Source organism: Lonchura striata, chromosome Z (genome assembly GCF_050655825.1).
Source record: "Lonchura striata isolate lonStrDom1 chromosome Z, ASM5065582v1, whole genome shotgun sequence".
Classification (NCBI taxonomy): Eukaryota; Metazoa; Chordata; class Aves; order Passeriformes; family Estrildidae; genus Lonchura; species Lonchura striata.
In genome coordinates, this window is record NC_140740.1 from 81,716,387 (window position 1) to 81,777,334 (window position 60,948).

At 35.6% G+C, this 60,948-nt stretch overlaps 1 protein-coding gene across 1 annotated transcript; it reads right to left on the reverse strand.

Moving 5' to 3' along the window:
• Positions 1-6,352: 6,352 nt before the first annotated feature.
• SLC27A6 (solute carrier family 27 member 6) lies at positions 6,353-42,422 on the reverse strand. The gene is made up of 10 exons (XM_031507392.3): positions 41,740-42,422; positions 33,735-33,941; positions 31,520-31,678; positions 30,359-30,483; positions 20,053-20,247; positions 13,937-14,027; positions 12,146-12,344; positions 11,485-11,582; positions 9,545-9,675; positions 6,353-7,451 (listed from the first exon to the last, which is right to left on the reverse strand). Exons 1-10 carry the CDS (start codon positions 42,251-42,253, stop codon positions 7,275-7,277), a joined length of 1,896 nt encoding a protein of 631 aa, XP_031363252.2. The 5' UTR covers positions 42,254-42,422; the 3' UTR covers positions 6,353-7,274.
• Positions 42,423-60,948: the final 18,526 nt, after the last annotated feature.

A 60,948-nucleotide genomic window follows, 5' to 3' on the forward strand; every position in this document is an offset into this window, starting at 1 on the left:
TTTGTTAATGGCAGATTACAGGCATTTGCGTAGATGTAAGCTTCTCTTCACAAAAATTGGATTTTTGTGACTAGCAAAATGGAAATGGAGTAGTATTTTTTATGCTCCAAAAGAGGTTCTCCTTATCCTGTGACGGAATATGGCTTTGTTACTGCAGAGATATATAACTGATTGCAGCATTTCCCCATGTTACCAATAAATCATTTTCTGTCTTAAAAGTATTATTCTAATTAAATGCTTAGATAGAATCTGAGCTGAATGGATATAGCTGCATTTTTTTTTATTGTGATCTGTAGAAATCTTTTGCATTTGCAAAAAAAAAAATGGTTTTGTGTAATTCTAGATGAGAGCTCCACTATGTGCTCCCAGCAAATGAGAATTAGACACCTGTGTGCTGACAGGAGATGGATTTAAGACATCATCTTCTTCTCACTGTTCTCATTTTTAGTCATTTTAGGTATTTACTTTAACTGACTTCTGTGGATCTTATTTGCAGGTGTATAACTCTTCCCTCACATTTTTTAAGGCTCTCTCATGGTGTCCTGTGAATTTCACTCAGCATCTGAGCTCTTGAGCTAGGCACTGAAACAATGCCTGCAAAAACTCAATTTGCTGCAGCTACTCAGCTGTGAAATAAGCAACTCTGCTCCTGAAGCATGATAGCTGCAAATAAAGCAGGAACTTAGATCTCTCTTGTTTAGTATCACAGAATCACTGAATGGTTTCCATTGGAAGGAACCTTAAACACCATCTAGTTCAAGCCCCTGCCTTGGGCAGGGACATCTTTCACTAGACCAGGCTGCTCAGAGCTCGATCCAACCCAGCCCTAAACACTTCCAGGCATGGGGTAGCCACAGTTTCTCTGGGCAACATGTTCTAGTGTCTCACCACCCTCATAGTAAAAAATGTCTTCCTAATAGCCAATTTAAATCTATGCTCCTCCAGTTTAAAGCCATTCTCTCCCGTCCTATCACTCCATGCCCTTGTAAAAAAGTCCCTCTCCAACACTTTCTTGTAGCCTCATTCAACTACTGGAAGGCTATTTTTAAACACTCAGGAAAAAATTTCCAAAGTTTGCACCATGAAATGCAGCTGATGGAATTATTTAAGAGATGTCTTTTTCAGCTACACACATGCTATTCATTTAATTCCACAATACAATTGTACTCTATAGAAGTATTGAATTTCTTAGTAATGTTAGTGAAGTGAAATGCAAACTACATGCTGGTTTTAGAAGCTGACAAATAAACAAATGCCTTTTAATTTTGACATGTGAATGAATGACATCATTAGGTCTTTATGCACCCACTAAAGCTGATAGCTGGTAGTTTTCCAGGATAACGAAAGTTAAATATCAGAAGACAATTTTGATGTTCATGTCCATTTTTCTGATTATGAATTTTCTTACGTTATTGGAAAGTCTTATCATTGAAATGTAACTAGAGCAAGATCTGAGGTAGCACTCTGTTCCCACATACCTTCAGGACAAAAAGCTGTCAGAGTGAGCTAATGCTTAGGCATGCCTCCCCAGAGATCCATCTTTGTGCTTTTCCATACCAAAAAGTTGAATCCTCATACATGGGGAGTACAGTCTGGCACAAATTAATCTGTCTTCACAGTTTCTTATGACCTAGGACTGGTATAGCACAGGTATTTCTGCCTAAACTGCAAAAGCTGTGGAAAAAGCATTCCTGGTTAAAAAAAAAAAAAAAAATCATTTAAAAAAAAAAAAAGAGTACTATTGATCAAGTGTTTATTATTAAAGTGCAGCCCACCCAGTGGGCATTTAGTGAAGACATATGTATTTGGAAAAGTACTGTAAGCTGCCTAGTAGAAATTACTTTGGAAAAAGAAGTTTGGAAATTATTGGATAGCTAGACAAGGCTTTAATGATCTCATAGTTAGCTAGATTTTAAAATTACTTTGATTATATCCTGTGGTTAATGGTTTAATGTGGAGAATGGTTTAAGTAATTTCCCAGATTTTCAAAGGTTGCTGCCTGGTAAAGTCTGCACATTTAATTTCTATGCTTTCAAAGACACCAAGACCATAACAAGTGCAATGTTGTTTTAAATCCCCCTGAGTAACATTTCACATACACAGTATAAAACTGCATTGAGATTACTAAAGTACATATGTGTTGTTGATTCAGCAGAATTCTAACATGATATTACTAGTTTCAGCATCAGATTTCCTCACTTGCTATTACCAATTTTAAAAAAATAGGAATGCAAATATGTTTTGTTATTAGCAAAGAGAAAATAATCAAGGAAGGCAGAATAAACAGAAAAATGGATGGAAATTGTGGTAATCACTGTAATGTGTTTTTTTTCTTGGATCACAGCTAACACTCTTGTTGTCATTACTCTGAAAGCCATCAGCTAGTTTTTCTGTCGTCTGCCATCCCATGGGAGCCTGTTACTACATATTTTGGCCACATATAGTTAACAATGATACATAAGAGTCTGGCAAAAGCAGATTAATAGTGAATTCTGTCAGGCAAATAACTACATACTGAAATAAGTTGTGTGGTTTTGGATAAAATCCACAAGTTTATGAAGTATTTTAAAACCAAATATATGCCCTTCTATAGCATAAGCACCATAAGGGACTGACAATTCTGTTTATCTGCTCTTAGCAGTTTGCACTGAAGGAGCAGGACTCTTTCCATATTAGAATTCCCATCAAGGGATTGACTCCCTTCTTGCAAGATACATTTCAAATAATTGAATACTCTTTATTTGCTATAATGTGGATTTCGGGAATTGGGGTTTTGTTTGGTTGGTTGGCTGTTTGATTTGTTGGTTTTTAAATGAACAGAGATACTTAGTTGAATTCTAAACCCAGAACGACCACAAAAAGCATCTTACCAGACTTGGACTGTCCTTTATGGGTAACACTGTCCATCCATACATTGTTTTTTTCAGCATAGCAGTATCAGTTATATGAAGAAAAGGAGACACAATAACAAGTGGTTTTCTGCCAGTCTAAGTGCCCTTTTTATTTATAAATATGTGTGTGTGGTCCAGCTTATGTAATGCAAAACCTCCCAGTTGTCATGCAGGACTATGGAATAACAGGAAGTATGCAAACCTCATGGTGCCAGAACGGCTCCAAATGGGAATAGGTCAGTGCACAACTACTGCAGGGCAGCAACAAGGGCTGCTCTGTTGTATTGCAAAAGCAATTCCTCACCTTTTGACTTGGGCTGTGCTTATTGCAGTCTTTGGAGAAACTCATGAAATCTACTTTGGCAAAATTTTTTCAGACTTGGAGACTTGTTAGTGGCATAGGAATTGCATTTCACTCTGCTAATGACCCAGTTCATTTAAAATTATCACGGCACAAATCATATAATCTATTTTTCTAAGGGTATAATGTGTAACATATAAATTCCTGAGTATCAGGACACAATCAGATGATTTTCTGATGTTACCTTTATGGCCAAGTTAATTGGCACATTATACTGTCAGTTATTGTCAGTACTGCTAATAATACACATCACACTAAACATTATTTCTAAAATTGCTGCTATTCACATGTAAGTTTTCTTTGGCTGCTGAATCTTTCCATCTAATTTTTTGCAATGCCAGATATTAAACAGAAAGACATTATTTGCTTGAAATTAGCCTTGACTAAATAAGTTTCACGCATACTGGTATGTGTCATTATTTCTGCTGTGATAATGCACATCAAATTACTACTTGCATTGTTAGCTGGGGACAGACTACTGAAAATGAACTTTTAATTTTTTTAAGAAGAGTAACTTTTTTGTCTTTTCTCCTGCAGCCATCCAGTATTTTTAGATTTAAAAAAATGCAGGAAAGAGTGCTCCTCCTGCCTTTACCTCTTTTTTTCCTTAAAAAATCAACAGTAGCAAGTGTTTTCTATATGTCATCTGCAGGAAATGCGTATGTCAATTGAAATACATTCCTTATGGTGGCTCTTATGGGTATGTGAATTCTCTTTAAAAGCTCTATTTATCTGCCTTGGGTGAGGAGATTGAGATTCAGGCCATGATCTGCTTGTGGCTTTTTACTGTTTTCTGGGAATCCTGAGAAAGATTTATTTAAATTAATACAGACTATAACTGTACTAACTCTACTAGATTCACCAAAACAAGAGAGTGAATGTGTTTACCCTTCCAGAATTTTACCTTTTCTAAATGGTAACTCTAACTTCTTTTTTTTAAAATTAATAAATATTTCTTGCATCATCAACCTTCCTTAAATGCAGAGGGAAAACATATACATTAAATCTCAAAAATAATTACCTTCATTTACTTTACTCTTTCTCTCCCTTTTATTTTTAATATATGAGGTTAGTAGTGCAAGTCTCCATCCACACCCCAGCCACCTCTCATCTGCTTCTTTACTACATACTACATGAAATCAAGATTCCCAGACAAATACTGAGACATCATTTTGCAGCAACCCTCAAACCCTCACACCTCAGCCAGTCCAAATGTTGATCTGTGTAAAGGTAGGAAATTAACAGGTTAGTCCCAGTATTTTCTGATTCTGAAAGGAAGACCCTTTGTGGTGTCTGATATGAGCACCATCATTATTCAGCCTAACTGCAGTGCTCATTCAAGAACTTAGATATTCATGAGGAATGAAAATTAATTCTGCTGGAACATGCTTCAGTGCATCTGCTGGCACCCAGCTTACTGGCTAAAAGAAGGAAAACTACTGGACTGAGAGTAATAGACTCTTTTCCCCTTAGGAAATACAGAGCCTATGTGTTATTTTCTTGATGTCATGGACATCTTATTTCTTGGGGTAGTGCATGGAACAGCACTGTTTTATTCACCTTTGAAAACAGGCAGATTGCCCAGGCTATCTTAGTTACTTACTATGGAAACCACGGGAGAGGTTGGAACTCTGTATTTCAGTAGTGCTCACAGCTGGGAAAGAAACACTTTAAGCTCCCAAGGTTGTTGTGTTAGAGGAGTCCCACTGCTGCTGAAAATGTACCCAAGAATTTGTAAAAACCAGTTGGCCAATCCTGTAGTGGACAGAGCATGGAAGGTGGCACACAGACGTTGTTCTTCCTCTGGTGCTTTGTCTGACCCAACCACTGTTCACAGAAGCAATCTGCTTCATCTTAGATACACTACAAAAGAAGTGACCAAATGCTGACACTCATGAACAAACCTTTGGGTTTTGTTTCTCCTTTTTTTTTAATGGAAAATAATTTTATTATTTTTTAATTTCTTTTTTCTTCTCTCATTTCTTGCATTTGTTGCATTTAAGTGGTTAAACCTTTTCACTAATCATATATAGGATCAAGTATTTTAAAACTAAATAAATTTTAGAAGTGCTAAATATATTACCAAAGCTAAGCAATTGATCTCACTAAATTCTTAGTATTCTACTACAAGATTAAACATGATACTGTGAAAGTCAGGGGGCCATATTTAATAAAAAAATCAGAAAATAATTGTTTTCCTAGGAAGGATGTAATTTTTACTGTTGCAATAAAAGACTTCTGAAGTATATTCAGCATATGCCTGTGTAAGAATTAAAGTAGTTTGGATTTCAAAAACCAATCCTTTGCTCAAAATCTCATTCTAACACGGAAAGCTGGGTTTAACTTTATGATAAATACCCCATTCTTAAATTTGCAGTTCTTGACTAGGTAATGCCACTTCCATCTGTCTCAGTAAGTGGCAAGCATCCCTGCCCCAGATTTCATCTACCCACAGCCATTTGGGCACTGCCTAAAGAAACAGAAAAAATGGGACTGCTCAGGAAATACTAGATCATAGTTGACCCCCTTCCATCCTTATGGAAGCTCTTTTCATTCCCCAATATGTGATTTACATTAACATCTACCATAAGGCATGATGTTGCTGTAAGTATTTTTAAGCTCTCATTGGTTTGTAAATTGCAAAATTGTAAACGTCCTTATTTATCCTAACAGCCCCATAAGGAATATTGTGTTCAAAATAAGTAAATTATGATCTTTATATATTTTTCACTACATCCTTGGTTTGGGTTTTTAAAGAAAATCAGTTAAAGTAATAACCAAGGTTCAAAAATTGACACAGGTTCTAATGTCTTGTTAGATAAGTAAGGTAGAAAGACACAAGATGATTATTTTTAAAGTGTGTTCCATCCTACTCTTTCATGAGAACCTAGTTTCATACCACTGTTATGATGGAAAACAGACTTATGATGCCCACTGTTGGAGAAAGGCACCCTTTCAGTATTCTCTGACACTGCTTCTGGCTGATCAAAATGGGCATTATGCTGCATTAGAAGAAAGCATTGTGCAAATAAAGTATCAAAAGAGGCTGGAAAACAGACTTTGTGCAATCAGACTTGAATCAAACTGAGACAGAATGGTATTTGGTTTAAATAATCTTATACTTTATTTTAAAACTTACAAAAAGCAATTATTAGAACATAAAGTCTAGTGTTTTAAAAATTCAGCTATATTCTATACTAATAAAATAATAATCTCTAGCAGTCATTACTAGAGTATGGAAGCTATTTGGTACACAATATGCATGACATAAAGTGATGCAATAATTCTTGTTATGTTATATAAATTATATTCCCCATTAAGCATGCAGATTTTCTCTGGCTACTGTTGATCTGCTGCTACACATTTCACAAAAGTTTGCTTTGTCTTCAGAATCTGACACTCTGAACAGCCAGTTTAACAAATGAAAGAGCACAGATTATGATAGAAAAAAATTTCAGCAGTGATGTTAGTATTGGGTTTGTTTGGAGGACTTTCTTCTGCTTCAGTTTCTTTTATCTTATATTCAATCAGAAATATCCCCTGCAGAAAATATTTTTCCTCCATCCAGTGTCAAGTTTTACTTCTTAAAATGCATATTCAGAAGTGTGTAAACTACAGAAAAAAATATGTTAGTGGCATATAGTCTCCCTTTAGACACAACATGTGACACAATATCTTTATATGCTGATTATTTTTCTACCATGTGTCATACCATGTATCATTTATGTTCATTTAGGACTAAGAAAAAGTATCAGATTCAGGATTTATATTACAAAGTTAATATAAAATAGATGTCAGTTATGTTTTACAGGTTATTTGCTTAGAAATTTGTCTCAAGAGGTAAAAAGTGATTAGTAAAAAATAATGATCAAGTAAGAAAAGACATATCTGAATGTAAATATCAAATATAAAAAACATTATTCTGGATAATTATGTATAAATACTGGTGATTAATTGCATTGTTTTCTCATACAAGAGCTTGTACAAACTATACTGTAATAGCCTATTACATGGTCAATTAATTAAAGCTTAATTTTCCCAGATACGATCATCTCATGTAATTCTTTGGTTAACAAGACATATGCTTTCTTAGAATTGTCTAAAAAATAAAGAGGATCAGTAATTGTAGATGGATTAAAACCTTCATCCACAAGCCGAAATTTTTGCTGTTTGAATGTTCCCGTCATTTCCATTTTTTCCTGCAGTAGAGAAAAAGACACATTATTCAAAAACTAAAAGATACATTATTCAAAAGCTACCTTTTCTGACATTAACATTTGTTTTTCGAAGTCTTACTTGATGTAAGTCAGTTTGTTCTCACAGTGCTGAAAAGCTGGGGCTTGTGTGCTGCTGCAGACCCAGGCCAGACATGCAGCTGGCACAAGCCAGAGCCCGTTTCTGTGCATCCCTGTGCAGTGTCTCTTTAGTCTCACATTTGGTGGGTGCATGGAGCCCCAGCCTGCCCAAGGCAATCAATGTTCTCCACTGGGCACATCATGAAAGCAAGCTGCACACCACGGGTCTTCTGAGAGTAAAACCTTGTTATTGCCAAGAACTCCTTCATGATAAAACTCAGGAAATTTATTCTATCTATGACTATTGTCACCTCACAAAAGGGGTTGAAAGAATCACATACTAAATCAGCCACACTCATATTCCAGTCCAAGGGAAGATGGATCTTGACCCTACATCTTGTTTTCAGACTGCTCCAGTGCTATGGCATCCCTTGGAAAAGTGGTGTGAGGCATCTGTAATAAGACTGTCTTCTCTATTCTAACTACTTCTACTCCATCATCTTTATGACCTCTCTCCATCATCTTCTCTTCTGACATTATATTTTTTATATATGCAAACAATCTCTGAATTAAAAATTATTAAGTATTATGTTAAAAAAAATGTCAAAGAGCCCTTTTATCTACTCCAGGCACACCTACAGATTTTATCTACCTGCTCTGGTTGGTCTAGGAAATGTTCTGACATTTAAAATATATGTCAGATCAAGCTTAATATGTTTTTAATTTTTTTCCTTGAAGTTCCACCCTCTACCTCCTTTCTTGGTTAATGGCAGCTGTACCAACAGCAATGCATCTGTAATGGAGGTATTTAAATTTTAATTTAAATTCAAATTCCACATATTTGATATCAATGCAATGCCCAAGATTCAAATTCTTTCCGTCCAGTGTAAAGGTTTTTTTTGTACAGCGGTACAGGAGTAAATCTAGACAAGGTTCTCATAATAAATGAACTGACTACTGCAACATTCTCAAGTCTGATCTTGCTTCCTCACATCAGAATGCTGCCGCAAGGTATCTTCCTGGACTTACGAGATAGATTGATCAATAAATACACACATATTTCTCTTTCAAGGTATTTCACAGATTTTTTTTGTTTCCCATCTTTATTCTGAACCAATATTAATCCCTGGGTGGTCTAAGATACCAACTTCCATAACTTCTCTTTTAAAACAATGACTATTTTTTTCCATCGGCTCCTTGAACTTAGGGTACTCCTCAATAAACATCCTCAGAAAAATTTTCTGTTTGTCTTTATCATGATGTTTGCAAAACACTTATCAGAAATGCAAGCGCTTATCAGACTTCATTGGTCATGATTATCAATGTTGTGTGCTTTTGATACTCACACATTTTTTCCTAGCTCTATGTAGTCTACTCTATTATATTTACATTTTTACACTCTGTGGGAGGGACTATTTTCCCCAAACTGGACAATTACTAGAGCAAAGTAGTGCACAAATAAGGATGATTTTGATGATTACTGTGGTGGCAACAATAATACACTTTTTTCATTCACCTTTTCAATTTACCTAGTATCTTTTCAAATGCTTTTTATCTTTCCAAATATTTGTCATTGTTACACAGAAAATAACATTTCTTTTATTGTGCACAGCCCACTATCTCCTCCTATAGCCCTATTTCTCTCTAATTTTCACTGACCAAAATGGATTTTAGATTCTTTTCTCCAGATGTAATTGTTCATGTTTTTAAACCTGGACCTTTTTCTTTCACCATGATTATGCTTCTGATCTCCCCAAATCCTTTTATATGATCTCTTTCCTTGCTCATTTGTACAGTTTCTCTCATTTAAACATAATCTGCAAATTCATTGACTTTTTGTGTAATCCCTTTTCCAGGACTCCATTAATGAAGAAAGCAAATAGGACCTGGTCTAAAACTGATTTAATACATGAATAAGCACTTTTTGTTATTCACTTAGTTCTCTCTGTGCTTAAATTACGTAGATGTTTGTATACACAGGCAATAATGCAGCTTACCTGGACTCTTAAGAAAAGGGGACAAGCATAACTTGGTAGATAGGTCACTACTTGCTTATACATTTGCTCCAAGTCTAATGAAGCATTGTGCTTTAAAATAAGAGAAGCCATTCCTGCTTTTCCTTCATGATCTGCACAAAAGGAAGTGAGATGACAATTTTGTAACATGAATAAAGTTGACATTGTAATGATAAACTGTACAAAAAATACCGTAGCGCATTAACAAACCAACAGTCATATATCATATTCTGACTTTCAGTAAAGCTGCAAGATCTCATTCATATTTTATGTGGTATTACATGTACTTGGAGATCACTCAAGAGATCAATTAAGCAATAACGCTGTAAATGAGTGTGGTGGGTAAGACTAAATTGAGTCCTATACTTGATATAATCAATAAATGTGGATAAACATCAATAACATTCCTTTCTTGAAAACAAGAGTGAAGAGCATCTTTCCTGGAGTAGCCAATTATGTCTTCTTCTGTTTAGTCTCTTTCTCTTCCTCATATATTTTCTCAAAACTGAGGATCTGAATTAACAGAGAGAGCAATTAAAAGTCCTTATTGTTTAGTCTGGAGAAGGAGAGCACTGTGGGTCTTTGGTAAAGAACAAAATAAGTAAAATCAATGAACTTCATCTATCAAAATTAACTAAAGACTTCAACCTAGTAAGTAATTAAACACTTTAAGGTAGTAGTAGCAGCAGAGATGTTCTGAAAACCTTATAGTTGTTTCAATTGTTGTAATTTTTTGCTAAAGCTACAAAATCTGTAAGGAATTGATTTTTTTGTCCTTAAGTGCAATTATCAAGACAGTCAGATAAACTGAGTAGATAAACAGGTAAGTGTTGTACAGGAAATTACTCTCATACTTTTGAATTTGATTTTCAGACAGTCTTCTGTGATGTTTCATATTCTATGGCTTTAAAATACCGTTCAAATGAGTGTTCATGCTTCACATGAGAGAAAGTGATGCTTCCTCTCATTTTAAACTCCTTTATCATTTTGTGGTGGGTTTATGCTTGCCAGCAACCAAACACCCAGCCAGCTTTGTGCTCAATCCCTTCTGCCATGAGATGGGAAGTGAAGGAAAGCAAGGCTCAAGTGTTAAGGTAATTGCAGTTTCACAGAGAAAGCAAAAGATACATGTACAAGCAAAGCAAAACCAGGACATCATTCACTATTCCCCATCATCAGATAGATGTCCCAGCTACTTCCTGCAGAGCAGGGCCTTATTTGGAGCCTACAGCATTTTTGCCACTGTTTTAGTTTGGTGCAAAGCAGAGCACCAATCTGTCTCCTATATAGAAAATAATTTTCATCCCAGTGAGACCAAACATGTATTTTAAAAAAAGATTTAGCATGAATGAGAATCAAGCCCATTGATCTAATGAAAAAAAGCCAAAAAATTCTATTAAAAGAAATTAGTGTGTTTTCTTCCTTACAAATTTATATTTCTCTTTATATTGTTTTACACTTTCTTATTGGTTTTATAACTTAACTGTTTACAGTTAATTTACAAAGCAAAGTGAAATAAAACAGCAAAATGTCGTCACATATTTTCTTTTACTTTAGAATTACCTTGTTTACATTTTATTTTGGCACATATGTCTGAATTTTACACAGATGTGAATTTATATCTCTCTCACAGATGTGAATTAATAAATCTTTATATTTTAATTTAGATTATGTCGCTATCACAAATGTATGCATGGTAGATTTTCAAAAATACTTCTCATTGCATACAGATAAAAAATGCATCATTCACTGGCTTATTCACAATTGGGTTGTATTTTCATTACCTGCATCTGCATTTTAGCTAGATATTAAAGAGATGAATCAATCAAATATGATTCATAGGTTTAAAACATGAAATAGAAGGAGTTATGAGGCTTAATAATGAACCTGGAAGAAGTAAAATATATAACTCAAACTTTTACCTGGCACAGACACACCATACACATTTGCTTCTTGTATGAAGTCCAACATTACAATGACATCAGAAACTTCTGTAGTGGCAACGTTCTCCCCTTTCCACCTAAAATGTGTGAAAAAATAATTTGATCCCATGATATCTGTCCTTTAAAAAAATCTTTAGTAGAATATCCATTCATTTCAGACACTACCTCACATTTTTTCACACTTGCCACATTAAAATTTGATCACCAGAAGACAATGTTGCAACTCATTGCCCTTACTGGGCAACTGAAGATCAATACAATTGTTTCCAAGTTTTTTACATGTATATAAATATATCAAAACTGACCAATCTCTGCTCTTTGATACATTTTTCTCCATATCGGTATATGACTTCCTCATTTGCTCATAGCAAATCCATCACTGGTTATATGCTTATTGAAAAGCATGATCAAAGAGCTGGAATTCCTACAAAGTATTCTGAAAATTGTTCATTCATTTCCACAAGAATATTACTCATAGAACACTTGTGACAAAATTAAGCCTGCATCATCCACTTCAGAATCATTATAAGCAATAAAGATTATAATAAAGTGAACAATTCCAGCTGAAAACAAATCCAACCACATTATTCCATTCAATATATCTTTAATGAAGAAATATGAAAAGAAACAATAACTGTACCTGAAGGTATCTCCAATCCTGTCCCAAAAATATAGAAAATTGTCATGGTCTTGAACCATGAGATCTCCAGTATTAAAATAAAGATCTCCCTTCTTAAATACCTCACAGAGTAATTTCTTTTCTGTGTGTCTTTTATTGCCAGCATAACCAAAGAAGGGGTTCTTTGCATTGACTTTGGAAATCAGAAGACCAGCCTCACCTATACAGAGAAGTTGAAAGAATATAAACCTAAAATATCATTAGACATTTCTGTACCTGACATTAATATCACTTACAATATTGTCCATGCAAAATCACAGTCACTTATATTCCTTCCTGGTGACTCACCAGTTTTCTCCCAGAATGGTCATCTATCAATTGTAAGCTCACTAGTAGTTTATTATCCTCTGAAAGTGCACAATTCAAGTTAATATTGAATTGATGTATTATTGAATTTCCATGACAAGTGCAAGTTTTATCAGCTTCCTAATGAAAAAGTGGTGTTAATCAAAAGTAGGTGCTCAGCCCAGGCACTATGTTCCTATTTAATCTCTTTTCAGAAGTTCTGAGAATGCTGAAATTACCTTGGCTGGAGCTTGGTGTTAATAACATCAAGCTTGTGGGTTTAATCCCTGTAGGGACCATTCACTTAAAGACTTTGACTTGATCCTTGTGCATCCCTTCCAACTCAGAATATCTGGATATTCTGTGACTTCTTAAGAACATTCATTATGATGATGATCTAGCATAATCAATTTACTTTTTGGTGCAAAATATAGAAGTTTAACACATTTTTTTTCCTCGAAGTAGAGAGAGCAGGGGAAAGGATTATCCTCTTATGCATGTAACACCAGGGTGTTAGTTTGCAGGGCATGGAATAACTGTATGAAATAACCTTTTTGGGACAAGGTTCTCAACAATATATCTTTAGAGTTCCATTACTTTGTAGTAGAGACAAGAATTATAAATATGAAAACATATCTAAATGCTTCCATAAGTAGGCACAATTTTTAATTTAAGACTGCCTCCTTAAAAAGGAGCCGTGCCTTTTTTTCCCATAAACTGGTAGTGTTTATAGTAGAAGTATTTAGTTCACTGGTAGTATCACTGCAGACATAATGCTCTGAAGAAATAAGACATGAGTAAGAGAAAGATTATAGACAGAGATAATACTTTTCATAAGACTGAGTGGTGTAGCTGGAAAAAAATTAGACCAAGTGCCTAATTAGAGCATATGCTCCCTTCATAAGTCAGTGTGACATCCCTAAAGATAAATTCCTATAAAATTTCAACTTTTGGTGACATATTGGGTTTGGGGTTTTGGTATGGTTTTTTTTTTTTATTTTTTTTTTATTTTTTTTGTTATTGTTTGTTTGGTTTTTATTATTAAGCTAAATCACATCACCTAGTTGGAAAACTTAATCTCTCATCTAAAAGCATTTGCTCTAATCCACCAGTCTTTCCTGTAGATATCTTAGGCAACCACTTCCATATGTTAACCTCCTTTAAAAAAACACAGATGTTGCATGTGTAAATTCAAAGATAATGCCATAGCATCACTTTTGAACACTACTCTTCTGTGAATACATCCAAGGATCCTGAGTGCTTCTGATATCAGCACTGGTATGTTTAATGCTGTTTTATCTGAGATCAAAAATCACACTGCTTTATTTCAGAGCACAGACTAATGGTTAATTTGGTAAAATGCAGTAACACAATAGCAAGGCTCCTTAAAACAACTCTCTGAAGTATTTTTTTTAATTCAATAATAAAATCTATAGGCTGTAATATCCTATTAAAATACATACTTACCTTTCTTAACTTTTTCACACCAACCATGCTTATTTCTAATTGGTTCATCTTTTTGGAAATCATACTTGATTAAATCAAATGGGAAAAAAAGCTAAAAAAGGGAAGAAGTGATCAGTTACTCATCTACACAGTGACATCTGGTGGCAACAAATACACATAAGGAAACCTGCTTCAGTCTCACTCATCTGAAAGGAGAATGCAGTTTCATTTAAGACTGAAAATACTCTGTATGCAAATTTATGCCATTTCCTGGAGATAATCAGCATCAAAACAATTTTCTAAATGAAGACACAGAGCTGTCCTTTTGTTAATTTTCTTACAAGTAAGTTATGGGATCTAGATCATCAGTGAAAGAGCAATGTGAGTGAGCATAATGGAAGCAGTATCTCTAATATTTAAGTGACATTTAATGGTGGTGGCTGATTTGACGTGTTCTTGGTGTCTTCTGGCAATGAAAACAGCTGGCAAGGGAAAGGCCTCACAAAGGAAAATCTGCTTCCTGTTGAGCTTTACTGTTGCTTAACTAGCCTGCGTTCTCAGGCTGGTGGTGATGATTTTCTCAGGTATGATGATGGGACATGAGCACCAGCAGAAGGGAACATCCTTCCATGGCTCCAAGCAAACTGAAGGAAAAGACAAGATGCTCCTAGAAAAACCAGCAACTGAAATACTTTTTTTTCCTTCTTCTTTCTTTTCTTTTTTTTTTTTTCCCTTCAATACATAACAGGTGACTATTATTTTGTTGGTTTTTTTTTTCTGCTGTGATATGAATCCAAACTGGACCTTCAAGAGACATTTCCTGACACTATTTGGACAATTGTGTTTGCAGTGGTCCAAATTGTCTCTTTATTATTCTGAGAGACAATTTGCCCTGCTTGGGATTCCATGTTGCCTTCTCAAAAAGAAATGTATCAGCAATCTTTAATAACTAGTGAAACCAAGGTAATTATCTTCTCCTGAGAATTCTCAGCAATAGGGGAACAATTTTATAAAACATTAATATATACCTGCACTCTTCACAATAAAGAAATGCAATATAACTTAAGGAAGGTTATATGGAAGTGACTGAAGTAAAGAGTAGAATGTTAAAACATAAACCTGTTTTCTGCCACTAACTTGGATGAAGAATTGCATCGTCATCCTAATTTGAAATGCTGTTGTAAATAAATACTTTTTTCTTAAAGAAATCTGAATAAAGAGCAACATGAATCCCACAGTTAAAGTCTCATATGGACAGAACTGGTTCATTGAGTCCTTTCAATGTTCAGCACTGTGTTTTTCTTCTACCCTAAGTCTGAAACAAAAAGATATTTTTAACAGTTGATCAAAGGAAAAAAGTTATATCCTGCAGAATAAAATAATGATTCAAGAAGGGGACACTATTGTATTTAAGTGAAGAGTAATTATTTTGATTAACCTCAGATTAAACCATTTACTAAAGTCAAGAATTAGAGGGCCAGAAAGTTTGCCTCAATTAGAAAACAATTGATTATTCTTGAGGAACAGAGTGGGAGTGGGTCTTTTTTTTTTTTTTTTTTTGGCTGTGTACATTTAAATGCTACTCTTTCTCACTTTTTTTTCTTTTTACATTGATATTTTTTACTTTAATAGGTTTTATATGACCAAATGCAATAAATAATAAGATTGAAATTATTAAAAAAATTAAATGTTATTCTGTTTTTGTGTCTGATTAGAATAGCTTAAAATAATGCATCATACAGAGTCGTATTTTGACAAAATAGTTTTTAAGTGCTGAAAGAATGAAGAATTATTTTGTTATAAACACTGAGAAACTGTAATTCAGTATCTGAGATTATCTAAGAACTGTTGAGACTATTATTATATATAACTATCCTATGCTGTATACTTCTTTTGCCTACAACTTCAGAGTATTAATGAGGTGTATTCCCATTAGGTTTCTGAAATAATAATGCAAATACATAATATAAAGAAAGAACTACATTTTCTATTAAATATGCATAATGAAACTATACATAGGCAACTGCTGTGCCTGCACAAAAGTCTTTTCCAAGCTAAATCATTCTGTGATTCTAAGCAGCTTGCTTTTCATATTAACTACTAGAAAATGAAAGCTCCACACAAAAGTATTTAGTCTGGGCACAGACTAACATTTAGTTCACTTCATTATTTACATTCTAATGGGACAAAGACCTGAGTTTTTGAAGCATTACCATAATATTTTCACAGAATACTGTATGCAACATTCATCATTTTAATCTACATCTTATTGTCTGAAGCACAACATAAATGTAGCAAATAAAAAGCACTATTTGGTGAGCTAAAAGTGTGTTAATGTGCAACATTGTTTACTACAATGCTGCCTAGAGGTTATCTAATAACAGCTTCCCTCACCATCTTCATTTTTTAATTGATTGGAAATACGTGAATTTAAATATTGTTTTGAAAGTATTTTGACATTCCTAATGTTTCAACTTACACAGAATGCTCAGAGAACCTTTACCAGAATATAAAGATCTCATGCTTTTTATTACTGGTTTTAGAGCTAGAGTATTTTTTTAATTCTCTTGGAGAATATCAGTTTTGAAAACAAATCATTACATGTACTAGATTTAGTTTCAAGCATCTTTAAAAACTGAAATGTAAGAAAAAAAAATTGGAGCATAGTGTGATCACATTTTGGAGACAGTTTTTAAAATATACTATAAATGCCTTATTTATGCTGTAAAGAGCAGATGCACAGGTACTCCACACAGCTTTTGTGAGCCAAAGTAAACAAAACCAGGAAACAAATCTTTTAAACTGATTCATAACATGTAAGAATACCTGAGAAAACACTTGTAGTACTTTAGATAATTTTAGCTCAAAATTAGTCAAAGGAGAAAAAACAACATTAATTTTCATTGGCTAATGAACTTAGGAGCTTCCATTGCTTCAATTTACACATCGGTATTCTTCCTTTGAACCCAGTTTTCCAGGATTTAAAAATTTGCTTAAAAATAACTTTGTTTATTTTTAAACTAAGTAATTTGACTTCTGCCACAAGTTCTATGACTGCATGAAGTGCATGATACTAATTCTGAATGGCTGTGTGAAAGCCATTTTATATGCTGAAATTATTTAAGATTTGTTATAAGATTTAAATGATGTCTCCCAGCTCAAAGCTGATTTTTATCTATACAGTTTTGGGCAAGAGATTTTGATGCCTATAATACTTTGAGTATCTTTGTTTAAAATAATGAGAAATTACATTTAGAAATAAAGCTTGGATTTTTTCTTTTCTCTCTCTCTTTTTTCTGTTTTTTTTTTTTTTTTTTTTACATAATGCTTTCAGGTGAACATGCCATGGGTTATTTTTAGCCCTTCTTATAAGCTTCCTTGGATCTCATTAATCCCAAGCTCCTTTGTTGTCTGTCATCACTCAGAATTTATTTCAGTATAACAGATTTATATACTGATAGACACAACTGTGGGTCTTCAAGAGGGTCTTCAAGATTTTTCCCATATCATATCTATAAAAATACACACATAATGTATGTCCTATATAACATAATTGATTATTAACATTACCTAGACACATATGTATGTCAGATGTAAAGATTAAACAGTAATTTTATTATATTACTGTGTTTATCAAGCCCTTGTAATTTTTGTAAAACATTTTAAGTTTCACCAGCTGAAAATCTATTCAGAAGCTTCTACTTTTCTGTTCATTTACTCTGTGTAAACATCTTTATTGAAAGATTTATTCATATTCTGTGGGGAGGCTTTCAAGCACATGAACCAATCCCTCTTATACAAAGAACACAGTGTGAAATAGAAGAAGTGCAAACAAGAGCACTGCTTTTAGTTAACATCTCAAATACAGTGACTTCTGCCAACTGCTGTAACATTCATCTGTTTCTTCCTATTACCTTATGTCTTCCAATATTTTTATGAAAACAAATGTGTTCTGTATAACCTTAATATTTATCACATATTTACCACAAGCATCTATCCCCAGCCCTTAGCAGTTACTGGTAGAAAAGTTACTTTGCTCCCTCTGAGAGCCCAGGTTGTGTCTTAAAGCTGTAATTTTTATCTGTATTTCACCTTTACAAACTGTGCCATGGTTACTACCTACAACAGACTGCACTCCTGTTTTTTTCCCTTCTTGTCTAGTGAATGTAATTTAGACTGAAGAAAAACAAACAGCAGCTAGACGTCAGAAGGCATTGTTCAGTGATCTGCAAGCTGCAAAATGTATTCAAAAACCCCCAGAACAAATGCCTGAAATAAGGAAAAAAGGAAGTCATCTATGGAATTAAAATATATATTTAGTGTTGCACACAAAATCCCCACACTACTTGATTAAAAATACAGATGATTAAATAAATATAAAGGTAGTTTCAAGTTTAATCTTTATCTGCTGTAGACTTCACATGGTATTTCCAAAAGGTTAATGACTTATGACAAAAATCTGCTGAAAAGTTCTGCAATAGTGAAAACAAGTTTACTCAAGTTTCGAATGCATCTTGCCAAATCTTGTAAGAATATAAGGCACCTGGGAGGTCTGAAACAAAAACTAACATCAACTGTAAGGTTCCTGGTTCATCTATTACTCCCTAAATTCTAGATCTCTGATTTCCTGTAGCAGTTCTGGACCCTTCTGGAGATATCCAACAGCACTGGGTGGTCACTGCCTGCCACAGAGCATCAGACATGTAGGACAGAGAATCAGTGGAACGATCTGCTTAAATTCCTGAGCTCTCAGTGGTTTCTGAGCAGCACACTAGCTCTTGTGGTGTTTTCTGAGTGGTTCCAGAATCCTCACTGAGCTCCTGTATGAGAGGTGAAGAATTCCTCTGGCCCCAGTGTGTAAAGCAGTCTGTGCAGTGATTGTACTGTGGTGATGAGAGCATTGAAGTTGAGGACCCTGGAACATATGCTGCCTAGAAACCTACTGAGATGGCATCAGAAGATGCCTCTGTTGTATTTCCAAAAAATGATTTTACTACTTTAAAAAGTTTTGTTGGGACATTTTGCTATCAGCTCTCCTACAGAGCACAAATGTCATTTAAGTCAACAGGACTTGTATATAGATAGGTATCACATTCAATTTAAAATTCTTGGCAATGCATGAAGTACTATTTATCTCAAGAAGAGCAAAAACTGGCATAAACAGCAACATAATGATCAATATGCAGTCTTCTTGAAAAAAGGCTAGACATCTTTCATATTACTAGCTAAAGCTTGGGACATATGTTACTTTGTTTGGGACTTTCAAATCATTTAAAAGATTGTCCTTACAAGATCAAAAAGAAGAAGTCCATCTGTGAATTTCAAGCAGAAATAAATTCTTTATTTACTACGAAGGAAAGTCATAATGTGTGATATAAATAACATGTAATCCTCCTCCCCAAAATATATGACTGCCATTTTCAAAGCTATGAAATACAGAATGGGTTTTTTTTCTTGTTTCAGTAACCTAGAAGACAGTAGACTGTAGACAAAGGGCTATGGCATTTTAAAATTCATAATCTTGCCAAGTATTCTCTGTCACAATACCTCAACAGTTATTATATATGCATTGTGTTATCTTTAACATTTCTGAATACAGGTTAGATATAGTTTGAATTAATTATGTTTATTTGCACCTAGGTATAAAATAACTATTAAATTTGTATCTGTCCATATGCTACTGTATATAATTATTACAATATATTAATTATTATTCATTCCCATTTATGCCAAATATTTACATAGCAGTATGCAATATAAACATACTATATAAACACATCTCTAACTATAATTTGTAGAATAGTAAATCAGAATAGGAAATTTGTAGCCTTATTTCAGCAATAAAGAGTTCTTAAGTGTTAAAATAAATCCAACTTTTTCTTTTGTCCTCTGATGTAGTAGAGACCTGAAACTATACTTGGCAACTGTCAGAAGAGAGCCAAAACCTTTTTGACTGTTGTGAACTCTATAAAAAATCTCAGTGTTACTGCTGAATGTACAAGTGGGTTGGGTGCCAAGATTCTACAGAGGGTCAACTAACTTGCAATAACCAAGTTAGAAAATTTGTCTTGGATTTAAGACTGTACTCAAACAATTTTTCAGCACTCCTACTAAGCAGAATGTAAATAAATAGTCACCTTATAGAAGAAATTGGTGCGCCCAACAGATCCAATTTTTCCTGTGTGGTTCATGAAACAAATGTTTCCCTCAGTAGCACCATAGAACTCACAGATCTTAACAGCACCAAATCTCTCCAAAAATTCCCTCCATACATCATTTCTTACTCCATTTCCAACTGCTAGGCGGACTTTGTGATTTTTTTCTCCTTCCTTCTGTTAAAAAAAAGAAAAAAATAAATATAGTATACTGATAACAGCATTTGATTGGTGCATATATTGTGGGAAAAACATCCCTTCTTTGGAATACACTCAGTAAAAAAAAAAACAAAAATAAGAAAAAATAATGCTCAAGAAGTTAAAGAAAGCTGGCATAGTTGGTGGACAGCTGCAAAGCAGTAAGCTGCAATCTAAAATCTATTATCTTGTTGAACCAACAAATTACTTCCTGAAAAATTATTACAATGATTTATATAAACACTTCCATATTTTAAAAGTTGTATTGTCTCAGTCTATTTCTCTCTAGATGAATTAAAAAAACTGGGAAGAACACAGAAAGACAGGAATTATATCTATCATGGGATTAAAGTCAGAGGAGATGAATAGTTACTTTCTTCTGTCTTCAGACTGATTATGAAGAAACAATCAGATTTCACACACTTGTAAAATATGTTCTTTCCCACATATTGTGTATGAGTCATCTTCTGTACTTTTCAATATTAAGACTCACAAAGTTTTGTTCAATGTTACTGGAATACATTATTTCTTAGTGTGTTGTCAGGTCCCATGTTTACCATAACAAACACAATAGTATGCATCCAGTTCAGTAAGATGTTCTAATTTTATTTATACATTCCCAAACATTGAGATTGCATGGAGCACCTTTAAAACACAATATTTAAGTTGAAGTACTAGAAAGCAAAACATCTATACTGTTTGGATTTATTTGGATTTATTCTCTTTTAATTTCACCTACTTTAAAATACAACTCTGTTTTCAATCATTTCAAGCTGCAATACAGAATGCTCTAGCAGTGAGAGAGCTCAAAATAAACCTAGGTACAATTTGGTACCACATACTTTCAGAACTGCATAGCACTCTGCCACTGTAACTGTCTCTATACACCTCTATATACCTACACTCTTATATATGTATGCAAACATATATATATACAAATGCACACATCTGCACATGTTCACATTCTTTTCATACATTCAGATATGTACACATTCACATACATATACTATAGAAAACTTTTCTATTATGCCCCTCCCCACCCCCAACCAAACCAGTATGAATTAGTTATGGCTTTATAGTAAAAATCCATCTGAACACCTCTAGTCTCACATAAAATCACAGCAAATTGTTTTTGTGAAAAAATCTGGTCAGCTGAGTGAAACAGGAATCTTTGAACAATTTGGATATCAAAACCAGAAAAGCATCAACTGAGTACACAGCAGTGTTCCTACGAGGCTTATACCTTGGACAAATTAGATGTTTCATGAGGATGTGAATTCTTCCTACTGTAAAAAAAATTGCAAACATAATGGAATTTTAAGCACCTCTAAATCACAAAGATCACTATGTTTTTTTTCTTCCCTCTTCAAAACCAGTAATGCACAGAAAGATAAAAATGTATTCATTTGTCTTTAGAGTCTTCTGCAAATTAAGTCCTCTTGCTGAAATGATTCAGCAAGGAAAGTACCTATTTCACTAGGTGGAGATATGTGTTGGCAGATTACAATCTGAAGCATTATCCTGCAATTTTACCTCAAAACTACATCACTCATCAGCCTCCCCTGGTCACTAACAGCTCTCTTTCTACAAGAACCCAACTCCTGCTTTTTTTCCTCTGTCTTCAGATGAAAACAATTTCTAAACACAGGCACAAAGTTCACTGAATTCATGCTAAATCATAAGTGTTGCAGTACGCAACACTGCAATTCTGACATGGAACAAAGTATCTAAAAATTGCCCACAGATGTCATTTTTACAGTGGTTTGTTTTTTCAACCTCAAACACAATATCACAATGCAAGAGTGTAGGCTTTTACATACTTGAAATAATAACATCTGTTGTATTATATATTCAAATTCACTATACTGTCAATGAACAACAATAATATTATTATTTTATTTTTTAAGCTAAAATGCTTCAGTGTTATTTCGAACTTAATCAGGAAAGCTTTTAATGTTTTTTTTCTTTCCTCCACAAAATTGTTCACCATTTTTATGTTCCTGTCAGCTCAACGTGAAATTCAAAGTGGGCTATTTTCCTTGCAATTTCAATGCTAAACTGAAATGAAATGTGAAACTGAAATGTGTCCATAGCCAAACTGCAGTTATCTCTTGCCCATGCCACTGAGTTATTAAAATCTACTGCCTCTGGTAAGATACAAAAAATAGCTCAAGAGATACTTTCAAGGAAATTCTTTGTTCCCCAATGAACAGAAAATACAAACATATGCATATATATACACACAGTAATTGAGTCTTTTATCAGGCTAGGAACATTCAAAACCTCTAGAGCTAATAAAAAGACCTTGCTTCTACTATTTTTACATTAAGAAAAATAAAAGCATTGATAGCTGTTTGCTGAAAAGACAGGTTTTTTCTAGTCTAGTTCATCTTCTAGGATGAAGTAGAAGGCAGTAGCCTACATCGATGATAGTGTTTGGGGTTTTTTCCCAAAAGAACAAATACCATATCACTTAAAAGTCCAGTACTTTGGCTGGTTTATATTTATGCAGCACAAAGTTTGTTTCTCTAGTGAAAAAGATGCAGATTAGTCCTGAGAAGACTACATCATCGCACTTTTCTTGCAATGTTAACACCCATCATCAGCATCAACAATACAATGTAAAACAATTTCACTTTAGGAAGGGATGCTGTCACAGCACTCAGGCTTTTTGCAAAAGTACAAAGAAGGTGTATGATGTTATCAAGAACTGATCACAGAAAGCAGATTTCTTAAAAGGTAGAGGAGTAATTCACTTCTTCACAACTAAGGAAGATCCACTGTTAGATTGCATTGCTGCAACTGCTGTATTTGTGATTTAGTCAGTCCCACCATAGTTGTACCTGTCTGTCAATACATGATTCCCTGAAGAGTACTGCAGGGATTTCTGGTGAAGACATTAAACTGGCATGAATTTAGCAGTCTTTCAATTGTAAGAATGAAAATTATATGTAATTTCATCTCCCAGCAGGTTTAATAGCTATGAAGAAAATTATTAAAATTAGGGAAACTTCAAGCAGTGAGTTTTACTCACATTAGTTTTACACGTGAATAAATTAATATAGCAATATTTTATCTATTTTTATCTTTTTTTATAACTAATATATGACATTAGTTCATATTATCTTTATGTGTAACTAACTTTCAATGTAAATTAAACAAAACAGAGTTATCCATTCTAACATCTGTCATCTGTTTTTAACATCAACGTGGTCATATATATTATTGTCCAGATCTCTGCTGAAGTCCAGCTCTTTAGAACAGGCACACTGGTATCCATGGGCACTCTGGCTGAATAGTTATGCAGTAAATCAAATGCTGCAAGTAAGAGAAGGAAAAGATGATAATTCAATCAAATTACAAAAACATGGTTAAGCAATGAAAACTTAGGATGTCCTAGTGAAAAAAGTAATAAAATAAATATGCAGAAATTTATGCATTAAACTGACTAGACCAAATTGGCTTTGAACTTCAGCCATTTTCAGATGGCATTTCATCAACTAGCTTACCTTTGGTACAATAAATAAAGTTAAAGGAGTAGAAGGAATTCCAAGGTGTCACCTAATACAGCTCTCTTCCAGCAGAAAAGCTCTGTTATCCCTGTGCCATTCCTGACACCAGGTCAAGCTGTGGCATGTCAGCCAGCTGCCCTGCAACAGCTGGTATGCAGCAACTGTGTGCATGTGTATTCTTAGCCCACTGCAAAAACACTGCACCAAATGAACACTTCCTAAGGTAGAAGCTGTATTTCATCACAAAATCCCATTTACAAAGGATTCAGTGCCCTGTTCACCTACCACAAATAAGTTCAAATTGCATGTCTTCTGATAATTCCATTATTTGCATTTCTGAATTTACTAATAGCTCTCCACAGATCTCTTATCTCATAGGATAAGATATTTTAGACAAACAGAATGTTGTAACATCTTTCCAAGGTTTCCAAAAATGTCTATTTATTTTCCTGCACTTTGATTTTATTTTCTTAATTCAGAGTGATTCTTAAATAAAATGGCAGTTCACTTTACATCCACTTATTTCTAACAGTAAAGGTGAAGCATTTTTTCAATACCTAATGATTAGTAAGCAAGAGCAGTTCTTACCATACACCTGGAATCTTTTTCCATTCATTCTGCCAAGATCTTTGAGCTGTGTACCAAACATCTGCACACATCGTAAATCAGTTTGACACAATATGTCTCCATCTTGCGTGCTTGTTTCTTTCGTACATTAACTAACTGACAAGTCAAGATTTGCCTTGCTACATTAAACACCACATACCTGGGATTTTTCATCTGGCGGTCTTTTCTCCTTAAGTGTTCTCAATAAACTACTTGGACTATCTACGTGATTAAGCTGTTGGTAAATGCCTCTTAGAGTCCTATCAGCAGTGTACTAACTGGCACAGGAAGGATCCATGATTGCAGCTACGTAAAAATGTGCTGCATTTAAAGCAGCCACTTTAATCAAACACAAGAAAACAAGTTCGTTGCCCTTCTTTTATTATTTCTACATAAGGAATATCCAAATGGGGAGAAGCGAAGATAATTCAGAGGCATGAATTTTTTTTTGTATCATGGCCTGGGTGCAACTGAAAGCAATCTCAGGGCCTGAGAATGCACGCATCAGTTAAACATAAAATATGATAAGAGAGATGACACAGGATTTGCATTCAAGTATTTACAAGGTGTGTATGTAACAACACATTCACCAATTCCTTTATTGATACACTAGCCCTGAAAAATGGGCATCAGGTAATTGTGATGATCCATCACTACTACTGACTGTAAGATGGGAGATACCCTATATTATAGATATATTTTTCAAGATGTGCATCCATGTTCATTATTTAGTAATGCCTAATTATAAACTGCAACTAGATTTTTTTGAGCAAAACACATACCCAAATTTAAAAATGCAAATAAAAGAGAACAGGAAGGGTGTGAAGAGATGCACCACAAGAAAGGACAGGAAAAGTAGGAAAAAGACACGTCTTTCTAGTTCAGAACTTGCTGCTTGCTATTTAATATAGCTCATTCTCACCCCATTTTTAATAATAAATCTCCTGATAATCTATTAGAATTATATCCTAAAAGAAGCTTTCTTCAATTAGCTCTTCTAACAGGAAATGTTTTGTTTAGTTGTACTCCCACCTCCTCAGAAAATATCTACCAACAAAAAAAAAAAGTCACTTTTGTCCATGTTCCACCCAGTAATATGAAGTAGATAATTTATTTTTGGTGTTTGTCCCAGGAGCACAATAGTCAAAACAAATCACAAAAAACTTTTCAGATGTCAGTTCAGAGAATTAAAGTGCACACAGATTACTTCTTGTGGTGCATGTTACACACAGTATTCTGTGAGCAATACGAAGCTTCCCTCTGTAAAAGTATGATTGTGATTTCCGGGCTTTAATATAAAAATATTTTCTGCATGACTCCATTTGTTTAACCTAAAAGATAAATCTAGGAGAAACTGAAAGCTGGAAGGAGAGAAACTGGTCAAGTTGTATGACCTCATAAGTCAAGATCCACCAAGATCAGTAGCTGACATTGTAAGTAGCCTTCAGTGCTGTTTGTATATGAAAAACAAATGCTTCCTAAGACATCACAAAAGACATTTTCCACAGAGAACATCTGAAAACCTTTTACTATTATTAGTGGGGAGAATGAGAAAACAGACACAGGATCATCTCGGGGTACCAAGAGAGGTATGCCAGTATCTAGAAGTATCAGAAGGTAGTAAAAAAAATAGGTGGGTTTATAATATGTTTTAAAGCCACTTTTCAAAAATAATACTGTTGTTGTAGTTATGGCAGTTGAAGCAAAATGTTTGCTGTGACATACAGTCTGTTTTTCATAAGGCCAAATGATACAGTCTAGAGAAAAAAACATACAAGCTTCCAAATCTCATGGCCTTTTCTAAGCTTTAATTTGTGCTGAATATGTTCTCAGTCTAGAAGTTCTATTTTCTCCAACAGTATGTATAAACAGTTTTAAATTTTATTTTAGGCACTACTGATAGTGCAGTAAGAAGTACTTGGATTAAGATGATGTCTTCTTATGACACATGCAAATGGTTTTAGATTTTTTTTTTTTTTTTTTTTTAAGGATAGGTCACTAGAAGAACAAACAAACTGCAAAATTCCCCCCTGTAAATTAAATTCTAATGACTTGGAGAGATTTTTATAAGCCTTCCCTTGGAAGGGATGTGGTTGGTTGTAACTGTGTCAAATTACTGGTTTAGGGTATTCAACAAAATATTTATGCCAAAAACCTGCAAGGGGCTAGACAAATTTCCACTCCACCTTTTAAAGATACCAGAAAGAACAATTGCCAGTACTGAGCATAAACTGAGCTAAACTTTAGTGGGAAATAAAATGTGATTACAAGTAAAATCTGCATTGTAGAAAACTGCCTACTGACTAATTTCTCCTTGCTTATGCGACCAATAAATTCCCTTCCTTTAAGGAAAACTGCTTCTTGGTGAGACATGATGTTATCCAACTACATAAACCCCATCCTTACATCACTTTCCACAACTGAAGGGAAATAAATATTCATTCTGTTTCCTTATCCCAGTAGCACCTTGTTTTTGCTTTCTAAACTACTATTGTTCTAACACAGAAGAGTTTTAACACAATAAATCCCTAAGCATCTTCTTTGAAGTAATTTCAGAGAGCTTAATCCCATCCAAAGAACCCTTGGCCAAACTGGATCTCGTAGAGAGACTGTCTTGCCTCAGCTTAACAAAACAAAGTCGGAAAGCTGATAAGCATAAGCATGGTCTTAAATACTTAGGTAACCCCAAGGAAATAAGAAATATTACCTGTGCCAGAGGATAACACTGTCCCAATACCAAGTGACATAAAACAGGACACATATTCAATGGGAAATTGTACGCAATGATACAATTATCTGTGACACAGCCTTTGAATAAAAGCAGAAGTGAACTCTGGTTTTAATAGACAGCTTACCTATTTCATGCATGGTTTCATAAATCATACTAATACTGTCATACTGCATCACAGCTTACAAAAATAGAAAACATGACATAATGGTTAAGGACACTGATTTCTACCCTCTGTAACACTTCAGAATGCAGGTCTTCTTTACAGAAAAGCAGGAAAGAGATGCTGCATTACCATTCCTGTCTTTCCAAAAGCTTCAGGATGCAATGCATTATTAAATTTAATAAATGCAATATTAAATTATTATGTCAAATTTGAAATAAATCTGCAACTGCCTTCAGAATGTTTAGTTTACAGTTCAGATGGTAAAATTCAAATTAGTTGCAAGTGTCTAAGGAATGTGTCTACTATCCACAGATTAGTAGAGAAATATTTCCAAAGCTTTTGCTAAAAGGCAAGACAGGGAGCTCTGCTATGCCATAATCTTGTAGTTTTTCAGATCATTGTTAATAAAAACTTGGAGCAATGCCAGCCAGCAAGACTAATTTACCAATTTTCTGAATATTCTTCTTCACTGGAGTAGTCATGCTAGTATCTTACAGATGGACCCATTTTGTAGCTACTGATGGCTATTAGATATCAATGCTGGTCATTGTATTTTCACTACAATCAAAATGCTGCAGAAAAAGTGTTTGGAAGAGGGCAGGCATGAGGATTACTCACTTGGAAACCCAGCAAAATCTATGAATGTCACATAAAGCCCGATCTTTTTGTACTTGTACCTAAGGAAAAAAGACAACTTTTTTTTCTAACAAATGTTCTTTCCAGACAACAGATTACTAAACCAAACTGGATACAGAATAACCTCAGAAAAATTTGCTGCAAGAGTCTTCAAGAGCTTTTGCAGATGTGAGTGGGAGGCAGAACGATCAAACAAGACAAAACCAATGGGGGAAGCTCAGCCAAGAGCTTTTATGCTACCACAGAGACTTGCCCAAAGTTCAATTCAGAATTTATGAAATACGAGGCCAGAGCATGGATTCCAACTGTAAACAATATACCATTTATTTCAAGTTTAGTGTTAAAGAAACAAATTAAGAAAATAAGATAATTGCTATGGATTTAATCTGGGTTGATTAGAAGGGCTTTGTAGCACTCTAATCTCGTGAACACTGCCCACATAAGATCCTGACAGAACTTTAAAATGCTCCACATCTTTCTCATGCTGCTAGCATACAGAGTACTTCTACATTAACAAAACTTAGTGAATCCAGTTTAGGAAATTATTTTACTTACTTGAAAACTAAGAGTAAATTGGCATAAGATATTTTAAAACCTTCCACTTATTCGTACCAGCATATTTCTCTTCCAGTTTTAACAAGACAGATACTTAATATTTTTCTTCAAGTATTTAGCTGTCAAACTGATTTGTTTTATAATTTGAATTTTTCTTGAGGAGGCTTAGCAAGCAAGCAAAAACAAAATAAAAAAATACCCTATAGCCTCACAGAAGAAAGAGTTTAGATATGCCAGCTCCTAGAAACTATGCACATAAATTAACAAATAGAATAGTTATACAGTTAATGAATAGTTAATGATTGTATAACCACTGTATACAGTATATAAATAGTTAAGGATGGTATAAATTACTTTATTTGCACAATTTAAAATTGCTTTAACTTCACGGTGCCTTGGTAAAGATTTAAAAATAGAAGAGTTTGTTTCAAAAATTAAGTATATTCATCTACAATTTGTGCTTTAAGATAAAAAGGAGTTGGAAAAGAAGTCATGCTCTCTCCCTGTACAGTATGAGAATAGAAAAAGTGAATAATTAATATCTCAGACTGCAAACACAGCAAAAGTTATGAAGTTTTGGAGAGAAGGGAAATGTCTTTGTGGAAATCAAGTTAGCCTGCAATGAAGGAAAAAAAAAATCACTATTTATAAAAACTATGCCTCCCAATTGCCTTGACTTTTCTTATGATCTATAACTTGATTTTTTGTTATTAAGTAATTTTTTGTTTATTTTAGTAGAAAGTCAAAATCCCCCAAACAAATAAAAATTAAAACCAAACAAAATCCCAAGACATAAACCCGCCCCAAAAAACCCACAAAAAACAATCAGAGAACGTATCACTATTCTGGTTTCTCATCAGCACCAGTGGTCTTCACCAAGCCATCATCCAAACTCCCTTTAATTCAAGAACTTCTACTAACTGAGGCACCCATGGATAGAGCAGTGTGATCCATGACCCACACTTACATTGCTCAAACATAATTTTTAAAATTTTCTTAAGGGAAAAGCAATCCAATGACCTTATCCTTTCTATGGTCAGCAATTCAAAATATTAATGCAAATTATTATTCTGCCGGAAAAAAAGACTGATTTGCATTCTCTTATTTTAGAATACTGCTTAAGGATGATATTAATAATTTTCAAATTAAATACTTTGAGTTACTGGTACCTTTTCCTAAGAGATGAGTAATTTTAATAAATTTTACTGAAAAGAAAATAAACCACTGATTATTTTTTTTGAAATAACAAAATGAAATCATGTTTGTGGCATAGGGAGGCTTTTCAAAGAGATAACAGTTGCATTGCATCCAACTTCTGTATATTTTCAAAAAATTCTTTCTGTTTTCTTAAATATTTGTTGTCTAGAATAGGTCTATCATTGGGAAAAAAAGTAAATGTTTCACTTTGAACAAAAATTTGCTAATCTAGACCAAGCGCCTTGCAAGTTTAAAAATATGATTTAGATGGTCTCAGAATATACATTTCACAAAACAAAACAGTGCTAATACATAGTATACAAAACGTGAGACCTCTGACACACACAAATGCCAAGAAACAAAGTTCTGAAAATTCAGAAAAGGCATTGAAAAGTACTCCTGGGTTTTTGAACTTACCTGGCAAAATTCTGTGAAATAGTACTTTTTGACCAAATTATACTGAATCAGTTTTTAGTCTCAAAATTGTTCCTTATAATATTAGTATATCTTCATGATTCAAGCCATTATTTTTGTTAAGCATCTCCATATCACCAAATATTTGCAGAACCTCAGATAAAAGGAAGAGCAGAAGGCCATGCCCAATACAGTTTAATTTCCCTGTTAGCACACCCACGTGAAGAAAAATAAACATATTGACAGACAAATAGGCATCACTCTGATTTCACTTACCACTGGCTGATTGCAAAGGTAACGGCAGAGTTCTCCAATGTACTGGATGACAGTCACATTGTACCTCCTGCAGTCACCCCAAAACTGACTGGCTGAGAACTTCTTTTTTAACACACAGGTTGCACCTTTATGGAAACAGTAGGGAGAATGAAATTAGGCAATTGCTCTGTGTGGAAACTTAGCTATAAACCAGGACATCCAAGGAACTAAGACAGCCTTGCTCAGAGAACTATGTGGTATTTAAGCTGTTTTATTTGAGGACATGTGTTCAAACCTGGCAGACAAAGAAGGCAGAGGAAATCAGCCTCCTGGCTGAGACAGCAATGCAATAGATCAGAGCTTAAAACAAAAGTCAGCTTTTCTTCTTACAACACTGTTGGCATTGTAACATAAGAGTTTAAGAGTTTAACCTGAACTCTTGTGTTCAAGCGTTTAGCTGAAAATACCCAGAAAATTCAGGGTGATTAGTAAATCATGTGGGTATCACTGAAGCCTTATTTCTCAAGAAAGTATTCATTAATGCAGATTCAAACAGAATTAACTCACAATACAAGGATCTTTCCCTTGCTCAGACTTGAACTTGATGCATAAGGAAACAAAGTATTTGCCATGGAATTCCAAATAAATCTTTTATAAAAGAGTCATTGAGGACACATATTGTCTCAGTAATACATCTGATTTACTGCCAGTGTCAAAACAGTATACAAATCAAATGGTTAAAAAGTTATATGGGATTTAAAAATACATTAAAAAGCTTTACAGTCTGTAGTAGTCAATGTATTTGTCAATATTTTAAGTTCACCAAATACATTTTAATTCTATTGTACTGTACAATTCTTAGTCATACATACACTAATGCACCATACACACCGCTAAAATACTGCATATGTCCTTAACTTCCTTTTTACTTAAATATAAGGAAGTCAAAACATTTGTGATGCAAATTATGATAACTAATTCCTCTCCACAGAGAGAGCTTGTAGAGATCCCTTGTTAGTACAAAACATCCCCTCTCCCCAGAATACATAACAATTCCAAAAAAGACTACTCACTGAATTTAAGCAAAGCATTAGCTTCCCTAGGGGTAGTGAACCTAAGCATGTTTTATACATTTTTTTAATAATTAATTCTCTATTAACAACAAAAGCAAACAAGGCTTACCCAGGTGAATGCATCCACCAATGCCAAGAAGAGAAGCTGCACTGTGATAAAGAGGCAGAGTAATATAAATTATGTCTTTTGAAGTAGCACCAAAAGCCCACAGTCCAGCAGCTCCTTTAAGAATCTGTAAATGACTAATGACTGCTGCCTTTGGAAGACCTGTAATAAAATCAAAATAATGCATTGAAGGGAATCTGTGTATAAAGTTCTAAAATTATAAGGGTCAATTCTTACTTCTGTAACCAAATTGTCAACCATCTTTTTAGATGGCCATAAATAGACAATTGGCTGTTTAATACAATATTGCACATTTATGTACACATAAACATTAGCCGGTTTGTAACCTCATCTCTTTGCTATTTAGTTTGATAAGTGGAAACATGAAGAAACTCATGGGTTTGCTGCTAGCAAATTATACAAAGCAAGAAGGGACAAAATATTTACTATAGATACGGTCTTCTTTTAACATAAAGAGGCATCACCCCACATTTTGTTAAGAGTCATAGTGATTGTAAGGTAAATAAGAAATGTATGGGATCTACATGGAGTAGGCCACACAGCGGGAGCTTAAGCATCATATATCTTTCTATGCAGTCTAATGACAAATTAACAAAAAAGAAAAAATTAGGGAGAAGACCACATCAGTTAGGTTCCCCTGAACGAGCTTCTCCAAGCTCAGCAGAGCACTTCCCTTCAGCAACGTGCAGACTCACAAAAAGTAGTAGACTCTTGTGCTACTACTCTGGTACCTACTAATCCGAGTAGGGGATGTGATCTTGCATAACATACATGTTCTCAAACACACACACAAACTTCAGTCTACGTCAGGGTGATGATCAAAAGTGAGAAGAGTTAAATACTTCAAAAGATGTAATGATTCATGGTTTTCTCACCTATTCTTGCAAAGCTATTGTTCATTTGAAGACTTAGCTAGACCTGGAAATATAATCTGTGGAGAGTCAAGCTACCCTCCAGGCTATTCCACTTTTCTACACTAAAGTGAAAAGGGAACATGTCTAAGTTGCCAATAAATTGCTTCTAGCAAGAAGTTTTCTACAGTCTTGAGTTTTTTACTTCTGCCTTTACAGAGAGATTACTACAGACTGTGCAAAATACTCCTTTCTTTTAACTAAGATTATCAGTCAAAACATCTGAAAATGTTCAGTAACTCAAAATTAGTTATTCCATACTCTTCAGACTAAACAAACCTTATGATTTTAATTACATAGTATATAATAGAAATTCAATGTATATTTATGTATTTCATACAAAGTTTCAAAAATATTTTATATTATACATAACTGAAACTTGAGACTTCACACAGATATTCTGATTCTAATTGTAAGAAAAAAATCATCCCACCTAGATAATTCTGTAATTTTTTTAGCTAATTAACTCCCAGCTCATACCAAGCAAGCATAAGCATATTTCTCTTAGTAGTATTACAAATAAAACCTAATCTCTTGACAATATTTATAACTTCTTAACTTCTTTATTGGAGACTGGTGTTCTTATTTCCTAAATTTCCTGAGAACCTGAAGCAAATAATTAAATTATTATTTGTATGAAGGCACAAAGCCTCAAACCACATATGCATTTTCAATCTTCATGTGACTAAAACTGTTGTGTTCAATTGAATGAGAATGCCAATCCACTCCTCTTAAAAACAATGCTGCCTTTCATGTCAGCAATCAGGTTTTGTTAAGTCTTAGCTTCTTAGCTGCTGGAGCACAATTCAGACATCTGTTTCTAAACTAAAAGGCTAGTAACTTAATCCTATTTTCTGTCTCTACACTGACCTGCATAAAACATGACTTAATGAAAGAAAAACAAATGTCTATTTGTGTGTTTCAAGATTATTTTTTATAGTTCTAGGTAAAAATCTTAATTACTTTAACTAGGCAGTGTTATGTGGTCACAAAATGCTATCTATTATGAGTGTAAACTGACCAAAAAAGCAATGTTTTATTAACACCTTAGCTGCGAAGTAATAAGAGATAAAGCCTCTCATAGAATTTGTACAATGTGGCAGGAAAAAATAAAGAAGAGAAATGAGTAAAACACCAAATAGAAACAAGAAATATGGGCGGTTTTCTACAGTAATGCTTCTAGATGAGAAACATGACATTTTGCTATTGAGATACTAGAGTTTTAGAAAAATCACGTTTCTAGATGAATGTTGAATGAAAAGATGGACTCTTCAGAAGATCTGTACCTGTTGTTCCCGAAGTAAATATATATAGAACAGCTGACTTGAGGTTGTTGGCAGAGCATCGATTAACTGGAACAGGGTCTTCAGATGCAGCTTCTATTTTGTCCAAAAGGGTATGCACATTTGGAAACGTGGAGTCCTTGGCCATTATCCAAACACTAACATCTTTCTGAAGTTTAGGAAGAATTTCTTCCAAAGTCCCAAGCAAATCTTAAAAATTAACATGAAATAATGTTAATTCCATTATGCCTTGAAAAAAACTAGAGAGTAACGTATTTTTCCTCTTAAAGTTTTACTTCTTATAATACAAAGAGAAATAGAAGTCACCTCCATGGACACAGAGTCAATAAAATAATGATGAACTAGAATGAAAATCCACTGAAAACAAGGTATAATGTGCTAAAAATACTGCTGATCCCACATAGTAAAATGGTCAACTAGCTCTCAAGGCAAACTTGTGAGCCTTGATTACTTGCTCCTATTGTCCACATGATTTTAGGCAACCCTTAGTCATTGTTAAGACCAGAATGAAATGTGGTTAAGTTTCAACTTCATATAAATCTTGAGGAAATCCATGGAGGCATATATATATATATATATATATATATATATATATATACACATAACTAATAATTACAGTACAGGTTTCCTCGGATGACCTCAACAGCAATCTCCTACAGAGAAGTAATTTTTTTTCAAAAGCACAGAAGTGACTAATTTAAAAAGAAACAGCATTTTAACTAAGTTTTATTCTGTTGGCTTATCAGGAAAGAAACAATGAGAGAGGAGAAGAAAATATGTAAAGAGGCCAATCCTTTAATAATCTATTTGGCATTTATATTTTGAAGCATTTTTAAAATGTCACTTTCTCAGAAGACTGCACAATCATTAAATTACTAATGCAGGAAGCACATCAAGAACAGGAACAATACTGTTTCCAATAGAACTCATTTACACCTAAGGGCTTTGATGCATCTCGGTCTAAGTAATTAATCTTACAAATATACCTGTGGGTATAAATTTATTTTATTATCTCATTTTTTATAATAAATAAAGTTGAGTAAACTTTGAATAACCAAGTTTAATACACTTGAATAAACAAAGTTGACATGACTCACCCAGAGCCTCACAATGAGGCATTGCCAGAGCCAGCATTTGAAACCCTGATGTCAACTACAACTCACTTCACAAATATAAAATATGGATACCATATGCATAAATTTTATGCCAAAACAATTGAAGATTATTAATCTTTTAGAAAGCTACTTTAATAATGACAGACTGATGTAGTTATTTTAATTAATAACATACAATTGCTATTACAGATATACAGCCTACTATTATCAACTAAACATGTTTTACAAACCTAAACCCTACAGAGTACAAGTTTTTTATATTTTATGAACATTTAACAAATAGATCTGATGTAGTGTAATATTAAAAATTTTGTTTTCTAAGCTCATAGTACTGCAGAATAATTCAGGAAGCAATCGCCCAAATAATTTTAAAAATCTGAAAGATGGCTTGCATCCTGTTTGAATCACTGAAGTATAGTCGCACTATAAACAGCAACAGAGTGAAAAAATTTGAATAAAAATAATGTCAAGAACAGTAGGATTAACTGCAGGAAATCTGGTGCCATGAATGTCAAGGTTCATTGGCATATTAATTCTGTCTAGCTGTGGTATTATGGAATTATTGTCTATTTTGAGCAATAAATAGAAAAATACAACTGTACCATTTCTAACACATATTAATAAACCCAGTGTGATGGAATAATTATGTACATATTACCTACTTATACTAATTTTTGTGTTCCTATTATTCATGTATGTCTCCCAAATATACTAAGGATAGCTTGTGCAGAACCTAGCAGAAGAAACTACTTCTGTTTTCAAAGGTAGTAAGAGAATATAGCATTCTCTGTCATTCTTTATTAATGCACTGGTTTCATCTACAATGCAAGTCTGTCAAAAAAAAGAGGATTTGCTTTTTTTTTCTTTTTTCCCTTTTTAGTGCATCAAAGGAAGAAAGATGGAACTATTAATTTCAACCCTGCAGGCACACTCAATATTTGAGAATGACATGAGGACACATTTCCCTTTTAGTAGACTGAAACATATTTACTCTCAATTTTTTTCTTCAAACACTCACTCTTAAAACCAATGGCTCTGGAGCTTTTTACTACTATAGAACAATTAAATGATTACACAGCATTATTTTTCTTCTGTGCTCAGGAATCTAGTACTTGGAACAATACATGAACAGCTCCTAATCAAAAGTTACCATGAAAGAAACTTCTCTTTAGATAGCACAGAACAGTAGAAACAATCAACTATTGCCTGAATAAAAAAAGGTAAGTTAAAACAGCTGTATTCGAAGTGCCAGAAACTGAAAGTTATTTCTGGAACACACATGAGATGGAGTGTTTGTAGATGACTCTCAGTTATAATAACATATTTCCAAATAATAATTCTAATGATGGTCAACTAACATTTTGTTCTCCAAACAAAAAACTTCTGTACCAGACATTGTGTAGGGCTGTCTAGTCTTTACACATCATCTTTTCCACCTGTCAGGAAAACACAGCCCTCTTGGATGAGCTATAATTTGTATATCTGTAGAGGTACCTTCTATGTGCACTTCATATAGAAAAGCAACTACACAGTAAAGCAGTTCTGCTATTTAAACTCAAAATTTTACTCAAATAATACTTATTTATTCTTTACACTATGAAAGTATATTGATTTTGGGTTACTTGTTCTGGGAGAAATGTCTCCTCATACAAAATTTGGCTATTTCCATCTATGCCATTTACATTGCTTGTTTACAAACGTTTGCCATTTGCTAATTATTTGGTTCCTACCAGGAAAAAAAATACCTGGAATTGATCAGGATTATATGTTTTTCTGCTTTTGTTTGCTTTTTTCCTCCTCTTACTTTTAAAGCATTATTCAGTGAAAGTTTGTGAAATTGTTACTCTTTATTCACATGAATACATAACTCAGTTACATCTTTTGAGAAGGCAAGGAAAATATGTTTTGAACTACTGTCCTAGGCTTCTAGATGCACAAAGGTTTTTGTGTTATTTTCTAGCAGAGAGATCACGCAGGCTGCTGGCAAGGACACAGTCCCACGCTGATGAAAGGAATACATTAGATTATGAGATCAGTTTGTACTGAACAGAAAGTTACTCAGAAAGAAAACTCCATGAAATGGTTCTTACATAACTTTGATGTGTACCCTGGCTGATATGTTCAGGAAGTTATATCAAATCCAGACTCTTCCCCACACTGTCTGGCCTCAGAAAGTAATTGTTACTTGTACTTGATCCCCCAAGTGACTCAGCTTTTCACAAAGGAGTAATAGCAGGAAAGTCAGATGTGGCTCAGGATCAGTGCTGGGATCTTGAAGTGCCACTGAAGGCAGTAAAAGGTAACACAATATAAATCACCTTGCAAATCACACTCAGCCCTTTTTTCCCCTCAAAGACCATCTGGGAGTAGACACACTAGAGTAAGAGCAAGTGATCAAAGAGATACGGTGTCTAACAGAGCAGGTGTCTTCCACAGGTTTTCTATGGTCCTCTTGTACTAAATGTTTAGGTCTAAATAGCTTTTTATTCCAAATGGATAAGAAAAGGTTGTTTCAATAGAATCCATTCTTTTTTTCATTCAGTGACTAACATGACAGATGAGACTATGTAACATCAAATGACCTTGATTTGCATATACAAAAATTACTTTGCATACTCTCTTTCCCCAAGATATAGACATGCTTCTGTCTAGCTTGGCAGCAGCAGAAAGCACTGCTAGTGCCTCGAGAGTAAAGACTTCTGGCTAGAAAAATGCAATACAGGTGGGAGAGGTACCTCTGTACAGAAGTGCAAAATCACAGGATGGCTGTGAAGAGAAGGAGCCTCTGGAGGTCACCCTGGTCGGATCACCCTGCTCAAGCAGAGCCAGGCAGAGCAGGCTGCCCACACGTGTCCATGCAGCACGTACACTCCCCTAATAGCCTTTGTTATCAGGACTGATGTAAATCAATCTCATGGAGTTTAGGAAGCAATCCTTTAACAGCTGAATCCCTGCATCAGAAGCCACGATGGCCACCTGGGATGTCCTGCTCTGGGCTGAACTCTTCCCAACAGGAAAATACTAAAGATGGCCCAGCAAATAAACTCCATTTGTGCATTTCTGGTGGGTCACTAAACTGTATGTGTTATTTAGTAGTATTGCTGATATAGATGCTACAGATACAATGATAGAACACGTGCAATGTAATCCCTTCTTCAAGCATGTCTTCAATCAATCGGAATATTCACCAAAAAGAACATGGTGCCTTAAGACATGTCTTCATTTTAAGCAGTGCCTTACCTCCTCTGTTTAACCAGCAGCTTTTAAGCAATTACAGGTGGCATAGTCTGGTAACATTTAGTAAGAATGAACAGCTTTTGAAAGAGAAGAGCATACAGTTTCTTTCTTTCTTTTTTACAAGTTCCTCATTGACTTACAAGTTAGTTAACTACTAGTTTTTTATTTAAAAAACAGTTTAAAACTCTAGCTTTTGAATCTCTTTCAAGAAACACTCCCCAAAATGGGAGTGGTGGGAGAAAATGCTTCTGGGAATGGAAGTGTGAAAAGGTTAAGCAACAAATGAAAGCAAGATTTAAATACTCTGGGAACATAGAAGACAAATGAGAGTAGTTAAAGTAAAAAAACACTCTCTCTGACACAAAGGCAAATGGAACTACTGGAAAGACTAAATACTGGCAAATAATAGAATCCATATTTGCCTTTTAGCCAGAGCCTGGATGAGAAGACAAAAAATGTACTTGATTGCACTGAATTTATTAAAATTTACAGAACAAAAACCCCACGCTTTTAGAGAAAGCCATTTCATATAAGAAACCAGCAAGAGGAAGAAACCTTGAAGTTTTTATAACATATCTGGGGCTTAAGAGTAAAACATTCAGTTGCTGCGTTCATAGAATACATTAAGGCAAAATCAAATCCACAAAACTTAAATACTATTGAAATACTCTGAACTAAAGTTAGAAAAAGCAATCCAAGTATGAGGGAATTGTCAGATCAGAAGTTTGATTCCAAGTGCTGAAGCAAAGACAAGATAATACTAATTGGATGGGCTTACCAAACCACAATGCCTGACAAATATGCAGGCACATAACAAAAGGAATAAAAAAAAAGGCATATGAGAGTGATCTTACAAGAGGCACCATGAAAAATGGAGCAAGGTATGGAAGACAATGCAACCATAAATAGTATCAAGCCTAATTGTATGGAGGTATCACATTTTTAAAGAAAAAAGTTTTTGAAAATGAGGTACAAAAAGCTTTCAGATGCAATCATCTCACACAAAAGGAGGCTACATACCATTCTGAGCAGGGAAGATTTTGCCATAAACAATCATCAGTGGGAATTGTTTCAGACAGAAGCTGAAGATTCCCTTCAGCATAAAAGAAAGCTTAATATTAACTAGATATATAGTAAGATGTAACAGTAGAACCTGTACACAGGTTCCTGTTCTAATGTGCTACTACATACAAGAATTTCAAGAGCAAATTTGGTCTTGCTGAACACAAGCAGTCAAATTGTTAAGGGCATAATTTCTCCCGTGCTGCAGCCTATGAATAAGACCAAATGTAATCCAAAACACTGAAGATGTAGTTTGCAACTACTGCAAGAAATGGAAATGCTAAGTCAACCTGCATTTCTTTGTGGAGGGTGTAAAACCTATATATTTTTTAGAAGAATTTCACTATCCAAAAATAGTGAAATTACATACTATATAACGTAATAGTGCCATTACATACTATTCTCTGATTTAAAAAAAGTAGTTTTAATTGCCAGACACCATGCTTGTCTATGGCAGTGATATATACTAGACCACAAGCGGATTGGTTTTAGTGTAAATACTTAGGGAAAAAAAAAATATACCATGTTCAAACTATCCACACTTTTGTGAAAATGGTGCCACAGGAGGAAAATTAACACCTCATGTCTATTGATGAAGAAGAATCCCTTGGTACTAACAATAACACTGGATGAAAACATGTTTAATAGACCTCTAAGAATTATGTAACTGACTGCGCAACCCCAGTGTTAAACATTGTTCTGCAATTTTTATAAACATTAGGGGGAAACTATTACCTATAATAATTAGGTTCAGTATGTTTCTTTCAGGAGTGGTATGAGTTAGGCCTCCCAGTCTCTGGTCTGTGTATAAACTTTCAGTTGCTAAATCTGGACTCCTTTGGAGAGGTTCCTGTAGGTGAGGACCTAGCAACTTTAACTTCTTTCACAGATAAAAATAAAAAAAAGAGCTTCTAAGTCCCGAAGAAAAATCCTGAAAAGGCTCATGGGGACTGGCAGACTTACAGCAGAGAATAAAAACCTTTAATAAAGTAAGAAGTCCAAAATGTTAAAATACCAGCTGAGAAACTAATTTGTTGGTATTTCTGTTGCAACAGCTGTCTGCACACAGCTCTTCCCTTGTGAGCAGAGGCAAACTCCCAGAGGAACATAGTTCAACACACTTGCTCTTACTATCAGCTGCTGATGGCAAATTAAGAGCGGAGAAACACAATTCCTAGCCCTGCTCCGCAAATTCTGCTTTTTTCATCCATTAGTTACCCCTAACTTAAATAAAAACTCTCAGCTACAAGCTTTGATCCAAAGTTTCTCCCTCGCCACAGTCAATAAGCAGGGAATTCCTGAGCACTAATTCCCTTCCTCAATCCATACACTCAAAAGTACATATTCATAAAAAGGATCTAAACAAGATTTTAAAAAAATTAAGTAAGAAAGCAGAATGAAAAGCTGTCAGTTCAGAAGTCTTGTTATCATGTATTTAGATTATATTTAAATTGGCTTTTGCTTCATTGGCTTGATTTAGTTACCAGACATCTTAAACTAACAAACCATATAGAATCAGAATAAGAATATTCATAATTTAAAAATATGTAAGGGAAAAGTCTTAAATGCATTTTTGAAAACACAACTTCATAGCAGCAGAGAACAGATGGAAGAAAATTCTACCATTTAGGTGTCCTGGGTGTAAAACCCCACAACTTGTGTAACAGCAGGAAAGCAAGAAGTGTGCAACAGAAGAAAGATAAAGGAGACTTGAGACAATATTTTTAAAGAGCTGGGACAACATTAATATGCAATATTTAGATATATTTTCTCCAATCAAGTGTCAAGCTTCTGTGCAGTCCTTGAGCCTTGCAGGTTCACTTTCACTTCATCATAAATGAGTTTTGGCAAGTTTATGTTTTGGATCTGTCTTCAGTTTATACATCTATCTAATTAAGCCCAATTTTGAATCATTCAGTAAAAACGTAATACTCCAGAAAGTTGCACCACACACACTACCATACCTATACAAACACAGCAATCTCTTCTACACTCCAATACCAACAGTAGGTTTGTTATTATGAATCAACCTCCTACGTACTCTACTCCTGAAACTTTATTCTTGGAAAACTGTTGTACCTCTGCAAACAGCTGAACAGCAGGGGCTGTACAGTCCAAGTTTACACCTTCCAGTTTTGCAGTCTGCTTGATCAGTAGAAGGATAGGCAGATAGTACAAGAGAATAAAGTACAGTACTTAACTAAGATTAAATTTGACTACAAGAGAATAAAGTACATGACTTAAGTAAGATTAAATTTGACTATTTGAGAAGTAATTTTAATGCTTTCAGAGACACTTTTACTGACACAATTAAACACTTGGAACAGGCTGTACTTAAATCTCCAAAACTCTCCTGCAATACACATTTTTTAAGAGAAGGTTAAATGATGTTCACAAAGCACGGATATAATTGATTCTGTCTGAGAGACTGAAGCTTTATAATATCTTGAAGCCCCCTCCGGCTCTGTGTTTCTTTCTCTAAATCAGTTTTCCAACAAACGATCAGGAGGGTCAGGAATGTGGGAGATGTGACATTAAAAGCTTTGGATGTAGGAATGAGTAGTATACCCTACCTGCTCCCACAACCAGTATCTTGGGCTCACAGCTACTGACACAGTGCAGGAGCGATCTGAAGCGGACATTGAAGTTGAGGAAGGCCACCACACAGCCCAGTTTGGCCAGTCCGAACCACACGTGGATGAAGTCTGGCTCGTTCCCCATCAGCAAGGCCACCGTGTCCCCCTTCTTCAGAGCCTCGTGCTGCAGGAAGACCTGCGCTATCCTGTTACTCCTCCGGTCCACATCTCTGTAGGTGTGAACGGTCCCTTCGTAGATGAGGAACGGTTTGTGCGGCTGCTTCTCCGCCAGCTTCACAAACTCATCCAGGACGGTGACAACCCTCCCTTGCAGCCGGTACATCTCCATTCTCAGCCCATAGATCAACACTTTGAGCAGGTATCTCAGGTCGGCCCAGAAGTAGGGGAAGAGAAGCTTCTGGATGAAGTGCAAGGAAAGAATCCCGACAGCAGCCCCCGATACCCAGGAGGGCGGCACTGGGAGCGGGTAAAGCTCTTCCCAGCCGCGCATCTCCCGCAGCCGGGCCGCAGCACGGCCGGGCAGGGAGCGGAGGCGGAGGCCGGCGGGGGCTGAGGCTCTTCCCACCTTCACCTCCTCCGCAGCGGGACAGCAGCGCGAGGGAGCCAGGGAGACAGGAGCTCCGGCGGCGCGGCTCGGCTCGGCACGGCTCGGCACGGCTCGGCCGGAGTCCCCGCCCGCCTCCGCCTCGCCGCACCTGCGGGACGCCCGGCGGGAGCGGGGCTGAGGCGGGACACTCCTCCCCCCTCGGCCCCGGCACTCACGCACAGCGCCGGGCTGCTGCTGCTGCCGATGCTGCTGCCGATGCTGCAGCCGGTGCTGCTGCTGCAGCCGGTGCTGCTGCCGATGCTGCTGCCGCTGCCGCTGCCGCTGCCGCTGCGGGTGCTGCCGGCGAGGCGGCGGCCGCTCCCTGAGCCGGTTGCATAAGGTGCGATCCCCGCTCGCCCCGCCGGCGGCCGCAGCCCGGGTTGGCTCCCCGGGCGCAGGAAGCCTCGCCCCGGCCGGGGCGGCGGCGGAGCGAGCTCCGGGCGCGGAACCGGGCGCGGAACCGAGCGCGGAACCGAGCGCGGAACCGGGCGCGGAACCGAGCGCGGAACCGGGCGCGGAACCGGGCGCGGAACCGGGCGCGGAACCGGGCGCGGAACCGGGCGCGGAACCGGGCGCGGAACCGGGCGGTGGGAGGCGCCGGCGCAGGTGGCTCCCGCCGGTCCCCGCAGCTCGGCCCCCGCCCCAGGCTGGAGGGCAGCCGACACCTGAAGAGCGTTTTCAGCTCTCTCCAGTTCCGTTTTGTTCTGTTTACCACTAAGATTATTAGATCAAGAATGTACAGACACAGGTCTGTTGTACGAACGCTGACTGGATACGCGTTGAAAACATGGACATGCTTGAAAAATTCGAGCAACAGTGCAAAACTATTCTGTTAGTAGATTTCGTGCAAAATTATATTATTAGTAGATTTCATGCCTCTTTAAAGGCGGTATTGTCAGTAGGCTGACAGGTTTTTATTGATATTGTAGTGTCCTTTACTTGCAAAGTGCAGGGGATGTGTATGTTCTGTGCTAGCTAGGTGTACATTTACATGAAGAAATAAATATTTAGGTTTTCAGGTGATTTCAGAATCCCCTCTTCCAGAAGGACATGTGAGAATAGAGAGGTCTAGCTTGCTTTTCTTAGGTGGAGATAACTTAAAGGGCCAGTATTTATAATTTCTTCAAAGTAACTAATAGGCAGACTAAACGCTGCATTTACCTGTGCTTAACACACAAAAACACACAGTAGTTATTTGACTGACTGGAGTTTGGCTGCATAAATAATGAATAAAGGGAAAGGCCATGACTCATAAAGAAGACGCATACTTATGATTTGAAGGAAGATAGAAGCTGACAGGTACTCTTGTTTGCAGATTGCTTTGCAAGAAGAAGCCAGAAAGAAAGCAGGAGACACGGCAGCTCCGGTCAATGAAAAGCTCTTGGCGTATGGATGAGTGAGAGGAAAAGCAATAGATAATTGATAGAGCACAAAAGTAAACTAAATTCAGAATGGGCTGCAGATAAGAGAGATGTATTTTAAATATAGTGTGCTGTGAGCTAAAAATCAGCCAGGCAATAGTGCATTTACTAAAGTGACTAATGATTAGTGTGTTGCCACATGTCACCTGAACAGAGAGGAAGAATTTTGTATCTTGGATTTATCTCGGATGTTATCAGTGCTGCTGATCCCCAAGAACTGAAATGATGAGCAAGACATTAACACAGAGACTCTGGTAGTCTGGAATACGCCATTTCAAATCAAAATTGTAGGTTTGTGGTCTCTGAATTGTCCCTTTTCCTGTTAATTCTACATAGAAATTATATTGATCCTCTTTACTCAGTATACAAGTTTCTTGTAAACATAAGCAATCCTCCTGAAGGGAGACAGGAAAATTCTCTAATGCATAAGTTATTTTCCAGTAATTTTCTGGTCTGTTATAAAAATGGGTAGGACATGCCAGGAAATATCAATAGGCAATGGAAAATCACATAGCTCAGGTGAAGCCATGCTGGAATTGGATTCAAACCTGCCTGTGCCAAAACTGGGATATTGGATTAATCTCTTACAATGTCCCCAAAGTGGGTTTTTTAGTCAAGCTACACGACTAACCTTACACCTCAAAGCCCTCTTAGTTCCTTGGTTTGATGGTTACACAAACAGCTATAGGTCATACATGAGGATCTGCAGTTTCTATTCTATGCTAAGTAAAATGGTAGCTGGTCCAGCACCTAAAGTTAGGAGATGGGTTAGGAATTAGTTAAATTCACTTTCAATATTTTTGCTCTCTCTAGTTTTGGTTCTTAATCCCGTGGAGATACATGCACATTTGTTTTGGGTTTTTTTTTTTTTTAAGTAAGCAGTGTAGAATTTGAATGGCTCAAATTAATTTTTTTTTGCTACCTATTTCATATCAGCAGTCAAGATGCAATTATCTGCATGCATGGGTTGATGAATGTAACATATGAACAATCAAGAGAACCTGATTTACCATATACATTGAATAAGTTATTGGAAAAAATAGTTGTCTGGAAAAAAATGTATCTTATTATGAGAATAAAATTGCTAACATAGCACGTATTTGCATGTGGCATACCCATATTGTGAAGAAACCCTAATTAAAACTATTCCAAATTTTAACTTAAAAAAAACCCTAGAAAGTTTTCATATTTTAAATGTATTTATTTTGAAGTAAATAAACCCCCAAAAATATAGTGAGAAATTACCTGTTAATCAGGTTCTTGTTAAATGTCATGAGCTGGAATTTAATTTACTTTTGACATTATGTAGGACGCATAAACTCATACCACAGACAAACCACTGAGCCCTGAATTATTTAGTACACTGTAATTATTCTGCTCAATTTCACTTCAACAGAAAACATTTTGATGCCTGAGAGTATGCTATGACCCAATAGCGAAATATAAAGGAGTTTCATTTTCTACTGGTGGAACTCATATGTGGAAGTATTTTTTTTAATGTGGTACCAAAATCTCAATAGTGCAAGAAAATACAGATTACAGAAATGCTTCTTCAGCATAAAAACCTGTAGTTTTGATATTGCCATTTTGACACGTTGTGCCTTTTAATATCCAGATAACACAATATGGTGCTGTACATACATTTTATTAACTCTGAACCTGGCTAATATCCCCATGGGAATTTGCTTGGACTGTTTTAGTGACATAAGTATCAGTTTAGGGGGCAGGGGGAAAAGCTATTTTAAATAAGATTTTTTTTTGATACATGGAGTTTTTGGGTCCCCTTGTGGGAAATAATAGCATAAATTCTGAAGTGTCAGCTATTTCCTAGTTTCTTACTAAAGTAATTTTAAAGCAGTGAATTTTTCCATCTGAAACAGATTTTTTGAAATCTACAACAGAAAGAGATTAAACAGAAACTCCTTCAAGATAAAAAGTCTATGATTTAAAGATAGATTCCTGACTTTTCAGATTGTCAGAATGCTGTAATATGGAAGAGGAAGAAAATAGCATCATATTCTGAATATTGTCTTGCAGATTGTTCACCATATTGAGTTCTTCCTTTTTTGTATTTCAAAATAAATATATTTCAATATATATATTGCCTTTTAAATATATATTCTATTTTAAAACATAATCCAGAATATTAAATAAAAAATAAAAATACCTTGAAAACGCAATTTTCAGATTTTCACATCTCACTCTTCAATTCCATTACCATGAAAGTAAAACAATAATATCCAAGTAATTGTGTCTATTAATTTCTAGAGGTTAGCTGTGAAATATATGTCTAGCAAAGTCTAAAATCTTAAATCTAAAATTAAACAAGTAATAAACAAACCAGAATTTAATGTCTGAGCGGTCAGTAAGCAAGTCATAATGCTGAAGCAGCCACACAAAACTAACTTTTGACTAATAAAATCCAATGGGAATTTGGAGACTGAATGGTGTAGTCATACTACAGTTATTACAGAGACCTGAGGAGGTAAAGTTTGTCATGGCACAGACCAGACATTGTAGAAGTTTTTCATCACAGTAAAACATTTAGGATTTAAATCCATAGGAAATTAAAAATAATTTTTACAATATTATGGAATGCTTGTTAATTCTGTTGTTATTTGAGGACATTCATTTGAAATACTTACATTACATAAAGTGCCTTGTCTCAAGTAATTCCCCTACAGCATGTCAGCACTACAGACTTGTGGCAACCTTTCAAAAATGTAAAGAAATATCATCTCTGATACATGAAATTTTATTAACAGAAAGCTTTACTATTGATGTGATAGATAATTTTAAACCCCCCATATTTTATTTTAAATTTTATTTAGCTTTGAATAGGCTCTACTTGTAAATTTTTAGTTTTTCCTGAATTCATGAAAATGTGTTTAATGAAAATATGTGCTAGCATTCTGTAAATTTAGCCACAAGCTTCCAAAGAGGCGTACTGAAATGTTCAATTTTTCTCACTCCTAGAAGAACTTTGTGGACCACTGATGGAATGAGTTCACAACAGTGAGTCTTTTGGTCCTGAAAAGACAGAGCTGGGGTTCAGTCCCACTGTCATCCAGAAGTGATGTGAATTGGGCAAGCTTATATAATTGAGATGAAATAATTATATAGAAGGATTTCACATTGTAGTCTGATCATCCCTAACTGGTGGTTTTGATTTTATTCATTCCCCAGCTCCTGCTTATCAAGTATAAAACACGGCACTGACCTGCCAAAGGGATGCATGACTCTAAAGAACAAGTCATTGTTCATACAGAAAGATGAAATAAGATACACATGAAAAGTCGAATCTGAGTAGAAGTCCTTTATAAACAATATTCTGGTGTCATCTAAGGTGTAAGGAAAACAAGAAGATTTGAAAGCATGGAGAAACCCCAGACAGGACATGAAATGAAATGAAAAAGAGAAGGAAACAGACTTCTCCTCAGTAGGAAGTGCTATCATTTCCACATTCTTTAAATAGATACTTTGTTGACCACTAGTTTAACTTGACTCATGTTATGGGTGATTTGAAAATAACTTAAGAGTTTTTGAAAGTTCTACACCTTCATTTTTTTGTTATTCTTAATTTTTTTCTAGACTATCAGTGCAGAGCATTGCATCCTAATTCCTTTTTCTTTTCATGTCAAATGACAAAAGCATTCTTGTATACAATCTTAGCGGGCTTGGAATAGGTTGATGTAAGAGTCTAGAAGAAATCTTCCAGTGATTGTCAGGGAAATTTTCTGGTGTGTTGGCCTGTGTCAAAACTGCACGGAGCAGATATGGCATGAAAATCATGAGCAAAACTCAAAATTAGGTAACTGTCTCTAAGAAATCACATATGAGCTAGATGCCTACCATAACCATTATTTGCTTCTGCTTTTTGGGCATGTGCTAGGGAGACAAATTTTAATTTTAAATAATATTTTTTTAAAGAAGCATCTTTCAGATCAGGGTGTTTTCAGTAAGCACCAGTTGGAAATATTCAGTGTTTTCATTATCATGGTGAATTTCTAGGTGAAAGGGCTGCTGTACTCATCTTTCAAAGGATTAGAACAGGGTGTCTGCTTTCTGTGCCTTCAGGCACATGTAAGATAGTTTTCAACTTGTCTCTGCTTTCTGAGCTTTCATGTTTGCAACACAGTTAAACAGTATGCCAGAGAACATCTGCCCCTTATTTGTGCTTTCATTGTTTTGTGCTTCGATTGCATTTGAAATTTTATCTGATGACCATGGCAATAGTATTATCAATGTTGACTGGTATAATAGTTCATTCCTGTGACCTCTCCTTGCTAGAAGCACTTCCTTGTACTAATATTTATGATACTGTGTCTTAAGTTTTAAGAAATTAGGTCTTCTATATGGAACAACATTTTCAGAAATACTTTGCCATATAATTTGATATAATTTGGCTATATGCTAAAATACTGACTTCTCTAAATTCAGTAGCAAAAACTTCCACTCACTTTCTTAGCTTTCTTCTCACATGTTCCTTTTCTGTGGTGTCAAAATGAAGAGAGGAAAATTACTCTCTTGAAAGCCCAAGAAACAACTTACAACAGAAGAGGAAGAAAAGAATTTAAAGTACTTAAGAGTTACAGGTACTTGTACTTCTCTGCACATGTTTCAGCATTACTGAATCCTGAAACCACAGTCATTTCCTGGCACAAGAGACTCATTCCTCAAGCATCTTCTATGTAGATCCTGTTCAATGTGATTTTAAATCAAAGTGATCTTGTATTAAGTTTGCTGGATTGAGTTGGCGCATTGTTGTGCTAATAACATAGCTAATATCTGTTTTTCTGGCACGTACGAATTTTGATGCTTGAGACAAGCTTTTATGCTTCTGTTTATTTTTTTTTTCTGGTATTCCCCTTTCCCCCTTCACAAGGCAGCTTACTTTGAGAGATGATGGAGAGAACCCCTTTTCCTATTCCTGTGGCTCTGTTATACACAGTCAGAGTCACCAAGCAGCAGCAGAAGAGCTACTCCACAGCCTGAGGTGCAAAACAGCTGCTGAGGATGCCCCTAACATAGGCAAAAGCACCCTCCCTGACCAGAGGGCAGTCTGGCTACACCTAAACACGCTGGGGTCTGGAGCACCTCAATACAGGAGCTGCCAGCAGTCCCAGACATGGTAATGGATCAGGTCCAGGGTAGGAGATGAGGCCAGAAGTAGCACCAGAGACAACAACACGAGAATGTCCATCCACAGGGCAGCACAGCTCAGCTCAGGTAAGTGTGGCTGCCCAGCCCTGAACTTAGACCCTTTGGAGCTTTTGGGTGGAGGAGAACATCCCAAATGATTGCTGGGGATCAGGGCCATTAGGGCAACTTTATGTCACTACCTGTTACCTGATTCTTGCAGGTTCTAAGAAGCTGGTGGAGCCTCATATCTTCAGCAGTTTTCTGACAAGTGTTTTTTCTGAAATAAAAAAACCTTTTATGTTCATTCAGGTAACTTGTCATATGAACTGCAGATGAAATCTGTCATATTCAATCACCTTGACTGATAAACCTCATGAGGATAATGGGGAACAAATGTAGGAAGAAAGTTAATGAGGAACAAATAAGGTGACTCAATCACATACTTTACTATTATTAACTTTACTTTTTATTTATGTGATGCAGTCTCTACTACATGCAAAGAAAATATCTTTTGTGTGTGTCATTTTATGGTGTTTGTAAGATTTAAGCCATGAACATTTCAGACAAATTGGCCATATTCTTACTTTGTAACTGCCTGGGGTGTGTCTGTGTTATTAAGTGGTTATCTTAAAAATGAGGAGGTAAGTATGAAGGTATCTTCAAATACTAGTCTGGTAATAAAAAGAAAAAAAACCATGGTAACCACAAGGCAAGTGTAGGCACTTTTAAAGTCAGCATTATCTGAGTAAATAGCTATGCTTTTATTTCTAGAAGGCACTTTCTTGCCAACAACTTCATCTGGATGGAGTTGAATAACTTCTTACATCTATATGATGTTGCAAAATTATTTCATGCCAAGAAAAAGAAATTGTGTTGAAATAAAAATTGTTGACGGTATGTCTGTGTGCAGGGGCCATTTTTGATAAAGGACTTGCTGAAATCTACATTAGTAGCCTGTGTTGTACACCAGTCCCTTAGCCACCTAACAACAGCTGGCCCATTGGCTATTTCCAACCTCATAGTCTTGTCTCAATAAGTGCTCCATAAGGGTTAGTGGTCAGTGAGACACCAATAAATGTCAAGATAGTCTCGTTTTGTCTTCTCTCCCCTAGAATACTGTTCACTCAGTTAACACATGTTAACAGCATTGAAAATGGCTTTAACATAAGGTAGTGACCTCTACTTCCCACTGAAAGCAAAAGGAATTCTGTGAGATTTCTCAAGGTCAGCTGATTGTGGAACAATGTACAAAAATGACCAGCCAAAATGGTATCACTGGAATAATTTTTGTTGATATGTTTTCCTACATTTCCATCTGTCTGCAAACCATGATAAAGGAAAACTAACAGCCCGAGGAAATCACCTTACATGTTGCTTTTGTAATTGCAACATTATGCCAAGGCAGGAAAGTTTTTGCCTGACTAGCTTGTGTAATCATGAAAGCAGACAATTGCCTAGCTGGAGCAAGAAAAAACACAAACTTCAGAAGAAACACAAACTATGTGATGGCAGTGACTACAGCATTCTGCCTAGACAGCACAGGTTCTGGCATAGCAGTAAGTCTCCTCTCATGTGTTCTTTTCTGTAAGTAGCTCAGTGAAGACCTCTCACCTGATAAAACAGCAAGAGCTGGAGGCGGGGGGTAACCTTTTCCTTTTTTTCTTTATTCTTTTTTTTTTTTTCCTTTCTTTCTTTTTTCTTTTTCAGACGTCTTCTGACAACAGGGACAGGAAAAAACAAAGAAGGACAGAGAGGCCAGTGATGTGCTGCACATCCAGTCCCCTTTCCTGTGCCCTGTCCCTCAGCATTACATTCCCTTCTAAATGTGTGGTATAGGCTCTTTGCATTGTGAGAACTCAGGGAAGGGCAGTGATAAGGAAAGAAACAACATGTCATAGTTACACTTATTCCAACTTTCATACTGACTATTTGTTTGCCTGAAAATAAAGTTCAGAAGTCTTTACTATGCCGATATACTTCAGGAATAAAGTATTTCTTTGCATCAGTTTTTCTGAAGGGTTTTAGTGCCTTATTATTAATTTTGGGCTGTTGCCTTGCAATGTGAAAAAGGTTGTGTCTGAAAGTCGCTGAAAATCCTTTTCTAAAGGAGTTTTGAGTGTACTCACAATTTGGTTGCTCCATCTTTGTTTGTGTTTATTTAATAACAAAATTATTTCATTTGTGTGCTTTGCAAATACCATATGTATAAACTAGTGGTTAGTGAAGCATTTTGAAGAAGGTTTCCATAGTAATTTTTAGTAAAACTTCCAGAATCATCTCCTTGAGGTTTCAAAACCAAAAAAATTATGTGTGAGTTATGTCTAAATATAATCTAGGTAAAGGATCAGCCATTTAATATTCTTCTCTTTTAAGGGTTCAACAATAAACAGTTCAGTTATTTTTAAACAGTTTTTCTACATGGAGTATATTGTCAGTTGAAATTGCTAAATACTGCTGAGGGTGTAGAAGATCCATTTGACAGGTCTGGCAGAAAATAATACAGACTTATTGCTAAATAAAATCATTTTCCTTTCCTCCTCCCAACAGGCAGACTCCAAATGTTAATTTACTGTCTCTAAAACTCAGAAGCAGAATAAGCCACTTATCATCAACTCTACCATGTTGCTCACAAACCCCACGTTAAGGCTGTGTAAGGCTCTGTCTCTGAAAGCCCTTAACCACTTTGATGTACTGTTGTTCCTCTTCTTTATGAAAAATATCTCAGGTTTCAAGTCAAACTATAAAATGATTAGGGCGTTTTGTAATGGAAGTCGTATTTGCATTAAGATTATCTAACTCTGTTCATTTTTATTGTGTTCTTGTCAATACTGTATATTTAAATTTCTTGGCTCAATGTGGCTAGAATCTTGTTTATAGATATTAATATAGGTGTTTTTTCTCATTATTATTTTCTTGTTTTCCTGATTTTCTTATTCAGGTAAGTAGATCCATGCTACTGTTTTGATTCTCTTTTTCTTTATGTCCAGAGGTAAAAGCACTGAAGTTTTCAATCTGTAATCCACATAAATCTACATATGCATTGTTCATATCTATGTGACAATGCAGCTGCCCAACTAACAGGAAGTAAAAAGTATATAGAAAAAAAGCTTCTATACAGAGCAAGAGTTTTATATAATCTGTTTTGTACAAATAAATAGTAATTTTTGTCAATGTGGGAAGCTTTGTACTGCAAATCCTTGCAATTTTGTTTATAATTTAAAATCAGCACTGTAGGATATTATGTGTCGTAAAGGAAGAAGCAGCCTATGCTGGAGATTGTTTTAGAACATAATTTACATTTCTTCAGCACATTTATTCAAGAGCTACAACTGTCACCATATACAGAAATATGTGAGCTTTAAGATGCAGACAATATTGAAGACAAAATCAGTATCTGTTATGAAATGGGCCTAAAACTTCATATGGTAATTGTTATTTTTATAATGGTCAAGAAAAAAAAAAGAAATTTTCTTTTTTTGGAAGACTTTCTAAACTTGATAACAGTGTTGCTTTCATAAAATGTTTTGTGATTTTTTTTTTTTAATTCCTGCGTGGAGGATAAATAAATTTGACAATATACCTGTGTAATAAAAAAGTAACAGAAGCCATGTTGTTAACAGATTTCTGGTATTTAGAAGGTTATGAATGACTTTATAAACACTTTGCTTTACTCATTACTCCACATTCCAGGGTGATCTAGTTTAAAAATAACTGTATATGTAGTTATTTATAATACAGAATGCCAACATGGTTTAATATAAATATATTCTTTCAAGGCTTTTGAAAGAAGTCTTTGTTGAATTACATGGAATTTGATAAAATTCAAGTAAGTACTCCAAGCAAAAATGAAACTTAAGGAAAAACAATTAAAAAATTGTTAAAACAAACACTAAAGCAAGCATTATTCAGCATTAAATACATTTCAGTATTTAAAATATCCCCATATTTTTTAAATTTTTGAAGTTAAATCTGCATACTAAGAAACATGGATCAGTTTAAAATTTACATTAACCTTTCTCTTTGACTTGAGGAGTTTAAAAAATTTTATGTATGTGTAGGACCTGTAAGGATAGTATAAATATGATTCTTGAATAGAGGCTTTAGTGAAGTAAAGAAATATCAAACACTTTACTTTGAAAATTGTTTCTTTATATCTGTTTGGGATTAGCCCATCTGCAATCAAGGGAAGATCCCTCATTTTAGAAGTTTTAAATCTTTTATTTGTACTATTTCAGTATATTTAAGTACCAACAGGTCAGAATACTTGGATGGAAATTTGCTCACCCCTATTCCTCTCCGCTGTATATGAAGGACATGACAGCAGCATCCTTTGACTGTCAAAGTTTAATCATCATGATGCACGTGGTAAAATGTGCCTTATTGGCAATCTTCACAACAGCATATGATTTTTTTAATGAGCTACAAAGGGACCTTTTAGGTTTTTTCTTTTCAATATAAATATATTTTGCTGCTTCTATGATACCATTTTTCTTTAAAGCTTTTAAAACCACCTGTATTTGTGCTGCTTTTGACTTAAAACAGCATTGTATAATATGCCAACAGTAACAGAATTCTCATTTGATTTCTGCAACTGTCCTTTAAATTAAAACCCTACTTGTAGAAAGCTTTGGAAGAAGTCAAACTTTTCTGACATGTGTAAAGATTTTATAGTTCATCTAGTCCAAGCAAAGAAAACAGAATAACAATTGTTTTTAGGCCTGAGGGAACACTGGCAATGCCAGATAAAATTAGCAGTGCCACATAAAACCATTAGAATGTTTTGAAATCAACGGATAGAATGGGGATTTGAATACTATGCAGCCCTCCAGCTATCCCTAAATAAAACAAGCCTGAAAAAGGCATTTTTAATATTAGTCTATTTTCTGGCAGTTTGTTTACCTGCTTGAGGCTTGGAGCTTCTGCACTGCCTAATATCTCCACAGGTTAAAAACACCTCAGGTTTCTGGGTGTGCAAGGTTTTCAGGTGTCTGTGCTGCTTAGCTGTCAAGATTTCATATATTTGTGACTGGATATTAAGAAACTTCTACTCAGTATCTTCTAGAGGAATAAGTGGGAGGGCTGGTTTTCCTTTTAATGCCTTCCCTCCCTTATGTAATATTCTCTCTTTGAGTTTGTCTGCCAGAGAACATTTTGAATATTTAACTTGCTTTTCAACCCAAAAAAAAAAACCAAAACAAAAACAAAAACAACAACAAAAAAAAAACCAAACAAAAAAAACCAGATTTATTCATAGGCAATGATGGTTTATGCGCAAGTTAAATCATGTACAGGGAAAAGTAGAATAATTAATTTGTGGTGCTGCACATCAGCCCAAATACAAGGATTCTCTGGAGGCTGCAGGAGTGCTCTGACACCGGCTTGGGCAGGAACACTGAGGGTAGGAAACCTATTCAGACTGCAGAGCCTGAGGTGTCACAGAGGGAGGTAAAAGTGACCAGTGGCGAGAAAAAGCTCTAAATCTTAGAAGTATAAATTTTAAAGGTTTCTTGAGAAAAATGGCAAAGCGTGTCTTTGCCAAATAGTTTGTTTACATTCAAATTGTGGCTATCTCTTCTGTCCTTCTGGTGCATAAGCTTAACAAAAGGCAGCATTACGCTGAGAGACTGAATCACTTGTGGTATGTATAGACACTTATTTAAATATTGCTGTAGTTCATATATTCAGATATTAACAAAATTACTTCCAAACTTCTTTCCAGAGGTGATTTTTTTTTGTGCTCCTGGCATGGTGAAAGCATGTAAGTATCACCCTCTTCCTTCAGATCTCAAAAAAACCCTCAGTGTTATTAGTAGATTGAAGTCCTTGCACCTAAAAGCCATCCAGGCTTTGAATAAAGAAATTAGTATCCTCCCTATTTATTATTGAAATTGATAATGTGCAAATTATTTTTTTGCCTTTTATAGCATTCTTTTTCCTATTGCTAGAAATATTGTGGTCTAAATATGAAATATTCAGTCCCTCAATTTCTTTAAGGGTCTTCTTGTTTGATAGGTTACTGTTGTTTCACACCCATCTGTGACAAGGGGTACCAAATTTTAAATATCTATTATTTATATATATTTATAATATTTCAAAGATTTTCAGTACTAAAAATTATTATTATAATATTTGGCATTAATTTCTGTAATGGTGATTTGACTCTGGCTTAAGCACTAAGTTATAACTATTGTAATTTGTTTAAGGCTTTTGTACAGTCCATGACATAATTCCTTCAGGAAAGTAAGTTTAAGTAATATAATTTTCAAAATTTAATGTCTTACTGCAAAACAAAAGCAAAGCCATCAAATTTGAGGTAACAAATGAAGAGATGTTGCTGATACTGTTTTGAACTGGGTGTTTGCTGATACAAGAAAGGAAAAAATACAAAAACACCAGACAAGACAACAAAATCAGATACCATTACAGAAAGTACTGAAGGAGAAAGAAAAAACATGAAAGAAAGATCAACACTGGGAGGTGACTGAAGGCTTTGAACAGTGAAGCAAATAAAAGTGTATGGAAAAATACCCAACTCTGCAATCTGTTTCTATTCTTACCACAATAACCCTACATATCTTGAGTTTTGGCAGGTCACCTAGACCTTATTGATGCATACAGAGGAGATTACTTTTAGTCCTGAGATAAAATTCCTCCTGTTTTTGAACAAAAATACAAAACATAGGGTAGGGAGAGGCCAAAAGGAGTCATCTGGTATGTCTTCACTTTAAAAGAAATTCAACAGTAAATAAAGTATATACCTGATCTTTATTTCACCAACACATACACCTTGTGAGAACAATGCAGGCATCCATCCCTTACCCATGTGTAATGAGGTTTCCTATGAATTCTGACCATGGCTGGATGACTGCTTTCTTTGAAATACACTAAAATGTTCTCAAGTAACTCCACAACAAGCTATACAGTGGCTAGAAGCTTATGGCACATCCGCAATAATGTTTTTGAAACAACTTTGAAGAACATTTATTTCTCAGCCTCCTCAGCAGTCTGAAAGATCCTACTGATGTATGAAAGTGTTGCACAATGCTCAGCTCTCCTGACCTTGAAAGTATAGTTTGGTTCACTATTTGGGCATTGAGAGCTCTTCACCCAGAGATAATTCTATGCTGAAGCAGCTCTGCTGCTCACAAAAGTTCATTCTCTGCCTTTGCAGGCCCAGAGGAGACTGAAGGGAGACCAATGTGTAAATGAAGTGCTTTTGGAGGACTTTTACTTCACTGTTGTCTGTACATCTAATAAAGGTGAAACTCAAAACATTCAGTTTTGAAAACTTTATCATTAGGAGGAAGAGACTGGCACTTCCAGATCCAGCTGCTATCCTTTATTATGGGTGGTATGCACTGTTGCTGCTAGAGTTAATGACAATTACCTGTAAGCATTTTTGGTTGTACCTTCATGGAGAAATGCAAACATAGCTAAGTTCCTCTCTGTGCTCTACACTATTCTAGAAGACCTTAGACTTACAGAAAGAACCAGGTTTTTGTGCAGGTCAAATCATGGCCATTGTGCTTCATACCCAGGGTAACCTCAGTGGGAGCTTGCTTTATGCAGCCTGCTGGGGAATAAAAAGCCTTGGTTTGTATGTGCTGAAGTCATGTCTTTGGATTTGATCACTCTATCCAGTACAGCTTTCTATTCACAAAGTTGCTGATTAATTATTTTCCTCTTGTGTAGATGCAATTCCTTCTTTATTGCATTTAGCTCCTTACATGTTTTGCATCTTACTGCTTCTCTAGTTTATCAAGACATTTGTACAGGTAGCAAAAAAGTATTGGTTCCTTAGAAAAACACACTGGGTACCCCCATCTTTAATGGAGAGGAATTTGTTAGCATATCTTTTGTTCCTTAAACCAGAAATTAAAATACAATTTTGAACTGAACTGTAAACAAAAGAGATGTAATTTCTCTTCTAAGGCATTTTGAAAACATTAAGGATAAACACTTTCAGGTGGAGAGAAGTGGGACATAATTTGTTCTTCACAAATACAGATGAATAAACCACTGGCTTGAAATGTTTCAGAAGCCAGGAGCAGAATTGTTGTCTTGTGCTCTTCTTTAACTTTTTCTTATGACTAAATGCTGGTAAAGAATTGAATATGGAGGAAAAGGGTGAGGAATAATGGCAACAGTAATGGGTAGACAGCATACTGTAATATATTTTCATAATAAGAATAAACCCAGATTAGACCAGACTTTCCTCTGGACTTCCTGGAGCCCTCTAATATTATCCTTATTATTAGAAAATAATTATGACCTGGGCTGCATTAGGGAAAGTCTTGACAGCAGGCCAAGAGAGTTTCTCCTTCCCCTTTCCTCAGCACTGTTAATGCCACACCTGTAATGCTGCATGTAGTTGTGAGCACATGGAGAGTATTTTGGGTACTGGGGAGAGTTCGTGCCATCATGAAAATCTTTATAGATCTTTATTTCCTGCAAGGATAAGCTGAACAAGCTTGGCTGTTTAGCCTGGAGAAGAAAAATCTCAAGGGGAATCACCTCACTGTGCACAAATACCTGAACACAGTGTGTACAGAAGGTACTGCACAGTATTATACAGAATTATAATATCACTGCTGTGAAATTATCAGCAGTGCCCAGTGACAACGTAAGAGGCAATGGGCACATAATAAAACACGGGAGGTTACTCTGAACACTAAGATGTTAATATTAACAATAGCAGCATCAGGAAAATGTTTGGGTTTTTTTTATCTGAGGGTGACCAACACTCGTGGAGGTTACTCAGACTGGAGTTGAGTCTTCCTCTTTGGAGAGGAGACTCAAAACCCACTTGGGTAGGTGGCTCTAGGTGCTTCTGCTGGACTTGAGAGATTGGACCAGAAGACATCCAGAGCCTTCCAACCTTAACCATTCTGTGATTAAAAATCAGACTACTGCTGTTTTATAGAAGTCTGAGCATGGAACTACTAGAGAAGGCAGCTAGTATGAGTAATATTCAGAAGTGCTACCACCTTGTGGTGGCTGAAATGACTGAACATACTGACAGTGCATCCATGCACCTTCTGAAACGAGATTTCAAAGTGCTTTTGTTGTTCCTCCATACTACCGAAGTAATTTCTTTCAGCAGATTAGATTATTTTAGTTTTACATTATCCTCTTATTCATATGGTTTAGATAGGCCTGCAAGGGACAGGGAGTTGGACTCAATGATTCTGAAGATTAATAAAGTTACATGGATTATGCAGCAATTATTGCTCTTTTATAACCTCACCCCAAATTCAGAAACCTCATATCCCATGGGAGATGTCAATGTACCCTAGATGAAGGTAGTTTAATTCTTATTCTTATTCTTATTCTTATTCTTATTCTTATTCTTATTCTTATTCTTATTCATGGTGTTTCAATGCATTATGACAGTAGTGGCAGTATTAGTGACAGAACAGACTGAAAACCAAGAGAAAGTAAGTGTCATCCTTGGGAAATAGCTAACCAAATACCTCTGCAAAATGGGCTCCAAATGGGGCAAGAACTAGGTTAATTCGATACCTGTTTTATCCATCTGGAAAAGATTATGCAAATTCAGGGAAATATACAGTAGAATACACAGCAGACCAGTTTTACCTCATGTAAGTGTGGAGCTGTTTCATTTTTAAATGCAATCAGCTATGTGCAGTGAAGGAAAATACATCCTGCAGGAGTGCTAATGTATTCTCTTTCCAACTTCTTCCTGAATGACTCTATAGTACCTTTTAACAGGCGTAGGTGTCCAATTCCAGAAAAAGCTGGAACTTACAGTCATTTCAAGACGTATTCATGACAACTCTATTTCAGCAATATATCAACTGATAAGTAAAGGAATATATCAACTGATAAGTAAAGGAAGAAATTTTGTGACTGAATTGATGAGTTTTTGCAAACAGTTTGTCTTAATTCTGGTTTAAGTTGTGGAAAAGAATGACCACTAAATGCTTCAACTGTAATTTGACATTGAATTTTTTTTTTACACAAAAAATCTGATACTGAGCATTACATAAAATATTGTAATTAACAAACGTTGAACTGTAGTCTATATGCAGTGCTTGTGCAGGATTTTGGTTATGTTTCCAACTGCATGTTTTGTATTTTATTAATGCCTAGGACATTATTAATCTAATAATTTATGCACTTTAAAAGCAGAATCAGTAATATTAGCTAAAGGAGTAAAACATTCAACTAACTTAACATACTGTTGGCCTAGACAAAAATAATTAATACCAGTGATAAATGTAAAGTAATGCTGTGCAAGCAATTGCTGCACAGCATTTTTTCAAGTGCCAGTTCATGAGCAAGTTTGTTCTGCACTCAAAAGTCAGTGTCTGGGAGCAGAAGTGGATATAAAAGAAATAAAATGTGGCTTACCTTAAGGGAAAAGTTGAAAACAGAATGTTCTCAGGCATTGTTACCACTTTTACAATGTTTTGAATGAAGCAAACACTGTATTTCATTCTCAAGCTGAAACTAGCCAATGTTTAGCTGTTTTCTCTCTTGATCTGCAACATGCCTGACTTCCTTTTCACACTGCTACTCCCATCTCCCCAATTCCCAGATCATTTTGGTTTTGGCTCCTGAGCTCAGTCAGTCTGCTATTAAATTTGCCAGTTCATACTCTCATTTGGCAACACTTGTGATACAAAGCACACCTGGACAAGCCAGTCATTCACACAGACACTGAGTAGCTGCCAGGTGGCAATAGTGTTCCCCCATTAGCAAAACTATTTCAAATTGAACAGCTAGCACGAATTTTTCTTGGTAATTACCTAAAAACTGGCAATAATAATGTTCGAAGTTTAGTAAAAAGCTATCAGTTAAGTGTATTATGAATAAAGGTTCCTGAGATTTTTCCATTTAAATGATTCCTTAATGTTATTTTAATAAAGTCAGGCTTTTCTATGGAATATTCTACACTAGTCTGGGGGAAAAGCAAAGCAAAGCAAAACAAAAAAAAATACCCAAACCAAATACAAGAACTTCTCAACATAACAGAGTGCAAGTAATGCAAAAATTAAATAACTCTCTGCATACTCTTAGAAACTTCTTCCTATGTCTTTCTGCAAACAAGAAATTAAGTCCAGCAAAATCAAGTGAAAAATACTGTCTTGGAGCCACAAAGAATGCCAGTTCATTGTCATTGTACTGGGCCTCTGCATTTCTTCTAGAGTCAAGTCAGAGGTTAAGGAGAATGAGTTTCAGTGTGTCTGTTTTTCACAAACCCAATTAACCACGGCTGGAAGTCATATTAGAAAGAGCCTACATGTGGTCTGCTGGAAACCTTCAAGACCAATTTTATCTTATATCCACTTTTGCATGGAAATATCTTATTTGTTTGTCTCTTTTGATTAGGATGAATATTTTCTCAAGATGGCTTTCCACCAACTACCCCTCACCCTTAAAAGGGACTATTTTTTTTAAGTTTTGTTTTTGGTGGGTTTTTTTTTTAAATAATAGTTTTTTTTTCATTTTGAAGTTTTATTTCGATTTTTTTTAAGACCAGCTGCTCTCAGTGGCTCAGCTACAGGTTTTCCACAGCACATTTCCAGACCTCTCCTGTTTTGGAGTGTTTTTAATCTTGATGCAGCAACACGGCTCGAGCTGTTGCCTGCATTCCAATCCTGGTGTTTAGTCTGGGGTCTCTTTGTGTCCACTGGCTCCTGACAAGTCTTGGGATGATTTCCCCCTCATCCCCTACCCTGCAGGGCCTGTGACCTTCCTTAGGCACAGAGTGTCCCCCTGTTCCTGGCTGGATTCCTGGAAGCCATCCAGGGCACAGCCTGCAGTAGCACCTTGCACACTGAGCTACCTGCACCGACGGTGTTTGTTGAAACCTCCAGCGGGAAGGCTCTGCTTTCATACCAACACACCCAGAGCAAAAAGGGGATTTGTTAAGCATCACAATGTAACCAGCTGTTTACTACAACAATAGTAAACAAAGACTTGTAGTGGAACCACAGCCTGTGAAATTCCCATCCGTGCTGGCAGGCCAGGGCTACATTTCTGAATATATATTAGAAATAAATCACAATA

What these genes read in the sequence shown, in the direction of transcription:
- SLC27A6 (XM_031507392.3), bottom strand. Translation starts at nt 42,253, where the DNA reads ATGCGCGGCTGGGAAGAGCTTTACCCGCTCCCAGTGCCGCCCTCCTGG. An exon ending in AGGATTGGAGATACCTTCAG is followed by an intron (nt 11,583 to 12,145) that starts GTACAGTTATTG and finishes CACACATTTTAG; the next exon opens with GTGGAAAGGGGAGAACGTTG. An exon ending in CCCTTTTCTTAAGAGTCCAG is followed by an intron (nt 7,452 to 9,544) that starts GTAAGCTGCATT and finishes TCTCTACTGCAG; the next exon opens with GAAAAAATGGAAATGACGGG.